This window comes from Sapajus apella, unplaced genomic scaffold (assembly GCF_009761245.1).
Source record: "Sapajus apella isolate SASKATOON/1434 unplaced genomic scaffold, GSC_monkey_1.0 scaffold121, whole genome shotgun sequence".
Taxonomy (NCBI): Eukaryota; Metazoa; Chordata; class Mammalia; order Primates; family Cebidae; genus Sapajus; species Sapajus apella.
Genome location: NW_022437061.1, coordinates 3,823,695 through 3,895,783, shown reverse-complemented (window position 1 = coordinate 3,895,783; position 72,089 = coordinate 3,823,695). Strand labels below are relative to the sequence as shown.

Here is a 72,089-nt window from a genome sequence, read left to right as displayed (position 1 = left end):
AGGAAAGCAGAGAAAGTAGATAATGACCCCTAGGAGGAGACCTGGCCAGCAGGAGAACTGTCCCTGCTGGAGTCCGGGTGCCTCTCCACGATGGGGTATAATAGAAAGAGATTTGCTCTTTGTCCTTTAGTTGCTGGCGCAGAGAACCTAGAACCCTCGGGATCTGTTATTCCTAATGGGCCCCTTTCAATCACATCAAGTTTTCTCTTATGGTATCAATATTTTTGAGGTTTGTCTCATCCCCACTTTAGATCATAAATCCCTTGCTGGTCACAGTTTGGTCATCTTTGTATTCCCTGGAATGTTAAGTCTATCCTCTAATCGGCCTTCTTTTTCTTGTTTTTGTTTATTTAATAACTAAAATATGCTGGCACTTGGCTAAGTGCTTTATAAAGATTATCTCATCCCTAAAAATGGAATGCTTGGAGGGAAGTAATCTGTCCAAGGTCACACAGTTAATGAGTGACCGAGCTGGGATTTGAACCTAGCGTTCTGACCCCCAGGACCCATGCTCTGAAACCCTAGCTACACTGAAGTCTGATGATTCTTAAACTATATTCTAATTTCAAAGCATAGATTTTAGAAGTAAGTGTGCAAATTTGGATATATGACACTAGAGAACCCTTTGGGGAGTGTGTCAATGTTTGTGGTGACTTTCAGACTTTTTCTTGATCTGTAATAACTCTCTGCAAGCCCTCTCTCCATTAAGGGAATGCACTTGTCACCCTCAGCACCTGTCCATTGCTGTCAGACCTCTGGCTCCTGGGGAGCCACAAAACATTAACTACAAGTACAACCTCTCTGCAAAGCAGTCACACTGGAGCTGCCCAGTTTCAGGTTTCACAGAGACATTTTCTAACTGAAACTGTTTGCAAACCTCTGACTCATCTTAGTTCCAGAATAGACTCAAGGCTGACATCGGTTATGCTAAGCCATAAAAGCTTCAGAAAAGGGTGATCTGTGTTACACAACTAGCTCACTAGCTACAGAAAAATAAAGCTGGATTACTGCTTTATACCACATAAATCATGGACTCCAGATGAAATAAGGTTCTAAATGGAAATGGTAAAACTACGAATAGAACAAAATTCAGGAAACTGGCAATGTGACATAGCCAAATATAGGCGACCACAAACAGTTTTCTGACTTCATTAAAATAATGCTACCTGGTTAATGAAGGATGCCGTAAACAGTTACCAGGTAGAGCCATACTGGGGGAAGATATTTGTGTTGTCTAAAACTGACAAGAGATTAATACCTAGCTCCACAATGAACTCTTACAAATTCACAAAATAAAAGATACGAGATCCAATGTAAAAATGGACGAGGGATGCTCTTTCCTCAGCGCCCAGAACAATGACTGGAACATAATAGGCACAGTAATTTTTGGCTGAATAAGATTAGACACAAAAATGTTTAAACTCATTGATAACCAGATAAATGCAAATTAAAACAATGATATTATGCCATTTTACATCCATCAGAGGCAAATATTAGAAAGAAGATGTGTACTGCTGTTGTTGGGAGAGTCAACAGGTACAAACACTCTGGAAGAATGCTGTGGGCCGGGCTCAATGGCTCACACCTGTAATCCCAGCACTTTGGGAGGCCAAGGCAGGCAGATCATGAGGTCAAGAGATAGAGACCATCCTGGCCAACATGGTGAAACCCATCTCTACCAAACATACAAAGATTAGCTGGAGGTGGTGGCACGCGCCTGTAGTCCCAGCAATCGGGAGGCTGAGGCAGGAGAATTGCTTGAACCCAGGAGGCGGAGGTTGCAGTGAGCCGAGATCGCGCCACTGTACTCCACCTTGGTGACAGAGCAAGACTCTGTCTCAAAAAAAAAAGAATGTTGTGAAGCTAAGTATGCATGTACCGGTGGCTGTGCAATCCCGCTCCTCAACATGTAGCCCAGTGAACTTGTTTGATACTTAAAATTAGTCTAGAGGGAGGACAAACTAAAAGAATGCATATTTTTTCTGGGACGGAGTCTTGCTCTATTACCCAGACTGGCGTGCAGTGGCATGATCTTGGCTCACTGCAACCTCTGCCTCCCGGGTTCAAGCGATTCTCCTGCCTCAGCCTCCTGAGCAGCTGGGACTACAGATGCGTGCCACCAGCCCGGCTAATTTTTTGTATTTTTAGTAGAGATGGGGCTTCACTGTGTTAGCCAGGATGGTCTTGAGCTCCTGATCTTGTGATCTGCCTACCCCAGCCTCCCAAAGTGATGGGATCTTAGGCATGAGCCACCATACCCAGCTAAGAATGTATTTTTTATTGATATGTCATATTTGTACATTTTTGTGGGGTACATGTGGTATTTGTTACATGCATAGAATGTGTAACGATCAAGTCAGGATATTTAGAGTATCCATCGTTCTATATATTGGGAACATTTCAAGTCCTCTCTTCTAGGTATTTTGAAATATATAATACTTTGTTACGCTGATATCACACATTATAATTAATTCCTTCTATCTGACTGTATTTCTTAACCAACCAACCTCTCTCTTTATTTCTCCCCCACCCCCTACATACCCTTCCTGCCTCGAATAACTATCATTTTGCTCTCCACCTCCACGAGGTCAACATTTTTAGCTCCCAAATAGGAGTGAGAACATGCAATATTTGTCTCTCTGTGCTTGGCTTATTTCACTTAATAATGTCCTCCAGTTTCATCTATGTTGCTGCAAATGACAGAATTTCATTCTTTTCTATGGCCAACTAAGATTTCATTATGTATTTGCAAACTATTCATCCAACAAAGGACTAATACCCAAAATATACAAGGAACTCAACTCAACAGTAAAAGAACTAATAATCCCATTAAAAAGTGGGTAAATAATGCATTTCTAATGGAAGAATTTCATCCCTGCAAACCTACCTTGGAGGGTAATGGGGAAGGCAGGGCTTCCCAACCTCTTCACACCGGAATGTGTAATACTGCCTGTTCTGCCCACACAGAAAGCAGGTCCTGTGAGCACACCATTGCTCATGCCCCAGGGGAAAATTGGATTAAGTCACAAAGAAATACAATAGACCAAAGTCATTTTTAAATGTTCATTTTTAAAAATGTTCACCAATGATAAAAAGAAATTCAAATATAAAGATATTTGAATAGGGAAAAAAATTCTACCTTTTTGGAGGCAATTTAGCTCTCTATCTCCAAAACCTTAAAGAACAAGACAGAACAAATAAACAACTATGTAAGGGCATGTATGTATGTAGCTGCATGTACATATACCTTTTGACATAACAATTCAACTCCTGGGGATTTTGGGTGAGTAGAGGCCACAGATGATAATAGATGTTCTACAAAGCACAGAACAGCCCCTCAGAACAAAGAATAATAAGAATAATCCTATCCAAAATGTCAATATTGCCTGGGCTGAGAAAATCTGTACCACAGCATGTGATCCCAGGGAAAACAAAGAGGAAACACAATGCCTCTTAGGGTCTAGTTTTGGAATCACACATTGCTACTTCTGCCACATTCTGTTCATTAGAAACAAGCCACTAAGTACAGCCCACACTCAAGAAAAGCAGAATTAAGCTTCACCTTTTGAAGGAAAAGGTATCACAGAATTTGTGAACATATTTTAAGACTCAACCAATCTGTCCTCTAGCCACAAATTATTTACATTCTTTTCATATGCAAAACATACTTACCCCCACAGCCCCACCCTTACAAAATCCTCCTATAATCCCTTTACAGCACCAGCTTGGAATCCACAATGTTAGACTCTAAATCAGACCCATGTACAGATGAGACTGCTTAGATGTACTTCCTAAGTACAATTATTCTAACACATTTCCTTTCAATCTGAAGGCAGAAGGGTATCTTCCCATCCCTCCCCACCCCCCCATAACACTACCCAACATATAATGGTAGAAAACACACAATATAATCACTATGTGCAATCCTGTTCCAAAAATAGGAGAAATAGAGGTATACAGGAGTCACTGCTCCATGGCAATTCTGAAAACCAGCCAAGGAAATTATAGAAGTTCCTCAATTAGAACTTTGTTCAACTGGAAATAATTCTCCATGGCCTTTGTTTCCCCTTTCTTGGTTCTGTCCTCTGAGTCATCTGTTCTATAATGGAAACACATATGTGTAGCTGAGTTCTCTCAGCCTGCTTTCTGCCAGTAGAACTATGGAGATCCAGAGACCTCTTTTCATTTTATACTGTCTTTGTCCTTTTTAATCCAAGCTGCTAGTTTTTATGCCAGTCCAATTCTTTGAAAAACTCTACAGGTTTCCTGTGAATCTTATTGGGTTCACACCATTTTCAAAAGCCAAATCTACAAATCAGTTCAAGATAAGCCCTTCTCTACTATGGGCTTCTGCTGAAGAACAACATCTTCAGCTTCTTAGAAGCTTTATTTGTTTGATCAAGAGAAACTATAACGCACTTAAACAAATTTGAGGGAGACTTTGTCTAGTTGGATAGTATGCTGAGTCACCACCTTTGATCTTTCTGAGGTCTTAACAAAAGATTTAACAATTAAATCCTTACATCTTCAGATTCTTCTTTAGACCATGCTTTCCTGGCAGTGTCCAGGATTTAATCTTTACCTCAAACCATTTCTTAATTTAAACATTATCTGCCATTCGAGAGGCTAGACATTTTCAAAATCAGACAATCCTAGTTTCTCTTTATTAAACTGTCCTTCTTTAGCTTATCTATTTCTTCTTGCTTTTTGCCATAAGCGGCAAATGGAAACCAGGCAGTTATCTTCAATATTCTGTATGAAAATCTCCTTCGTTAGATCATCCAGCTCATCAGATGCCTTTTCTACATTCCATGTGGCTAAGGTTTTTGTTTCTTTTCTCTTTTTTTTCTGAGACGGAGTCTTGCTCTGTCACCAGGCTGAAATGAAGTGGCGTGATCTCGGCTCACTGCAACCTCCGCCTCCCAGGCTCAAGCGATTCTCCTGCCTCAGCCTCCTGAATAGCTGGGACTACAGGTGTGCACCACCACACCCAGCTAATTTTTGTATTTTTAGTAGAGACGGGGTTTCACCATGTTGGCCAGGATGGTGTCAATCTCTTGACCTTGTCATCCGCCCACCTTGGCCACCCAAAGTGCTGGGGTTACAGGTGTGAGCCACTGTGCCCAGCAGTGAGCCTCTTCCTTGCTGTGTGAGCCTCTCCATAGGCAACTTTAGTGTCCTCACAACATGGCAGCTAGACACTCCCAGAGCAGATGATCCAAGTGAGAACAAGGAGGAAGCCACAATATCACCTGATAATATATAATTGAGACTCAGAAGTCATGCATCGTCACCTTTCCCACATTGTCGTTATTAGAAACAAGTCACTAACTACAGCCCACACTCAAGTGGAGGGGAATTAGACACCACATTTTGAAAGAGTATCAAATAATTTGTGGACATATTTTAAAACAAACACAAATCCCCAAATCAGAGGCTCTTTGGAATTTGTTAAAGAAATATCATGTCTTGAAACTGTTGAACTGGGAGAGAGAGAGATAATGTCTGTTTAGTTTGCCAAGGTAAGATGTCATTTGAATTCACAGCTTTGTAGGATACCTTATGTGAAGACAGAACATTGGAAAAAGTGAGTCCCTGAATCCTGAAATGGGAACATATGGGAAGATGTAGTCAGCTCCAAGTACCTTAAACTCTCAACCCTATGAAGATATGCTGCTCAGATCATTTGCTGCAGAGAGCATCACTGGCTAGTGGACCAAACTGCTCCCTCCCTGGATCCTCCACCCTCACACTGAGGCCATCTCATGGGCTACCCCTAGCCAATGACTGAGCATGCCAGAAGCTCCAAGGTAGTCCCATTCTGGCAAGATGTGAGACTCCTCCTCTAGGCAACTTTAACTTCAGGACTTTCCACTGGGCTGGCAAACCTTTATTTGAATTGTGCTGCAGTCCAAGATTATTCTTATATCAATCCTCCTTCCTTCCCTTTTTCCTTCCATGGAGATCATAAAGGCATCATAGCCTAAAGGCTCTCTGTCTTTTCCCATTTCTTCCCTCAGTAAAGCTCATGAACATCTATTCCCATCTTTCCATCTGCTTCTTGGCACACCTGAATTAATGCAGCCTTCCTCATCAGATGGTTACTCTTCTTCATGATGAATCTTTTTCCATCTTTCATGAAGACTCTGTAATGTTATCTTTGTGGGAGTGACTTTACTGGAGGTAGGGAAACCAATTCTCTTCATTCTTTGCCCCTAGAATTCCTCATTGCCTTGAATTCTACAGTCAATAAGATGCTGCAGACAGGTTGTACCAACTCACAAAGATCAACTGACAAATTTTCAAAAATTTGGTGAGCTGATTGCTAAACACAACCATTATTAAAACAAGTTATATATATTTACAGTTAAATAAATGATGTGAAAAGCAAAGATAATTACAAACTCATCACTTCCTAGTTATTTGATAACTTTTCACTATTCTTTATGCTGCTCAGATTATGTATATGTATTATATCTGGGTGTTGGAAATACTCTATAATCCTGTGCTGCTTGCACTTGTCTTTGAATTTTGGAGATCTGATTTAGACATGCTATTTCAGTTCATTTTTTAAAATAATCTGAGAGGTTGCCGATTTTGAGTGCAGCCTGAAGCAAGGGTAGGCTTTCTCGCTGATCCAGGAAGCTCTGTCTTCTGATCCAGCGGATCCAATGTTCTTGAAATGCCTGTGGCGGATAGGGCTGCTGAATGGAGCTTCGGAACATCCAGAAAGAGGAATAAAAGAACAGTTTCTCAGGGTTTTGCAGCCAAGCCATGGATTCTGTGGCATATAACTTTTCTCCTTTTGAGAAACAGGAGAAAAGTTGGCTTATTGCTGGGCACTGGTAAATACAGCAGTGTGATCTCATGGCTAGTGCCCATCATCAGGGGGCTATCTGGTCCACCACGCAGTAAAGGCAGCTAACATTTAGTGTATGTCCACAATGTGCCAAGCTCTGCACTAAGTGCTTTACTTGTAGCATTTCCTTTAATCCTCACCACATTTCTGGGAAATAGTACTATTATTGTAATCATCCCTATTTTAGATGAGAAAATTGAAGCAGAGAGAGGGTAAAAGCAATCTGACCATAGCCATTTGGCTAATAAGTGGCAGGACTTGGTTAGAACCCAGGATCTTTGGCTTCAAAGTACCCGTATTAAGTTACCAAATTGTATTGCTTCTTATAATCAAATGGAAATTTCCTATATAAGAATGGGCTTGAGCAGAAACTGAAGACACAACAAATTGCATGGTGTTCTGACTCCTATGACAATATGACAGCACCAGCCACAAGTGGACGACAGCAACATTATAGCCGAATTTGAAGGTGACCCTGAAGATCAACAAAGGGGAATCTTTCAGAGGCAGAATTTTAAGCATTTCATCCTGCTGACCACTTTGTCTGAAAGGAGAAATGGTATGAGGTGCAGATATCACCAATTAATGCTCAGTAGCTGACGGTTTAGCTCAACAGCCAAGACATGAAAGGATAAAGAATGCAAGTCTGGTGACAAGGATGTTTGGAGGAAGAGGTATCTATGGGATCTCTGAGAATGAATTGAGAGCATGAGGATATTTGGTTCTTTGTGAATGCCACCCAAAGGCCTCCACTGGAGAGGAGGTAGGTGCTCAGTAGTCAAGAGAAGAGGTTGACCCGGCCCCTGCATGCCAACACTCTCCTTTCTGCAGACACTCCACTGTTGCCCAATGAGCAAAGTAGGCCTCGTGGCAGAAACAGAGGCTACATGGGGGTTCAGCAACTTGGATTTCCCTCATCAAACCTGATCTGGCCACCGCTTCTGATGAATACTTATTTGTCCAGGAAATTAAACTAAACTTAAGTCCCTGATGAGAATTAGGTTTGAATGGAACAAAGCCAGAAACAATGTGCCTGGGTAAAGAAATGGCTTTTCTCCAGACCACCACCAATAGCTGTGTTGCTCAGCACCTGAAAGCCAGACTGGCTTGCAGAGGATCAGCTCTCCCCCTGGTGCTCCCTTGGACTTCCAAACATGTGGGCACTTTAATGAGTTGAAACTTAAGGGAGTATGGGAAATGCAGCCATTAATTTTCCAGCCTCTACAGTAGGAAGGCAAGCTAAAGGGAGTCATAATGGTTGTTGAGTGAGTGGGTTCACAGAATGTTCCAGACTTCTTTCACCATATTAAAAGGGGCAGTAATTTATCTTTACAGGAATAGTAACTTATTCTGGATTGGGATTTGCTGACCCTGCCCAGTGAATTTCTGCCCACACCAACATTCATAGACTTACTGAACACTTACCATGGTATTTCACTCAACATTGGTTCTCACTAAGAAACTAATTTTACACCAAAAGAAACAAGGCAATGGGCTGTCATGTTGGGCTCACTGCTCCTGTGGTGTCCGCCATCACCCAAAAGTGTCTGGCCTCATAGACAGTATAGTAAAGACTCATTTACAGCTTCAACCGAGAGACAATACCTTTCAAACTGCAGTATTTATTCTGCACCAGCAACCGCATATGCTGTTTCTCCATGTCCACCATACACGGGTGGAGCATCAGGAGGAGCACTTCCTTCAGAACCACTTGCAAAATTGTTATGTCTTAGCTGGTGATTTAAAAGCTTGAGACAAGGTGTCTATCAGTAGAAAAAAAATAATAGTTTCATTGAATTAGAATCTGAGAGTGCCACCTGGTCATTGTATGGGCTCCTCACAATCCCTGAAGAACAAGAAAAAGAGAGAACTATATGAATCATCAATAACAAGTGAAAATTGATTTACAATAGAGTCATGGAAATCAAAGGATCCCTTGGAGTTCCACCTGGTGTTGTCATGTCTACTAATAAAAATGTCCTGGCTGGTCAGGACCACCAAGGCTCAGGCCCTCTGCAAATAAAGGTTTAGGTCACTCTCTTGAGTCAATAATTCCTAGCAGCTAAGGGACTGGCCAAAGGTGAAAAGAATATGAAATGGGAAGTAGGGAAATTATATATAGCAACTATGGCCTCTTGATCAGTTGTAGAAATGAATGAATACTGTTGCATTTTCTTTCTTGCCATGTCATGTATATGCCATTTTTTTTAAAGTTTCTTCTTCTTCCCTTGTCTCTTTCTCCACTAATGGTGTGTTATCAGTGATCAAATTTAAAATGTAGTCAGTTCAGCATACAGATTACTGAGATGAGATCGTGACAGGCCCGGAGGATGAAAGGCCAGCCCCCAGGGATTTTGCATTTGAAGGCAGATTCAGTAATGGATAAAACTTTGAACTCATCCTTTTTGAGAAGATGATTGTGTTCTCGTCTGTAGGAAGGATGGTTGCACTAATTAGAAGAAAGGGTTTTTTTTGTTTGCTTTTCAATTTTGTCGTTTGAGATGGAGTCTTGCACTGTCGCCCAGGCTGTAGTGTAGTCGCACGATCTCAGCTCGCTGCCATCTCTGCCTCCTGGGTTCAAGCAATTTTCCTGCCTCAGCCTCCCAAGTAGCTGGGACTACAGGTGTGCACCACCACATCCAGCTAATTTTTTTGTATTTTAGTAGAGACGGGGTTTCACCATGTTGGCCAGGATGGTCTCAATCTCCTGACCTTGTGATCCGCCTGCTTTGGCCTCCCAGAGTGCTGGGATTACAGGTGTGAGTCACTGCACCTGGCCAGAAGAAAGGGTTTTTTTGTTCCTTATGCTTTATTCTTTATGATAAAAAGTAGATATTGATATTGGGCATTCAGGAGGCTAGCCATCTGAATTCTGTATTCTAAAAGGCACCTGAACTCCCTGACCTATGGCAGAGTCCCCTCACACTGTTGGAGCTGGAAAGCCAAACACTACTTTTCTCTCCATACCTCACTCATAGGCATGGATCTGACTCCACCATTTAAGTCCTTCAACTGAGACCCTGAGATGAGAGGCAGAACCCACACTGGGCACGGATGCTGCTGCTGGGTAAGGTGCTGACACTAGTGTTGCATCCATTTTCAAAGACAGCAGTGATGGTGGCCCTGGAGGTGATTCCAGCATCTGATGATGGTGACTTCGTGCTGGTTGCCATGTCTATGCCAAGGTCATCAGTAAAGATGTGTTCTCCAGCTCAGTGTTGAAGCGTGAATTCAGGTATTGTTCCTGGGAGGGCAGATTCCAAATCTGAGCCTTTGTCCATAAAGATATTCTGTGGATCAAGATGAAAAGCAGGAGATCTAGCAAGATGGTTGAATAGGAACAGCTCCAGTCTGCAGCTCCTAGCAAGACTAATGCTGAAGGTGAGTGATTTCTGCATTTCCAACTGAGGTACCCTGTTCATCTTATTGGGACTTGTTAGGCAGTGAGTGCGGCCCACAGAGGGTGAGCAGAAGCAGGGTGGGGTGTCACCTCACCTGGGAAGTGCAAGGGGCTGGGAACCTCCCTCCACTACCCAAGGGAAGCTGTGAGGGACTGTGCTATCCGGCCCAGACACTATGCTTCTCCCACGGTTTTGCAATCCTCAGACCAAGAGTCCCTCGTGTGCCTATGCCACTGGGACCCTGGGTTTCAAGCACAAAACTGGGCAGCTGTTCAGGTGTGGAGGGGAAACCCTGCAAGAGCCGAGGCAAGTGTCTGAAGCCTCATCATGTTCTCATATAAACCTAGAATTAGAAAAGAATTAGAGATATAGTTACATAGTCATTCCTATATATATAATCCTAAATAATCACATAGCTATTCATATGTAATCATAAATATATACACATATATAATCATATAATCTTTAATCTTACTAATAAGTCTCAGGTTAAGAAGTATGGGACTGAAGTGGCATTGGAAAAGAGGTGACCCTAAGGCAAGATGCTCTAAGTCCTCTGTCACTGACACCCGCATAAGGCTGCTGGAGGAAGCCTTGGCTGTGCAACAGTGCCAGCGCTGTGAAAATGCCCGCTGTTTAGCCAGCTAGGGAAGGACATGTCCAAGACGGCCGAGACGTCTCCTTCCTCGGGAGTAGGGAGAAAACTCCGCTTTCCCAAGCTCTTGTGGTAAGCCTGACGGCTGTCAGGGACACCCACAGACATCCAGGGGCTTAATTGTCTCTGTGTGGTGCTGTGCTTCAGCGGTCACGCTCCATGTCTACTTTCAAGTTCTGCTTCTGCACCTGGTTCCTCTTTTCCTTAGAAGATAAGAATTAGTAATGGTAAGATAAGTCTTAGTGACCTTGTTATTTCTTGACAAGTATGAAAAAGTGTTGACGCCTTAGGTTTTTCTCCTCGCCTCGGCTTCTTCAAAGTCTTGGGCCCCCTATCTCCAAGACACGTGATTTACCTGACCCTATCACTGACCGCCATTACCTCATCCTACCTGCCCTTCCCCCTGCTTTGTACTTAATAAAAGTCGGGGTGTCCAGAAACTTGGGGCCACTGCTGGTCTCTGTAATTTGGTAGTAGTGGGCCCCTGGGCCCAAACTCTTTTCTCTTTCTCGGGGTCTTGTGTCTTTTATTTCTACAGTTTCTCGTCTCCACACCAGCAAAGAGGGACTCATAGGACCCCGTAGGGCTGGACCCTACATTCAGGCAGACACTGAGCTAGCTGCAGAAGTTTTTTTTTTTTTTCATATCCCAGTGGTGCCTGGAACCCCAGCAAGACAGAACCATTCACTCCCCTGGAAAGGGGGCTGAAACCAGGGAGTCTAGTGGTCTTGATCAGTGGATATCACTCCCATGGAGCCCAGCAAGCTAAATCCACTGGCTGGAAATTCTCACTGCCAGGACAGCAGTCTGAAGTCGATCTGGGACACTCGAGCTTAGTGGGGGAGGGGCATCCACCATTACTGAAGCTGGAGTAGGTGGCTTTCCCCTGACCATGCTAAGGACTGGGCAGAACTAAACACAGTGAGGCAAAGTCACTGTGGCCAGACATCCTCTCTAGATTCCTCTTCACTGGGCAGGGCATCTCTGAAAGAAAGGCAGCAGCCCCAGTCAAGAGCTTATAAATAAAACTCCCATTTCCCTGGGATAGAGCATCTGGGAGAAGGGGCGGCTGTGGGAGTAGCTTCAGTGGACTTAAACATTCCTGCCTGCCTGTTCTGAAGAGAATAGTGGATCCTCACAAGGAGGGTTCTCCCAGCACAGCACTTGAGCTCTGCTAAGGGACAGACTGCCTCCTCAGACTTCAGACTATCGTGCTTGCAGTGAGAATTTCCAGCCATGTCTCCTGACTGGGAAAAACCTCCCAACAAGGGTTGGCAGACACCTCATTCAAGGTAGCTCTGACTGGCATCAGGCCGGTGCCCCTCTGGGATGAAGCTTCCAGAGGAAGGAGCAGGCAGCAATCTTTGCTGTTCTGCACCCTCCACTGGTGATACCCAGGCAAATAGGGTTTGAAGTGGACCTCCAGCACGCTGCAGCAGACCTTCAGAAGAGGAGACTGACTGTTAGAAGATAAACTAACAAACAGAAAGCAATAACATCAACATCAACAAAATGGACCCCCACACATGGAAACCCCATCCAAAGGTCATCAGCCTCAAAGATCAAAGGTAGATAAATCCATGAAGATGAGAAAAAAACAGCACAAAAATGCTGAAAAGTCCAAACACCAGAATACCTCTTCTCCTCCAAATGATTGCAACTCCTCTCCAACAAGGGCACAAAACCAGACGGAGAATGAGCTTGATGAATTGACAGAAGCAGGCTTCAGAAGGTGGATAATAACAAACTCCTCCAAGCTAAAGGAGCATGCGCTAACCCAATGCAAGGAAGCTAAGAACCTTGACAAAAGGTTACAGGAACTGCTAACTAGAATAACCAGTTTAGAGGAGAACATAAATGACCTGATGGAGTTGAAAAACACAGCATAAGAGCTTTGTAAAACATACACAAGTATCAATAGCCAAATTGATCAAGCAGAAGAAAGGATATCACAGATTGAAGATCAACTTAATGAAATAAAGTCTGAAGACAAGATTTGAGGATAAATAATGCAAAGGAATGAACAAAGCCTCCAAGAAACATGGGACTATGTGAAAAGACCAAACCTATGACTGATGGGGTCCCTGAAAGTGACAGGGAGAATGGAACCAAGTTGGAAAACACATTTCAGGATAGTATCCAGGAGAACTTCCCAGCCTAGCAAGACAGGCCAACATTCAATTTCAGGAAATACAGAGAACATGACTAAGATACTCCATGAGAAGAGCAACTCCAAGACACATAATCATCAGGTTCTCCAAGGCTGAAACAAGGGAAAAATGTTAAGGGCAGCCAGAGAGAAAGGTCAGGTTGTCTACAAAGGGAAGCCCATCAGACTAACAGCAGACTCTGCAGAAACCCAACCAAGCAAGAAGAGAGTGGGGCCAATATTTAACATTCTTAGAAAAGAATTTTCAACCTAGAATTTCATATTCAGCCACACTAAGTTTCATAAGTGAAGGAGAAATAAAATCTCTTAAAGACAGACAAACACTGAGGGACTTTGTCACCACCAGGCTTGCTTTATGAGAGCTCCTGAAGGAAGCATGAAACATGGAAAGGAATAACCAGTACCAGCCACTGCATAAACATGCCAAATTGTAAACACCATTGATGATATGAAGAAACTGCATCAACTAATGGGCAAAATAGCCAGTTAGCATCATAATGACCTAATCAAATTCACACATAACAATATTAACCTTAAATGTAAATGGACTAAATACCCCTAATTAGAAGACATAGACTGGCAAGTTGGATGAAGAGTCAAGACTCATCAGGGTGCTGTATTCAGGAGACTCATCTCACACGCAAAGATACACATAGGCTCAAAATAAAGGGATGGGGGAATATTTACCAAGCAAATGGAAAGCAAAAAAAAAAAAAAAAAAAAAAAAAAAAAAGCAGGGGTTGCAATCCTAGTCTCTGATAAAACAGACTTTAAACCAACAAAGGGCATTACACTGGTAAAGGGATCAATGCAACAAGAAGAGCTAATTATTCTAAATATATATGCACCCAATGCAGGAGCACCCAGATTCATAAAATAAGCCTAGAGACCTACAATGAGACTTAGACTCCCACACAATAATAGTGGGAGACTTTAACACACCACTATTATTGTGTGGGGTGTTAAAGTCTAATATTGACTATTATCTGTCAATATTAGATCAACAAGACAGAAAATTAACAAGGATATTCAGGATGTGAACTCAGCTCTGGACCAAACAGACCTAATAACTATCTACAGAACTCCCCACCCCAAATCAACTGAATATACATTCTTCTCAGTACCACATTGCACTGATTCTAAAATTTACCACATAATTGGAAGTAAATCACTCCTCAGCAAATGCAAAAGAACAGAAATCATAACAAACAGCCTCTCAGACCACAGGGCAATCAAATTAGAACTGAGTATTAAGAAACCCACTCAAAATCACACAACTACATGGAAACTGAACAACCTGCTCCTGAATGACTACTGGGTGAATAATAAAATTAAGGCAGAAACAATGAAATTCTTTGAAAACAATGAGAACAAAGATACAACGTACTAGAATCTCTGGGACACATTTACAGCAGTGTTCAGAGGGAAACTTATAGCACTAAATGACCATATCAGAAAATGGAAAAGATCTAAAATTAACACCTTAACATCACAATGAAAAGAACTAGAGAAGCAAGCGAAAACAAATTCAAAAGCTAGTAGAAGACGAGAAATAACTAAGATCAGAGCAGAACTGAAGGAGATAGAGACACGAAAAACCCTTCAAAAAAATCAATGAATCCAGCAGTCAGTTTTTTTAAAAGATTAACAAATAGACCACTAGCCAGACTAGTAAAGAAGAAAAGAGAGAAAAATCAAATAGACACAATAAAAAATGATCAAGGGGATATCACCAGTTATTCCACAGAAATACAACCTACCATCAGAGAATACTACAAACACCTCTACACAAATAAACTAGAAAATCTATAAGAAATGGATAAATTCCCGGACACATACATCCTCCAAAGACTAAACCAGAAAGAAGTCAAATCCCTGAGTAGACCAATAACAAGTTCTAAAATTAAGGCAGTAATTAACAGTCTACCAACCAAGAAAAGCCCAGGATCTGATGGATTCACAGCTGAATTCTACCAAAAACTGGTACCATTCCTTCTGAAACTATTCCAAACAATAGAAAAAGAGGGACTCCTCCCTAACTCATTTTATGGGGCCAGCATCATCCTGATTCCAAAACCTGGCAGAGACACAAGAAAAGAAAATTTCAGGCAAATCTCTTTAATGAACATCAATGCGAAAATCCTCAATAAAATACTGGCAAACCAAATCCAGCAGTACATCAAAAATCGTATCCACCATGATCAAGTCAGCTTCATCCCTGGGATGTAAGGCTGTTTCAACATATGCAAATCAATAAATGTAATCCATCACATAAACAGAACCAATGACAAAAGCCACATGATTATCCCAATAGGTGCAGAAAAAGCCTTTGATAAAATTCAACACTCTTTCATGCTAAAAGCTCTCAACAAACCAGGTACTAATGGAACATATCTCAAAATAATAAGAGCTATTTATGACAAACCCATAGCCAATATCATACTGAATGGGCAAAAGCTGGAAACATTCCCTTTGAAAACCAGCACAAGACAAGGATGCCCTCTCTCACCACTCCTATTCAGCATAGTATTGAAAGTTCTGGCCAGGGCAATCAGGCAAGAGAAAAAAATAAAGGTATTCAAATAGGAAGAAAGGAAGGCAAATTGTCTCTGTTTGCAGATGACATGATTGTGCATTTAGAAAATGCCATCATCTCAGCCCCAAATCTCCTTAAGCTGATAAGCAACTTCGGCAAAGTCTCAGGATACAAAATCAATGTGCAAAATTTACAAGCATTCCTATACACTAATAATAGACAAGCAGAGAGCCAACTCATGAATGAATTCCCATTCACAATTGCTACAAAGAGAATAAATACCTAGGAATCAACTTACAAGGGATGTGAAGGAGAACTTTTCAAGGAGAACTACAAACCACTACTCAAGGAAATAAGAGAGGACACAAACAAATGGCAAAACATTCTATGCTCATGGTTAGGAAGAATCAATATCATGAAAATGGCCACACTGCCCAAAGTAATTCATAGATTCAATGCTATTCCCATCAAGCTACCATTGACTTTCTTCACAGGACTAGAAACATCTCCTTTAAATTTTATATGGAACCAAAAAAGAGCCCACATATCCAAGACAATCCTAAGCAAAAAGAACAAAGCTGGAGGCATCAGACAACCTGACTTCAAACTATACTACAAGGCTACAGTAAGGAAAACAGCATGGTACTGGTGCCAAAACAGATGGAATAGACCAATGGAATAGAACAGAGGCCTCAGAAATAACACCACACATCTAACAACCATCTGATCTACAACAAACCTGACAAAAACAAGCAATGGGGAAGGATTCTCTATTTAATAAACAGTTCTGGGAAAATGGCTAGCCATATGCAGAAAACAGAAACTGGACTTCTTCCTTATACCTTATATAAAAATTAACTCAAGATGGATTAATAAAGGTAAAATCTAAAACCATAAAATCTCTAGAAGAAAATCTAGGCAATACCATTCAGGACATAGGCATGGGCAAAGACCTCATAACTAAAACACCAAAAGCAATGGCAACAGAAGCCAAAATTGTTAAACGGAATCTAATTAAAGAGCTTCTGCTCAGCAAAGGAAACTGTCATCAGAGTGAACAGGCAACCTACAGAATGGGAGAAAATTTTTGCAATCTATCCATTTGACAAAGGGCTAACATCCCGAATCTACAAAGAACTTAAACAAATTTACAAAAACAAATAAGCAAACAAATAACTCCATCAAAAAGTGGACAAAAGAAATAAACAGAGACTTCTCAAAAGAAGACATTTATGCAGCCAACAAACACATGAAAAACAGCTCATCATCACTGGTCACTAGAGAAATGCAAATCAAAGCCACAATGAGATATCATCTCACACCAGTTAGAATGGCGATCATTAAAAAGTCTGGAAACACTGGATCCTGGGGAGGATGCAGAGAAGTAGGAACAATTTTACACTGTTGGTGGGAGTGTAAATTAGTTCAATCATTGTGGAAGACAGTGTGGCAATTCCTTAAGGATCTAGAATCAGAAATATCATTTGACCCAGCAATCCCATTACTGGGCACACCCAAAGGATGATAAATCATTCTACTACAAACACGCATGCACATATATGTTTATTGAAGCACTATGCACAATAGCAAAGACTTGGAACCAACCCAGATGCCCATCAATGATAGACTGGATAAAGAAAATGTGGCACATATACACCATGGAATACTACACAACCATAAAAAGGAATGAGTTCACATCCTTTGCAGGGACATGGATGAAGCTGGAAATCACCATTTTCAGCAAACTAACACAAGAATAGAAAGCCAAACACCACATGTTCTCACTCATAAGTGGGAGTTGAACAATGAGAACACATGGACACAGGGAGGGCAACATCACACACCAGGGCTTTCCAGTGGGGTGGGGGACAAGGGTAGGGAGGGCATTAGGACAAATACCTAATGCATGCAGGGCTTGAAACCTAGATGACAGGTTCATAGGTGCAGCAAGCCACCATGGCATATGAATATCTATGTAATAATCCTGCACATTCTGCACATGTATCCCAGAACTTAAAGTAAAATAATTTTAAAATATTCTGTGAATAGAGTATCTTTTTAATAAATAATTTTCCTTTTAATAAATCATTTTTTGATTAAATTATTCCAAGTGTGTTTCATAGAAAAAAAATCTAGGATACATTCCAATAAGTGAAGAGCAGTTATTACTGACCCTAAAGGAAGAATTAGTGTTTTCTATGTTCTTTTTGCTAGTCTATGTTTTCTGATTTTTCTAATATGAGCATTAACTTTTTTTCAGACACAAGATCTCACTCTGTCACCTAGGCTGAAGGGCAACTGGCTTGATTCTAGCTCACTGCAGCCTTGAACTCCTGGATTCAAGCCATCCTCCTGCCTTGGCCTCCCAAAGCACTGGGATTATAGGAGTGAGTGGTCATACACAGACAGCATTAACATTTTAAAATAAAATATAATTTTAAAAGGTAATTAAAACATATGTCATCTTGAGTTTTCATTAAACTTTCTGACCTATGACCTTATATTATAGATACATAATTATTATCAACGCTAACATGCCTGTCTTAGTCCATTTGTGTCGTCACAGAGGAATACCTGAGGCTGGGTAATTTGTAAAGAAAAGAAATTTATTTGGCTCAGAGCTCTACAGGGTGTACAAGAAGCATGGTGCCAGCATCTGCTCCTGGTGAGGGGTGAGGGCTTCAGGATTCTTCCACTCATGGCAAAAGTCAAAGGGGAGCTAGCATGTGCAGACATCACATGATGAGAGAACAAGCAAGAAAGAGAAGGAGCCAGGCGCTTTACAATAACCCGTTCTCACTGGAACTAGGAGGGAGAACTCACTCGCTCCTGTGAGAATGGCACCAAGGCATTCAGGAGGGATCCACCCCATGACGCAAACACCTCAGACCACTCCCCAACTCCAACACTGGGGATCAAACTGCAACATAAGATTTAGAGGGGCCAAACAAACCATATCCACTCATGGCAATGCCAACAAAAGGAAAAAACATCTCGGTAAGTTTAACTCAAAATGAAAGAAAATCATATTGTAAAGGAAGAGGAAAGGGGGTACTCACTCAATACCAAAGGGAAAGCCTGAGAAAAGGTAATAGAGTAATTCTGTTTTTATTTATGGTTTTATTTATTTTTACAAATAGTTAATATGACTATATAATATTGATAGCGTTACAAAAATATGAGATTACATGTGACTATTGATCTCATGGATGATAAAGTATACAAAGTGTTGATTAACTGAAGCAGAAATCCATTGAGAAACATGTATAAGCATCAGTTATTCCATTAATAGATGTTGCCAAGTCAAAGTTGAACATCCACAGTGGGACACTCATCACAAATTTTGTTTAATCTTTAAAAGGAGACAGAGACATAGCCAAGTATATAGTAATAAAATGTGCTTAATCATTCTCCTATGATTCTTCTATGCTTGAGTTCGTTTTATAGGAGACTTATTACATGCAAGTTTACATTCCTTCCCGATATATATATTCTTAAGGAACTAAAAAAGAAATGAGAGAACCTTCATTAGATTGAGAAACAAAAGTGGTACAGTACAGTCCTCCCCCATAGCCACTACCATACCCAACTCAAAATTTCACACTCTGATATATATCCTTTCACCACACAAAATCACATGTTAATAATCTGACCATGATGGATGTTGGTCTTTGGAAGGTAGTCACACAGTATCAGAAACACTCAGATGGAATACACACTTGTTCTGCGCCCAAGCCTGGCCCAGCCCAGCTCAACATAGCCTTGTGCTGCCCATCCCTGCTGCTAAGGCTTGGGAACCATCTGTGCAGCAGAGGAAATGAGGTTGTGGGTGATGCATCATAGAGATATTCCAGCAGCAGATCCTGGAATGCAGGTAAGTGCATATGTTCACATAATACATGCGAATGTATATATACACAGGAGGTTAAAAAGAGAATGAATGTTCACATATATATTTAAGTAATGACTGCGTATACACACACACAAATATATTTATACACTCTGTGTGTAATGTATATATATCTTATTCCCCGAGATAGAGTCCCTTCTCTCATTCAGTTGAAATCTTATTGATAAAATAAGAAGCAGGATGTAAGAATAAAGGGACAAAATATTGCAGGGTGTTGAGTGACAGGTGTTCTCGGAGGACTCGGTTGTGATCAGAGGCATCGTCTCTCTAGTCATGTGACTGAGAAGAGGGCAGCCAGTGTGTCAGGCATGCTGCCTTTTGCCCAGAACTGAACTAAATGTTCAGCAATAGCATGGATTAAATCAATAGGGGACACATCAAAACGGAAAAAAAAAGTGTGTTTGCCACTAAAAATGTTAAGATACAAAAATGAGTCACAATAATATCAAGAGCAAATAAGGATTCATACATACACACACATATACCACAGAGGTACATCTTCACATATCTAATATGGACATGTAAACACACAACCATGTAATATTAAAGCTATATATGCATATTTTATATTATATATATATAAATATACTTATGTAAACCTTACATACAGATTATGCCATTATTTGTATAAGTATATTAAATATATCTAGCAGGCCTATTATCGATATTCAAAGCTAAAGGAGCTCCTCCAAACCAGTTATATAATGGAGTTTCCTAATCTCAAATCTCCATTTCATGTTCTAGACTTGTCTGATTTTACTCTGAAACCAGCTGATTCTGAACTTGGTCCTACATTTATTTGCCAGCAGTATTAGCTATTGTTAGTTCTATCACTCTTGGAAAAACAGAAATCAAATCTCCCATTTCCAGGAACTTCTGACCATCTCAGTTGTACTGTCCCCTGAAGACCCCAAGGTACGTGCACACAGAGGACAGTGGACAAATGCATGACATTATCAGCTATCACTTCAGCCCCAGATGCCTATTTTGTCTCCTGCTGCAGCGACAGGCTGATCTGGGCACACTGCTCCAGGCAGCAGGCCCTCCTGCTCCATGTTCCCTTCTGCCAACTTCCTACTCCACCCCTGTTACAAGTGACCATCCAAAGGGAGCTGCATCGTGTGTGGAGGTGCTGGGGCCATCTTTACAAGTTAGTGAGGGGAAACCAGGAGGCAGAAAAGAAGAAAGGAAAAAAGACAGAAGACACTGGCTAGGCCTCCCAGGAAGTGAACGTTTGCCTTAGCCTGTTTCCACCTGAAGCACAGCTAATAGTGCAATGATAAAATTGCAAATCCCAACTCTATTTTGTCCTAACCCAAGCCACAGCTCTTTGTCCTTAGATGAGGATGTAAAGGAGACTTGAAACTTCCTAGAGAATTCAGGGTGTTGAGTAACAGTTGGAATTTGCAAGGCCCATGCCCCGTACATAGACCTCCTACTGAGGGCAAACCCAAGAAAAATGAGTCAAAGATCAGCAAGGAAACAGCATCTCTGACAGTAGCGGAAACCAAATAGGCAGAAATAATAAGGAGAAAATGCCATATCCTATCTCTGAGTCCCCATCTGGGGAAAAGCATTCCCTTTCTTTCAGGGGCCTGTCTTGGTATGTGCCTATCAGAGAAGTATTTGGGTTTTGTCAGGGTCATAACCTCGTCCCATCAACAACTGTGAGCCACAGAGCCCCTCAACACGGCCTTCTGAAATGGCCCTTTACTCACACGTGGCCTCTGGTAGCCCCTGCTTAGAATGAAATCCTTAAAGGCAACTGTTCCATGAAGGTCTGCAAGTGACTCCTCCTAAGAGTACCCACATTTAAAGAAAGGTCAGCCATTAGAAGTTGATTTCATATTTGTTCTCATCAAAAGTATGTAGCTCTTTATAAAGTATCTCATTTTAAACCATGTCCTTATTGTTTTTGAATATGTGTGTCATGTTCATGAGTTGATGAATAGGAAGGCTTTTAAAGATGTCCAACTTCTCTCATTTCCCTTCCCTTTTCCTTATCCGTGTATTACGGATGGGCAACACATTTTAGCAATTAGACAATTATTGACCTATGATGTCTGGAATCTAACCTATTTAACATTAACAGTATGTCCACAATTCATAGATCTTAACTCCAAAGGACATGACAATAAAATAGGATTTGATCAGTTGCAACATCTGCAATATTTATGCATATTTTTAGTTTTCCTTTACATTTATTTTAATTAAAAAGTGGATGCATAAGTTTACACAATTGCAATTCAGTACTTTAAGACCATTTTTACCTTCCAAACAAAATCTGTCAAGAACAGTCAAAACTCATGAGTTCCCAGAAAGACAGTCATGTTGTCATAATTACTGTCTCTTACCAGTACCCCAAAGTGCCTGTGTCTTGTAAACTGGGGTGCCACGGCCTAGTGGTACCACCTATAGTAGATAAGGTACACCATTCCTCGGGTATTAAAGAGGTGTAATTTATAAAAATTATTGTAGAAGAATTCCATTGTTATGAATCTTTCCTGTGTCTAAGCTTCCTGATAAACAATTTTTTACTATAAGTTATATCAATTATATTTCCAAAATTTAAATAATGCTAATTTATTAGCTCACTGTAACCATTTTGACAAACATCTTTACTAGCATTTGTCATCAAAATGAAATATGTGTTATAAAACTTTTGAAGTCTTTAAGAATTAGTCATTAAGAATATGGTGTTATGTTTTGTTTTGTTTTGTTTTTTGAGATGGAGTCTTGCTCTGTCACCAATGTAGTGGCATGATCTTGGCTCACTGCAACCTCCGCCTCCCAGGTTCAAGTGATTCTCCTGCCTCAGCCTCCCAAGTAGCTGGAACTACAGGTTCCACGCCACCACGCCTGGCTAATTTTTGTATTTTTAGTAGAGACAGAGTTTCACCGTGTTGGCCAGGATGGTCTTGATCTCCTGACCTCGTGATCCGCCTGCCTCAGCCTCCCAAAGTGATGGATTACACATGTGAACCACCTTGCCTGTCCAAGGATACTTTTTAAAAAGAGAGCTCTAGACACCATTCATAGCTATTTTTCATTTTAAATATTAAATTTGAGAAAATGGTGTTTTTTTAATAATAAAGTGCAACTGGAATAGCTTTATGTTACATATTAGATTCACATAAATTTAGGCTCTCCAAAAACCATACTAAGAAATTTTGGACTTATCTAAACGTGTGGTGCTCATAAATTTGTGTCATACCTCACACCTGAAAATAAGAATTTATATCCAGTACTGGAAAAGATTAAAATGACCATCCTTCCTGTCTTAGCTTTCCAATCTGAAGAAGACAATTGATAAGTGATTACTGATGAATAATAAGTCTAATTCATATTGTATTTGACTTTCTCAAAGTGTTTTCACATGTTATCTGGGAGAAGTTTGGGGTCTGTTGAAAAAGAGGTTCGCAAATATCCTCATTAAAGTACTATGCAAGTGCTGCATCAATATTTCCAAATGTCAGGGCTATAATGAGTATTTTCTTTCCATTAGATAATTTTACACAAGCAATGGGCAGGCACAGAGTTTGTCTGTAGTAAAATTGGAGCACATCCTTGTTGTGAGTGTTTGTTGCTTTGCAATATCAAACAGTGTTGAACCTTTGTCCTTTTCCTCTCAGACAGCTCCTGCAACTTGGACCAATTGCCTAAAAGAAATTTCCTGGTTGAAATTTTGAATTTTTTGACATTCACCCACAGCTGATAGCAAACAAGCTTCACATTTTGTTACCCAAAGAGAACTCATGATATCATATCTATTCTGGGCACTGAGGTGGTCCTACCAAGTCACACCACCCTTTGAACAATTATCCTTGGGATAAATTGTTCCAAGAATGGTGGAATACCATGAGTAGCTGTCCAATCTTTAAAGATGTTGTGTCTACCATGAAGCCAGGAGATTCCAAGTCTTGCTTATTACACATTATGCATGATTTGACTTGGCTTACTTCTTGCTGAATTCAATATGCAAGTTGTAGGGCTTTCAGGAGCCTTTGTATTATGCCACAGAGTCTGGTTCAGTATGAGGGTGGAGGACACACTGTGATCATCTTAAGCTCAGATGATCAAATCTTAGCGTAAATACATACCTGTTCCTGAAGCTCCTTTTTAAAATTCTTCTCTTGAGCTTTATGTGGGACCTCACGGTCAACCAGAGGCTCGTCAGCTCTTTGCTTTTTCCAGAACTTGGGGTTCAAATACCACGCTCTATACTTCATCTTCACCCACTTTGGCTTACAAGGATTCTACGGAGAGTAATATAATTCCCAATGCCATTGATTTTTTGTTTGTTTGTCATTTGAATACATCTAAAGCTTAACTTAGGAAAACAGGATCATTACTTTGAATTTAGGTTGGTTCTTCCCAAAGTATTTTGTGAAGTTTCAGCATGCTTTGATTTTACAAAGTAAACATTAAAGTTCATGATTTAAAAAATAATGCAGTGGTTAACAACATGGCCTTTGCATTTTGACAGACCAGTGTTCACATCCAACTTTCCCCCAATTAGTAGGTGTGAGTCCATGATCAAATTACATAAACTCTTTATCTGTAAAATGTAGATAACAACAGTATATACCCCCACAGGGCTGCTGTGAAGATTAAAGGAGAGAATGTATGTAACACAGCTAGAAATCATGTATAAATCACATACTTCCCTCTAGAGTAAAGACCTTGAACAATACTCAGTCAACCAAAACAATCAGCTGTTAGACTTACCATGAGCCCAGCACAGTGCTCAGCCTTGCACATGCTACATTATTTTTTATCAAACTGCTAACACCAAGCTCTTGGCTTAATTGGAAGAGAGAAAGAGGAAGATGAACCTATCTCATTCCCTTCTTTCCCCACTTACTCAGTAGCACATCAAGGACATCAGGAGAACCTCTTGTTGGTTCATAGACTGATACTGTGAGTGCAATACCCACACTGTCTCATCACAAAAGGGGTTCTAACTGTTGCATGTTAGAAACATGAAACCACAAAGATTCTGTCCCTCTCTCCTCTTATGCACATTTAAACTATATGGTGGAATGCGTGGGGCATTCTAGAGTTGAGCCAGGTATGCCTGTCTAAGATAGAAAGAATGGGACAGGATAGACAGGAGGGAAATCTCTTCTAGAGTTGGATTCAGCACTGTGATCTCTCGGTTCCAAGCATACGTACCACCTTGCTATTTCCAGAGCACCCCGTCATACTTCTGCCTCAATGCCTCTACACACACTGTTCCGTCTGCTGTAGTGGGAACAGTGGCTTGCTCCTTTACCTATTTCATGTCATCTTTTCAGTGGCATCTTCCCTGGCCATCCAATTTAAAAAATGGCAACCCTCTCCCACACTCTTTGCCTTCTTTCTCTTCCTCACTTTTTTTAATGACCTTCATTACCATTTCTATGCTGTATATTTTCTGATCATTTGTCTGTCTCTCTTCTCATCCTCTAAAATATAAGCTTCAGAAATTATTCCCAGCTACATCTCTTTGGCATCTAGAATAATACTTAGGACATAATGAGTGCTTTATAAGTATTAGTGGAATGAAAGGTTTCTTAGCTTTGGCACTAGTGACATTTGGTACTGGGGAACTCTTTGTATGTGAGTGCATGGCTGTCCCATGAATCATAGGATGTTTAGCAGCATTCCTGGATGTGTGTGGCTGTCCCATGTATCGTAGGACATTTAGCAGCATTCCTGGCATCTACCCACTAGATTCCAATAGCATCACCCAAGTGGTGACAACCAAAAGTGTCATTTCTAAATATTGCCAAATACACCTGAAGTGGGGGAAAGAGAGCAAATTGCCCTCTGATGAGAACGACTGAAATGAAATAGGGAAGGAAAGAGATTGGAGAAGAGAGGGGAAAAGGAGAGGAATGGAATCTATACACTGCCACGCTGAAGAACTTGAGTTCTGGAATATGCTATGTTGTTGGGTAACTGGTGGTCTTTCCAGACTCAGCATAAATGTAATTCCTGATGTGACACGTTCGTGAACATGCCCTCACCCTGTGCTTGGTGGAATTGATTACTTCTTCCTATGTCCTGCACACACCATGACATCATTTCACTATAGCTAATCATTCACCTGTTGACCCGACTAGGCTGTAATCTCCGTCAGTGCAGGAAGCAGTCCTCCATTTTTGCTTCATTCATTCCCAGCACTTTTGAACACATAGTGGTAGGTGATCAGAAACCTACTACTGTTTTTGAATAAATGCATACACAAATGGATGAATTAATATGGAGGGCAAAGAGAGATATATAAAATGGAGGCACACAATGCTGTGAGAGATTAGATGTAAGAACAAATTAATGTCAACAAGGGACCTAGAAAAGCTCCATGGATGAAGTATTAAACGGAAAATTCCAGAAATAATTCATAAGGTTTAAACTGTGTGCCATTCTCAGTAGCATGATGAAATCTCAAGCCATCCTTGTTCCATTCCTCCAGAGATATGATCATCTCTTTGTCCAGATCATCCACACTGTACACACCACCCGCCCTTAGTCACTGAATAACTGCCTGTTACCAAATCAGAAAAACAAGCATATTTAGGAGATAGTACTCTCCAAAGTTTCAGCATCCACTGAGGATCTTGGAACGTAACCACTACAGATAACAGGTAACAGGCAACTACTGAATCTTTTTAAATGAGGTAGAACAAGGTTTTGTCAGACACACAAAAGCTGAAAGAATCTATCACCAGCAGATCCACACTGGAAGAAATGTTAAAAGAGGTCTTTCTAGTCAGAAGAAAAAAGACACTATGTGGAAATATATTTTCAACTTTTGTATAGTGACCCTCCATTTCCCAGGCAAAAGCTCAATTTTGGCAATAACTGCCTTGGTTTGTAAAGCAGTGTTTACACAACTATTTCTAAATACTGGGAATTGAGCAATTTGATTCAGCCCAGATTCAGGACAAGCAGTGGTTCAGGCCTCGGGTGTGATGGACATAATTTGCCTGTCTAATATCATTTTGCATTTTACCTTTTAGAAAGATGAAAGGAAAATGGGAAAATAAAAGTGCTGATATTCATGATGAAATGCATAATTTTCATAAATCTTATGCAGTGGAGTCAAGGATAGAAATATCATGCGTGCCAAAATAGGTTGGCAAATGTGTTCAACTGTAAAGGACAACATTATGTCCCAAATATTGGAAGTATATCAAAGATTATGTATAAAAGGCAGAAGATAATTAGAAATAAAATATTGCTTTTCACTTTCAGGGAAGGGCTCTCCCCTCCAATTAGGCACTTAAATCTGTTGTTGACTCACACAATTTGACTTGTGTATGTATGTTTGCAGTGAAACACTGTGTAGAAAAGTAAAAAAAGTACTTTAGGGGCCTGTAGTCCTTCCCTTTGGAACAGGACATGTTATTTTTCCTTTCTATTGCCTTGTTCTTCCATCTTTACAGCAACTTGGTGTTGAGGAAACTTGTTAATCATTAGGCAAGCATGTGGTCAAGAATGATGGCTTGTGGTCAGTAAGACTCCAGCAAAAATTCAAGTATGCTTTAGACACAATATGAACAGCACTCACAATAATTAACTGCAGGATTTTACTCTTGCATTCATGTATATTTCTACTGACCTTTAAAATTTCAACATATAAAACACCTAACAAATTATCTCTGAAAATGACTAGTCAGATATTAAAAATAGTCCCAAATGGCATGCCTTGTTTGTATAACCGACTTTGTTATAGATATTAAACATGCATTTGTTTAACAAACATTAATCATGAAAAAAATCAAGAATTATACTTTACAAAGCCAGTACCCTTGGCATACCAGAATTCAAGAACTTTAAGACTTCAATACAATTTTCTTTGATTTTCAGTCTGATTCCCTTCTGCAATTACCTGTGGTTTCTGGAGTTTCCTCTCGTATCCTGGTTTCTGGAAGAACTCTGGCTCCTGCAGTTTACTGAGCCCCACACTGGAGCTATGCTTTATCTCCAGAGGAACCTGATTTAGCCTCACCGTGTGGAGTGCATCATGGCTTGGTTCGGTCTGATAGTCAACGTCAAACTGTTTCAAGATGAACTCTTCATCAATGGCCGAACTTCCCTGGAAGAGTTTCACACTGCATGAATTGAGGGCCATCGGCAAAATGCTCCTTGCTTTCTTCTTTAATCTAAGGGAGGTAGTTGGCCATTACTGGGGAAAGAGGTAGTTTGAGGAGAGGTGGGAAATGCTTAGTCAGCATTCATTGAAGACAAGAAGTGTTTGGGGTCTGGAGGGCTTTGTCATTAAGAGACAGCTTAGGACTTAGCAGGAGTCCTAAGTGAGGGAAATCATAAGCCTGAGGGAAATTCAGTTTGATCGACAGCAAACTTCTCCAGCACTTTATAGCAGTGGCATCCCTAGAAGGATTTTCCAGACTTGTGTAGATACAGCAGTGTTTTCTCTGCTGATAACTCTGAATAAGGGAAGCTGCCGGGTTCACAGCTCCTACTGAAGGAGTGGTTTTAGTCAGCCGCATTCTGTACACAGAAAAACTTTCACCATTTCCTTCCCTCAGCCACAGCCGATGGGAGTAGAGATGGTCACATTAAGAGCAGCTAATCTATATGCTGAGCATTTACCAATGATATGGCTCAAGGCTGAAAGAGCTTAGACTCAGTAGAATCTCCTACTGGAAAATAGAAACTGGGAAACACAGAGAGGATGAAGTCACCAGCAGCTGGCGTGTTTGGAGTAAAATTTAGAGAGGAGTCATGAAACAGAGACAGAGACATAAAGGGACAAGTACAGTCAAAGCGAGGCTAAAGTAATAATGGAGCAGAAATAAAGCACGCAGAATCAATGAGGTGACAAATAAACAAACGGCATGGAAGGAAAAGCGAAAGCTAGTGCTGTGAAGAAAAGACCACAGAGTGTGGAGGCAGGGACCTAGCTTGTGGAATGACAGCGAAGAGTCAGGGAGCTTTGTCACAGGGTCTAAAACCAAAGGCAGTTACCAGAGAAGCTACACTCTTACTCCAAGGTCCCTTAAGTTTCCTGCCTTGGAAGAGGAATCATCTCCAGCAGGAGGAATGGGAGAAGTGGATGCTGGAAATCAGGCAATCCAATCTGAACAGATGATGGACAAGCAGTGGTTTGGATACCAGGCATAGTGTGCGCCATCTGCCTCATCCAGCATCCCTGCTCCAATCACCCTCTGAGGAGTCTCTTCCTCACTCTCACTCTGCTGCAGTGGGCTGGACACCGCCTCTCTTGGCTTCAGGGTTAGGTGTATGTCCTGGCCTAGCCAATAAGCATATTCCATCATCTTAGTCATAATGGTTAATTCAAGCACAAGCATGTGCCCCAAGTTAGTCCAGTGAGAGTAATCCTTGGATGGAAAAGCATTGCTCTCTTCACACTTACGTTGCTTGCTAGTAGGATATAAGCTTGGAAGTCTGAGTGGCTGCTTTTGCCATTTCTTGGGGAAATACTGATTGAGAATGAAATCCAAGTTGCACAGCCAAGAGATAGGAACACCTAAAAATATTTCAGCACTTGGATCCAGCTGTGCCTGAAGTTCCGACTATATCTGGATGCTTCCCTTTTCTCTTTCAAACCAATCTGAATTATATTTCAGTCACTTGCTAATGAAGTAAGTAGCTTGAAGTTTAAAAGTACTAAAAAATACACTGACTAAAACTAACACTCAAAAGATGGGGTGGGGGCGTGGAATGCAAATCCTAGAGACCTTAAATCCAAGAAAAGCATCAGGTATTTAGACATCCACAGAGACTCAGGAACAGGAATAAGGAACTATATAGGTTCTTGGAAGGAGCACAAGGGAAGACTTTGATATGTGAGTCAAAAGTCTCTTCATGTCAGATTTTTTTTTTTTTTTGAGAGAGGGTCTTGCTTTGTTGCCCATGCTGGAGTGCAGTGGCATGATGACAGCTCATTGCAGCCTCGATTTCCCAGGCTCAAGCAATCGTCCCACCTCAGCCTCCTGTGTGGGAGGGGCATGCCACCACACCTAGCTAATTTTTATGTTTTATACAAAAATACAAGGTTTTGCCATATTGTCCAGGCTGGTCTTGAACTCCTGAACTCAAGCGATCCACCCTTCTCAGCCTCCCAAAGGGCTGGGATTACAGGCGTGAGCCTCCACACCTGGCATGTTAGAACATTTTTGTGTGAAGATTATAGTCAAGGATCCCTGCCCAAGTACTCCTAGACAAATATAACTAGAATAATGAGTTGAAGGAGTAAAAGACAGAGAGAAAAGAAAGTCCTGACATTAAAATGGAAAATGAAAATATGAAACAATTGCAATGATGTGAGATGTAAACATAAATGGTCAAATCAGCCACAAGCTTGCAAACTTTCCAGAAATTTCATCTACCAGGAATATTTCTATTTATAAATGATAGAAGACATTAGTTCCTTTATGACTTTGATGATTCAATTTAGATTTTATCCAATACTGTTTTTTAATAAAAGCAACTTTGAGCTTGTAATTTAAAAGTAGGCTTAAGTATTACGATTAACTTACAAAAGTAGTAACCCAGCTGCAGAAGTCACTAACTGCTTTGCGTACATTTTCATGAAGACGAAGACCATTTTCATGGGACAAATCCATTTTATGTGGATTTTCTTCATAAAGCCATTGGCCTGAATTTGACACAGAAGTCTTCTTGGAACTAAAGATAGTAAGATCATCAAATAGCTACAATATGAGACACAATGAATTCAAATGGATCTCAAAAGGTTTTGGAGGCAAAAGAAGATCATAAAGCAAGTGTTTCTAACAGTCTTTTGTAAGCTCACATACAAATTATATTTTAATTTTTCAAAGATCACATTCTCATTACCAATATCGTAATGACTAGTATATCATGATTAGTTATAATAATTAAAACTTATATAGCATTTTACCATTATACATTGATTTTTAAAATTTTGAGTATCATTTACTACACCATGTACTGGGTAAAAGTCCAAATTACTGTGCTTGAAGTCTACCAAAACCTCAGGCAACCTTGACAAGTAGGAGTCATCCTTGATTTCTCTATCATTCCCAAAATCCAGCCCAGTTACAGTCTGGCAGATTTTTAACTCTGTCTCCTTCTCTGGACTGCTCAAAAACGCTCTTTGCTAGTGTCTCTGCATCATCAACTCCTGTGCCGCCCCCCAACCTCCAACCCCCAATCCATTCCCTATACTGCAGCCCAAGTAGTCATTTCAAAATGCAGCTCTGGACACATCAAATGCATTCACCCTTCTTCGCCATCAATAGCTTCTTTATAAAAATTGAGATATAATTCATCCACCATGAAGTTCATAAAATTTGCCACTTGAAAAGTGTATGAAAGAGTACCCTTTATTTATTCACAAAGTTGTGCAACCATCACCACTATCTTATTCCAGAACATTTTTATTTCCCCGAAAGAAACCCAGTGGCCATTGATAATCACTCACAATTTCCCCACTTCCCTTGCTCCTGGCAACGACTACTTATCTGTCTCTGTAGATTTGTCTATTCTGGGCATTTCACCTGAACGAAATCGTGCAATATGTAGTCTTTTGTGTCTGGCTTTTCTCACTTAGCATAATGTTTTCAAGGCTCATCCATGTTGTAGCATGTATTAGTCATTTATTCCTTTTTATGGCCAATATTCTATTGTCTAGATAGACCATTTTTTATTTATCCATTCTCACAAACATATCCAGTTGATGGACATTTGGGTTGTTGCCACTTCATGCTTGTTAGGGACAATGCTGCTATGGACACAAGCTTTTGTGTTCAACAGGCTCCTGCTCATTCTCCAATAAAGACTTAAACCTTGACACAACCTCCAAGTCTCTTCATGGCCTGGCTCTCCAGGTTCTTTGGGACTTACCACTCTTTCTCACTCTCTGAGCTCCAGCCAATGTGGTCGTCTCTCCGTTCTGTGAATTCATGCTACTCCCAGCCACTGGGCCTTTGCTTGAGCTGTTCCACCTGACTGCAATGCTGTCACCATTTCCTCATCCCCTTCATGTCTCAACATACATGTGTCTTCCTCAGTGAGGCATCCCCACTGGCTGTCCCCTGGACCTACTTTTTATTCATAGCCCTTGCACCTTTTATTCATAGCACTCATATATTAACTTATCCATCCATTCATTCAACAAATATTCAGTAAGCACTGACTATGTGCCAGTCATTAGAATTGAACTGTAAATAAAGTTAAGCCCCTATCCTCATAGAGTATACAATTGAATAGGGGAGACAGTTAGCAAACAAACATATTCCAGGTGATTATAAGTGATATAGAGAAAATAAAATAGGACAGGAGGGGTGGAAAGTGATTGCAGGGAGAATTTTATTTGTACAGATAAGGTGTCTCTAGTAAAGTAATATTTGATCAAAGACCTAAAAGAAGAAAGGAATCAAACCAGGCACATTTCAAGTCATGCAGACAACAGACAGAAAAGAATGGCACGTGCAAAGACCCTGAGCTGGGAGTGTGCTGAGCATGTTCAAAGAACAAGAGAGTCCCACGGAGAGGAGTAACTAAAGAGTAGAAAAGCAGAGGCTGAGGCTTGAGCGGTGACAGGGACCTAATCATACAATACTTTAAAGGCAGTTGTAAGGACTTTGGATTTTACTATTTTACTCAGAAAAAATAAGGAACTGGAGAATCTCAAGCACAGGAATGACATTATACTTAAGTTTTTTAAAGGATCACATCAGCTACTGTGTGACAAGTAGACTTGAGAGAGAGGGTCTCGGGTGGAGGCCATGAGACCAGTTAGTAACCTATTGCAATAATCCAGGCAAGAGGAATGGAATCTTGGAAAAGACTGGTGTGGAAAAGGTGAGATTCTGGATACATTTCGAAAGTAAAGCCACTACCATTTGCTGGCAGATTGCAACTATTGTTCCAGAAAAAACTGGAAAGATGGGGTTGCTATTTACTGAACTGGGGAAGACAGAAGGAGGAATAAGTTTGGGGGAGAAACCAACAGTTCAGTTTTGGGTTTGTTCAGTTTTGGCCTGAGATGCCAGTTAAACATCCAAGGACAAATATTGAATTATCCATATACAGATGAACCAGAGGAGGTCACTTGCTTGTGGGTAAATGTGCTGAAAAGACGTCCAAGACCAAAGTATTTCAACACTGAAAGGTAAAGAAGGACCAGTAAAAGACGACTACGGAGAGGTCTGTCAAAGAGGATGTTCCAGAAGCCAAGTAAAGAAAGTGTTATGAGAAAGAGGATGTGATCAATTACATCAATTGCTACTATGTATACATCAAGTATGGTGATCCCTGAGAGCTGATTTAGTAACATAGAAGTCAACGGTGACTTTGACTAAGGTCAGGTTCAGTGGAGTGCTGGAGATAAGAGCCCTGATTGCTGTTTAGAGAGAAAAAGAAGACTGAACATGAGTGCCTCTTTCAAAAAACTTTGCTCTAAAGGAAAGGAGAGATTATATGGTGAGGGGGAGTTGGTGTCGCTTGCATCTTGCCAGCACGTGGATGTGATCATCAACCTGGAGGTTCATCAGATTATCTGCTCAAGAATTTTTAATCTCCAGCCATGCCTCCCGCCGTCCCCTCTGAGCAGTCACTGAGTGGGACTGAGCATTCTATCCCTCTAATCACTTGGTCTTTCTGGTAACCAATCACATTCTAAGACAATCTGAGGGCCCCAACCTGAGCACCTCATTAGCATAAATTCTGCAGTGACTAAAGGGGGCTCGTTATGAATAACAAAAAGTATCCCTGTCACTCAGGAAATCCCAAGGTTTTTAGGAGCCCCGTGTCAGCAGCAGGGGACAAAGACCAAATATATTTACTACATCACAGATTCCTACAAATAACACTCCTCTCACTCCCCAACCCAAGTTCTAAGCAACTTGAAAAATAATACAGAGAGAAAAGACAAAAGCCAAAATATCCCCTTCTCTGCTAACAGCAGCCCTGATAGACGACACGGCTTAGGTCCAAGAGGACCCAGAAATTGGCAGACCCTTCCACCCAGTCCCCTGCAGGGCTAGACCAGGGCAGTCCTCTCCTCTAGAAGGTGGAAGCAAGAAGCAATTGTGCTTCCCATGGGCCGGCTTGCTCCTCATTAAAGAAAGGCAGAACCGAGACAAGCATGCCCAGTTATCCTTCCTACATTTACCAGGAGATGGACTGAAATATCATAAGAGTAGAGTTCCTCTCACCTTGTGTGTTACCCTAACAAACATGCGTAATGTAATGCAGTGGATTCTCTCTAAATCCACCTCCATGTAGGTAATGTGTGTGAACAATCAAGCTCTACATGGCCCCCACCAAACACACTGACCATAGTCCACACCCCTCGAAGTGTCTGGGTGCTGTGGACAGGCTACTCTCTAGTTCACCACACTCTTCAGCACCCATCAGTGAGGTCTTTAATTTCAAAAGTCAAATGTAGGCCGGGCACAGTGGCTCATGCCTATAATCTCCACACTTCGGGAGGCAGAGGTAGACAGATCACTTGAGGCCAGGAATTCAAGACTAGCCTGGCCAACATGGCAAAACTCCATCTCTACCAAAAATACAAAGATTAGCCAGGCGTGGTGGTGGGTGCCCATAGTCCCAGTTACTTGGGAGGCTGAGGCACGAGAATCGCTGGAACCCAGAAGGCAGAGGTTGCAGAAGTTGCAGTGAGCCAAGGTTGCGCCACTGCTCTTCCAGCCTGGGTAACAGAGAGAGACTGTCTCAAAAACAAACAAGAAAACATATGTATCCCAAATCTATTTGTGTCCAGAATACTTATCACTGCATTTATGTTATTTAATTAAATATTATATTGACGAGGGAATCAGAAAAGTGTTCTAAAAGGGAGATGCTTTCATTAAATGCAATGCTTTGAAAAGGGTCAACGAAGGTAGTATCACAAGTATGAGTTATGCAAGAAAGATGGGTGGAAACTCCAAGCAGTGGACCTATACTCAGAAAAAAGGCATAGGTCAGGCATGGTGGTGCATACCTGAGGTCCCAGCTCCTCAGGAGGCTGAGGCAGAAGGATCATTTGAGTCCAGGAACTCAAGGCTGCAGTGAGTTGTAATCTCTTCACTGCCCTCCAGCCTTAACATTTCTTGGGGCACAAAGGATGATACCCCAAAAAGTATGGTGCTTTGGCATGTGGAGCACTTTTGAATTAAAGGAAATTGGAAAGCCTTAGAAGCTGCCTCAAAACCAAGAATTTTCTAACCTTCACTGTTAGAAAATCATAACATAGGGAGCATAGGGAGGGACTCTCCCTCTGGAATTTCCTTATAGACACCTGTGTCTGCATCGTTGCTGGATAAATCACATCTATTGAAGAAATAAGCACTATTCAGAGCAGTATCTAGGACTCCTTTTCCTCTTCCTTGGGAACTTAGTTACATTTGCTTCCTTAGAATTATTCTAAAGATGAGAAGCTTTAAGAAGATAATTCCTAGAATGTTTCATCGGGTGACAGCAATGATCGAGGGCTTAAGAACAATACTCACGGTCCCAGGTAGACTTGGGTAGAACATTGTTTTAAAAGCTTTGTGGGTTCCTTCATTCCCTTCCTTGCATCCTGACAATAAGCCCATGTGTCCTCCAGCTTCTGGTCAGGATCGAGCACTTCCAGCACCCTTAATAAGAGCTGCAAACAGAAAATAGTCTAAGAGGAAAAGAAAAACACGCTGAAGAAGAGAGTCCTCATTCTACAACAAAACAGACCAACTTGCCCTTCATTTTCCTTTTCAGTCCATCAGTGCTGTTCACCAACTTCTGTGCCAAGCACCATGCTGAGTGCTATGGATAGATTTGGACCATAGTCCCAAAAGACACAATCCCAAATGTTAAAATCCTGAAAGATCATAATCCCTAAAGTCTAACATCCTCAAAATCACAATCCCAAAGATTAAAATCCAAAAACTATAAATCTGGAAAAAAATATTACAAAAAATTATTTTAAAGGCACTTAAATTTTTAAATGGAGATTTATTTGAGAAACACAAAAATGAGAGAACACTTCATAGGCCACTATACACAATGAATTAGGCAACAATAATATACATATTTTTATAAGCATAAACACTCAGGTCTACTAGCAAAAGTCACATGGGTATAATATGAGCAGGCAAACCATATTCATAAAGAAATAGCTCAAAAAGTGAAATGTATAAACGCATATCACTATGGTTGGCAATTGTGTGCACTCTGCTTCATAATTTTAGTCATCTGAAATACAGTGATGGACAACCTAAGCTTTTTGACAAAATCAATCAAAAAGCATTATGGGGCCGGGAGCAGTGGCTAAGGCATGTAATCTCAGTGGTTTGGGAAGCTGACGCAGGAAGATGGCATGAGGCCAGGAGTTTGAGACCAGCCTGGGCAACATAACAAGACTCCTATCTCTATAAAAAAATAAATTTAAAAAAAAGCCAGGCATAGTGGTGCACTCCCGTAGTTCTAGATGACTTAAGAGGCTGAAGAGAGGATCCCTTGAGCCCAGGAGTTTGAGGTAACAGTGAACTATAATTGCACCACTGCACTCCAGCTTGGGTGACAGAATGAAAGATAGATTATGGAAAATTACACAGAGGTAGTCCATAAGATCTGGCAGGCATTCACAATCCCTAACTATATTTTGAAGTCTTGCATCACAATAAAGAGTTGTTTGTTTTTTTTTTCTTTTAGGGCTCTCCTTGGAGAATACGTTCATATTCATTTTCTACATGGCACTGCTCTTTTTAAAATTCTTCCGTGATTCAATATACACTCACATGTACTCATACAAACCCCAAAGCTGGCAGAAACAATACTGGTGATCCAACAGCAACACCATCTTCTTATCTTACTTAGCCTATAGTTATTTTTTAACCAATTAGTAACATCACTGATCTCTTCAGGCAAATACAGCTTTAATTTATTAACACCTCCTGGAATTTCAGCAGCTGTAAGGAATGCCAATGCAAACAAATGACACTTTTTTTCATGTTTATTTTCTTCCTTCAAAAAAACTTTTTATCTTTAAAATTTTTATTATAGATTTGGGGATACATGTATAGGTATATTACATAGGTATGTTGTGTAATACTGGGATTTGGATTTCTAGTGAATCCAGCACCCAAATAGTGAACATAGTACCCCATAGGTAGTTTTCAATCCTCAACACCCTCCCAGCGCCCCCTTTTGGAAGCCCCAGTGTCTATTATCTCCATCTTTATGACCATGTATACCCATTGTTAAGCTCCCACTTATAAGTGAGAACACATGGTATTTGATTTTCTGATTCTGAGTTATTTCACTTAGGATAATGGCCATCCATCCATCTTGCTACAATAGATATGATTTCATTCTTTTTATGGCTGCATAGTATTTTGTGGTATATACATACCAAATTTTCTGTATCCATTCCATCATTGATGGACACTTAGGTTGATTTCATGACTTTGCTATTGTGATAGTGTTGTGATAAACATGAGTGAAGGTGTCTTTTTGATAAAACAATTTATTTTCCTTTGGGTAGATGTAGAACTGCTAGGTTGAATGGTAGTTCTGGTTTTAGTTCTTTGAGAAATCTCCATCTTGTTTTCCATAGAGTTTGAGCTAACCTACATTCCCAACAACAGTGTATAAGCATGCTCTTTTCTCTGCATCCTTGTCAATATCTGTGATTTTTTTTATTTCAGTCATAGCCATTCTGACTGATACAAGATGATATCTCATTGTGGTTTTAATCTGCTTTTCTCTGATGATTAGTGATGTTGAGCATTTTTTCATATGTTTGTTGGCTGCTTGTGTGTCTTCTTTGGCGAAGTGGCTGTTCATGTACTTTGTACACGCTTTATATTTTTCTTTTTCTTTCTTTTTTTTTTTTTTTTTTTGAGACAAGGTTTCACATTCTGTCACCCAGGCTGAAGAGCTGTGGTGTAATCATGGCTCACTGAGGCCTCAACCTCCCAGGGAGACCTCCTGGCTTTGCCTACTTTTTAATGGAGTTTTTTTTTTCTTTTTTCTTGTTAAATTGTTTAAGTTCCTTACAGATTCTAGACAGTCCTTTGTCACATGTATAGTTTGCAAATATTTTCTCCCATTCTGTAGGGTGCCTGTTTACTCTGTTGATAGTTTCTTTTGCAGTGTAGAGTTCTTTATCTTAATTTTCATTTGTCTGTTTTTGTTTTTGTTGCATTTGCTTTTGAGGTTGTAGTCATAAATTATTTGCCTCAGCAAATGTCCGGAAGAGTTTTTTGTAGGTTTTCTTCTAGAATTTGTATAGTTTCAGATCTTACATTTAAGTCTTTAGTCTATCTTGAGTTAATTTTTCTATATGGTGAAAGGTTGGGACATAGTTTCACTCTTCTGCATATGGCTAGCCAGTTTTCCCAGAACCATTTATTGAATAGGGTGTCCTTTTTCCATTGTTTATTTTTGTCAATTTTGTCAAAGATCAGGTGGCTATAGGTGTGTAGCTTTATTTTTGGGTTCTCTATTCTGCTCCATTAATCTATGGGCATATTTTTGTACCTATACCATGCTGTTTTGGTTACTGTAGTCTTGCAGTATAGTTTGAAGTTGGATAACATAATGACCCCCAACTTTGTTTTTTTGCTTAGGATTACTTGGGCTAATTAGGTGCTTTTTTGATTCTGTATAAATTTTAGAATTGTTTTTTCTAATTATTTGAAAAATGATGTTGGTAATTTGATAGGAATAGCACTGAATCTGTAGATTGCTTTGGATAGTATGGTCATTTTGACAATATCGATTCTTCCTGTACGTGAACATGGAATATTTTTCTATTTGTTAGCATCATTTATGATTTCTTTCATCAGTGTTTTGTAGTTCCCCTTGTGGAGGTCTTTCTCTTCCTTCGTTAAATGTATTCCTAGGATTTTAGTTTTTTGTGGCAATTGTAAACACTATTGAGTTCTTGATTTGGTTATCAGCTTCAGCATTGATAATGTATAGAGACACAACTGATTTTTGAACACGAATTTTGTATCCTGAATCTTCACTGAAGTCATCTAGGAGTCTTTTGGGTGAATCTTTAGTTTTCTGGGTGTAGGATCATGAAATGATTCATTTTTAAACTGAAGTTTCTGTCATTGCCATGTCACATAGCCAATCCATTCATCTGAATTTCTGCCTATGTGTTGGACTACATGAAAAAAAAAACCTTATTGGTAACTCAAGTTCACTTTTAGAAGCTTTAATGACACTTAATTCGAAACCTGTCATTTTGGCTTCAGGATTCAAAGAAATCCATTTTCTGCTGCACAGTCTGCCAAATCCTCAAACAAGTGATTATAAAGTACTTCACTTGTTTCTAGTCATTAATATATAAAGAAGCAGATCAGGTTTAGAATTTCCAGATCCAGCAGGGACATGCATTGTATATCAATGATTTTAAGAAGTGGGGACAGTCTTGAAAGTGCCATCCAATAGCCAAAGTGAAACATGCACGAGTTTTTCTATGTTAGATAGCGGTAAATATAAGAAGTCTGTCTTTCTTAACAGTCAAATCTTTAAACAAGAATAGTTCACCATTTTATGTGGTTATAACACTGGAGGAATCTCAATATCAGCAAATGACAAGGTCGCTCAGCTTGCCAAATTCTTGTAATTCTCTCACGAAAGGTGTCACATGCTTGAAGGCAAGCATTGTGTTATATGTGAAGGGGCAGAAATTGTACACAATTGAATAATTTGGCAGAGGAGATTTCGTAGTTTTCATCTGCATTTTCAGTTATTCTATGATCTTTGAAGTACTGAAACACTGACATCAGATCTTCCTGACCTGCTTCACTCAGACTCACACACTAATCTCCTCTGGAGACCTCCTCACAGACACATCCAAAATAACGCTTTATCACATTTCTAGGAATTCTTTAATGCAGTCAAACTGACACCTAAAATCAAGACCACAAGTCCACCCCTTGTCAGGTTGGCGCTCATACTCATCTCCTTAAACCGTATTTAATTTCCAAATAAAGACGATAGCAAAGTAATAGATCCAACCACCATGATGCAACTATCCTGCATATAACCAAAACCACACTAATCCCTTCCCCAGAATTTGGCTTTCAGGATTTCAATATTCAGGAGTTTAATCTTTCAAGATTGTGATTTGTGGGATTTTAGACTTTGGAGATCTCAACATTCACGATTATGGTGTTTGGGACTATGTCTTTTGGGATTATAATCAGCACCACTTGGATAAACCTCCCATCACCTGGACACTGGCTACACTGCCTTTTACTAAAATTCTACTTCCTCTAGAATGGAATATGTCCATTCTAGAGGGGCCCTAGTCCTCAAACGCCCACTGAGTGAAGTGCTTCTAAAGGATTTCTGTGGTTTTTGACTGCCCACTATCTACTTTTCCTCTCATTACTATCTGGATTTTTCCTTGGAGAATCACCTTTCTCTCCACTCTCAACATGCATGGTCTAAATTAGCCTGACCCCATCCTCACGCCTCAGGCAGACCAGATAATCAAAACCACAGTGACTGACTTTGGAATAGGTACATGATCAAAGTTGGACCCATGAAAATTAGGCTATGGAATTTTTCTGGGATCACGCAAAAAAATGTGTTCTCTTTCTGCTGGGGTTGCTAAGTGGGTAGAGCTTAAACCTGGATCTTCTGATGGCCACCTCAGCACCATAACAGAACCTGCCTCAGCAGGAAGCCAACACACCTATTTGGGGAGGTCACACATAAAAATAAGCGCCACAATCCCAAGCCATGCCCATGTGCCATCTGAGGTGTGTGAAAACAATCTCTCTGTCGTGGACTCAGAAGCTCTGGCCTGCAGGAGGCAGTGAAGGAAAGACCCAGAGAGTAATTAACTGACAGCGATTCTAGCTGTCCTTTCTGTAGACTTCTCTGCCACTGATCATTTATTTATTCTTTCATTTAAAATTATTTATTTTGTGTCCGCCATAGGACAGGGATTGGTGGTACACAGTGAAAAACACAAAGTCCCTGCTCTTGTAAGCTTTTACTGTAGGAAGAGCACAGTGGTGGTAAGTGCTACAGTGCAAAATAGGGCACAGTAAGGAGCAGCGTGTGAGGGCGGAAGGGAAGTGCTATTATATACAGGCCGCTCCAATCAGAAGACATTTGGGCATTGATCTGAAGGAAGTGAAGGAGTCAGCCAAGCAGCCATCTGGAGCAAGTGTTCCAGGCACCAGAACAGAGAACTGAATTGGACATGCTGATAATGTCCATGCAGCAGCCAGGAGGCCAGAGTGGTTGGAGTGGCAGGAGTGAGCACAGAAGAGCAGGAGTGCAGTTGGAGACGGAGCAGAACAGGGGTACTGTGGAGAGCAGAGCGCCAGGGCCATTCAGACCCCGGCAACAACTCTAGCTTTCTCCGAGTGAGAAGGGGCACTGGAGGGCTCTGAGTAGAGATTCGCCTTTCTGAATCAGTCTTTCTCTCTGTGTAAATACAGGCTGCAGGGATGGGGATGGGGTTGCAGTCACTGCTAGCTCCCTGCCCAAAATCCACTCTGCCTTTCTTCCTTAAACCTGATAGAACCTGGGTTTTGCTCAGGTTCAATGCCCAACTCTGAAACTCAATTTGCTAGATTCCCTAACAACTAGGAATAGTCAGGTGAAAGAGATGTTTACTGGGAAAGTATAGGGAGCCAGAGTAGCCCACCCCCTCTGGGGGGATCAGCAGCAAGGCTGCTGTGATCTTTGGTCGAACTTCAGGGAAGTGAAACTACAGTAGGAGAATGTGTATGCCTCAGAGAAGAACAAATGGGCTTAGAGAGAGATAACCAGCTTTCTCTGACCTTGCTGTAAGATAGTTTCTAGCTGAAGTATGTTAACTGAAGTACGAGAATAATATTCACAGGCTGTTCTAAGTAACTGTACACTTCCTCTGCTATGTGCTTTGTAAACATATAAAATAAAGTACACTGAGGCAGGTCGGGGCTGAAGAGACTGACATCCTCACCTCTCGGACCACCTGGCCCAGCTTTCTCTCTGTCTGTGTCTGTGTCTTTCCTTATCCCTCACCATTCCCTCTTAGGTCTTTGAATCCTTGTGCAGCTCAGGACGCAGCACACGCCAGAGGAAAGCTATTGTTTGCCTAATTAAAAGAGAGTCAGCTGGCCTGCACCTTTTAGCCTTTGTCCCTTCCCTCTTCTTGTCTGAAATACAGACTCAATGCCTGGAAGCATGGAAGCTACTTTGAGAAACAAGGATAAGAGATGCATACTAAGGATATGGAGCTAAAAGTCGGGAGAGGCCTGGGACATTGGTGACATCACAGAGCTGCTGCTGTCCAGCCCTGGCCTGGACCATTAGGTGGATTTTCCCCACGTCCTTTCTGGTCTCATTCTTTCCACCTGTTAATAAGCATTTAAGGGCACCTCCTAATACCAGGCTGAAGAGACAAAAATAAGACTAGACAATTCCCTTTCATTGTTTCCTCCCTCCAAAAAGTCACAACACAAAGTACAGTAGACGGGTAGAAATTATGGGGAACAGAAGTCATATGTTTCTGGTTTGTGGCACCTTTGTAAGTTGAAGGGCTCCACAGGAAGCAAAGAGAGCAGTGTGCATGTTGCTGCTGGTTATGCTTTCTGGGAGCAGAGGACAGAAGGCTGCTCTGAGGCCCACAAGAACTCACACTCTGGGGGACTTTCATTGCTCCTCTTATAAATATGTCACCCTCTCATAGTGACTCCTTAGACATTTAGATAGAATTATTTGCAAGGCCCCAGTGAAGCCCCTCCCACAAACCCTAGGACAGATCACCTCTACGGGCATAGCTTCTTCCAGATTTGGGTGGAACGCCAAGGGATGTGGGGTCAGGCGGGCCTCCACATCCTCCAGGAATGCCTTCCGAGCCTGCTGGGCTGGCGAGAGCTTGGAAAGCAGGTCTGCTTCCTTGGGCAGCTTGATCTGCCTCTTCTTTGGGTCCAGCTGGGGAGCTCTGTGATAAAGCCGGGGCAGAAAGCCCTCCTCAGGGACCTGAGTGGCCAGACCGGTGCAAGGGGGGCAGCCCTTCTTGAAGTCATCCAGCGCCTTTCTTAGAAATACCCACTGCCGGCTGTTCAGGAACGTGGGGAACTTCAGCCCATTCTTATGCTTTGTGAAACTCCTGCAAGGTAGATAGATTCTCTTTGTACCTAGAAGACAGCATGCATGCTCATAGTGACCACAGGACTTGGGTGGGAGAAGGAGGTTGTACAGAGGCTGGTCTCCAGCTTTTGGGGTAAGGGATAGGGGAAGAAGGAGTTAATCATATTCCTAGTTCATAGCACAGTATTGCTGCTCTGTACAAGGCCCCTCTCCTGCTTTCTTGTCTATTTTATCCCTGCATCCCACTCTCACTGGTCTTCCTTGCAAAAGCAAAACTGCTCTAGTGGATTTGGAATATACCCTTTGTTTGTACACATCTTTGAAATTCCGAAGTGTCCTTTTGGGTGCATGCACTCTTAATTTACATAAATGGCGATATTCTGTTTCTTGTTTATCTAGCACTATATTTTAAAGACCCTTCCATGTCACTCTATATAAATCTAATTCATTATTTCAATTGCTGCCACCACATTTCATCTCTCCAATCGCTTTGTGAGGGACACTCAGGTTGTTGCCTTTCCCAAGGACCCTTTCTCTTCACTAAAAGGGACAGAGTGCAGTGGGGTGGGAAGAGCCTGGATCCCAGTGACAACTCAGTCTCCAACTAGCTGAATGGCCTTGGCTCTTCATATAACCTCTGTGGGTTCCCCCTAAACTCAGGGGATCAAAGCTTGCAAAATGGCTGTCCATGGGCTACATCAGGCCAACAAACCTGTCATTTGGTCCTCCTGTGTTTTAATAAGAATCGTATTGGCTAACATAAATCAAGAATTTTCAATATAACAGGCACTGTTCTAAGTGCTTTACACATATCAGCATATTTAAATCTCATAACAACCCTATGAATTAGGCATGAGTATTATTCCCATTTACAGTTAAGAAAATTGAGCACAAAGAAGTTAAAAACACTTGCCGCAGGTCACATGGCTAATAAGTGGTAGAGCTGGGAGTTTAACCTAGGTAATGTAGCTCCAGGAAAAGGTGCTTAATCACTCTACTAGAGTTTCTGATCAATAAAAATGTTCACATAAATAATCAGGAAAAACATCTCCTCTTGGAAAAACAGATTTTTCAAGACCTGTGAACAGTGGGTCCACCTTTCCAAGGAGCCACAATTGGTATAACATGTGTGCTATATACAAACACACCTGAGCGCAAGTAAGAGCTGATAAAATCCAAGTAAGGTCTATAGTTCAATTAGCATATTTTGCCAATGACAGGTATAATGGTTGCCCACTTGAGACAAACCATGTGCTCTCTCATTCACAAACTCCACCTCTCCCTACTGCCGTATGTACAGCTGCTTCACTCAGCCTTCTTATCCACCAGCCCCCTGTTGGTGCTGAGTAGTTAGGGCATAGAGACGAGACAGAAGAGACAGATGGGCAAACAGGAAGGAAGCAGAACCAGCTCCTGAATAACCTAACACAACTAGCCAACACCAAAGCCAGGACTTTGAATCTGAGCATCTCATTATTCTCACATACTGCAATGTCTTAGATGCTTCTGGAGTCTTTGTGTCCTTCCCTGGAGCCTCTTCCACCTTCAAGCCCCTTTTATCCATAATGTCTTTTTACACCAAATGTAATCATTGTTACAAAGTATTTTTAAGAGATTCGCCAGTTCTTTTCTAGTGAGTCCTAGAAGCTTCTTACTTGTTGTATAGATGTGTACCTGTGGTTTAAGAGCTTAACCCAACTCTACTGTGAAAATCTAGATGAAAGGACACAAAAAGATGAATTTACAAAAAGTTACTCTCTGCATTTAATAAATCATTCTTAAATAGCTAAATGGCAGAAAGATGTTGAAATTACATCTAATCATAAGATTGATGACTCATTCAGCATGACCTATTAGTAACTTTCCATATTATTAAATAGTTTCACAAAGTTTATTTTATGCACATTACAACTAATTCAAGCATCCAAGCACTTCGTGAAATCAAATCTGAAAACAAATATTTTTGTTTAAGCACAGCATACAACTCAAAATGGGGAATGTATGTGGCAGTGAGCCGAAGCTTCATAGAATGTTAGAACCAGCAGAGATCCTGAAAGAAATCCAGTCCATTTTTTTCACTTTTCTTTTTCATTCTGGTTTGTTTGTTCGTTTGTGTCAGGACAGGGTCTCGCTCTGTGGCCCAGGCTAGCGTGCAATGGCAATTATAGTTCAATAGCTCACCGAAGGCTTGAATTCCTAGGCTCAAGGAAACCTACAACCTCAGTCTCCCAAGTAGTTGGGACTACAAGTGTGCACCACCATGCCTAGTTAATTTTTTTAATTGTTTTTGTAGAGACAGGATCTTGCTATGTTGCCCAGGCTGGTCTCAAACTTCTGCTAAACTGATCCTCTGCCTCAGCTTCCCAAAGTGTTAGGCGTGAGCGATTTTACTCTTTTCTTTCCTCTTTCTTTCTTTCCCTTTCTTTCTTCCCTTGCTTTCTTTTTTTTTTTTTTTTTTTTTTTTTTTTTTCTCACAGGGTCTTGCTCTGTTTCCCAGGCTAGAGTGCAATGGCATGATCTTGGCTCACTGCAACCTCTGCCTCTCAGACTCAAGTGATCCTCCCCCCTCAGCCTCTTGAGTAGCTGGGACTACAGGTATGTGCAACCGTGCCTAGCTACCACTTCCCTCTTTTCAACAAGGAAACTAAGTTCCAAGAGGTGAGTGAGGCAACCAGTCTAGAGGGAGGGCTCTCCTCTACCCCACATGGCCTCTCATAGCTAATAAGCTTACCACTCTGCATTATGTTAGGTTCAGGAAAAATCTTGCTTGGCCCATAAAATAAAACTGAAAACAAATTTTTCTAAATATTTACTGTTTTCCCAGACACTAGTACATGGTATGTGGATATTTCCCTCTTTAAGATTTGCAAAAGAATATTGGACATGTATCCTAAAGAAATGAAAAAATATGTTCTTATAAAGTTCTGTACATAAATGTTGATAACAGCTTTCTACATAATAGTCCAAAAACTGGAATGTCCAAAACAACATGAATGTCCTTCAACAACAAACAAACTGTGGTACATCCACAGCAAGGAACACTACTCAGCAACGAAAATGAGCTATTGATACAGACAACTTGGATGGATCTCAGGGGTTTTATGATGAGTGAAAAAGAGCTAGTCTCAAACAGTTATAAACTGCGTTATTCTATTTATCTAACAATCTCAAAAGAACAAACTTAGAGAAATGGAGAGCAGCTTAGTGGTTGCCAAGGGCTGTGGTGGGAAAGAAGTGACAGTAAAGGAGTAGCACTAAGTGGTACCTTTGTGGGTATGAAACAGTTTTGTGTCTTGATGGGTACATATGATCAAATGTTACAGAACTATGTACAGACACAACAGAGTGCAAGAAGAGCTGATAAAATCCAAGTAAGGTCTATAGTTCAACTAGCATATTCTGCCAATGACGTTTCCTGGTTTGGCAACGTACCATCGTTATGTAAAATGGTACCACTCTAAGCAGCTAGGGGAACGGTACATGGGACCTCTGTACTATTTCTGCAACTTCTTGTGAGTCTACAGTTATTTCAAAACAAAGTACTTTTTTTTTTTTGCGTGTTTTTTTTAGACAGAGTCTCGCTTCAACACTAAGCCGGAGTGCAGTGGTGCCATCTCCGCTCACTGCAACCTGCGCCTCCTGGGTTCAGGCAATTCTGCCTCACCCTCCCGAGTAGCTGGGACTACTGGCAGGCGCCGCATGCCACCACGCCAGACTAATTCTTTGTATTTTTAGTAGAGATGGGGTTTCATCGTGTTAGCCAGGATGGTCTCTATCTCCTGACCTGGTGATCCACCCGCCTCGGCCTCCCAAAGTGCTGGGATTACAGCCCCGGCCAAAACAAAGTTTTTAAATGGGGAGAGAGGAGCCCCAAAGAAGTTCTTATGAATAACTGCTAGAAACAACTATGAATAATTGCTAACATGTACACAATACATTCTACGTGCCAGGGACAAGTTTACATGTGTTACCTTCATTAATCCTCACAACAATTTTAGCTGATTCCTAAGTTATTGTCCCCATTTTATAGTTAGGAAAGTGAGCCCAGAAGGAGCAACCAACTTGCCTAAAGTCACCAGGCAAACACGAGGAGAATCAAGCCTTTCTAATTCTAGACTTTGGAATCTTCACCACCACATCGTGCTGTCTCCAAGATAAACGAATTCCATTCTCAAAGGATGCTCAACGAGTCGGCAAAGGCAAAAACCTTGTTCCTGCTCTGAGGTTACGACAACCGTACAAAATGTCAGCAGACCTCCTTGGTACCCCAGGCGCTCCCAGCCCTGGGCTCCACTTGGCCACTGCCCTCATCTGGATGCCAAAGGCTCCATGGGCAGCTGATGGCTAACATCGGATACAGGGTTTCGGGCGCCCCGGGGCATTGGAGAACAGTTGGTTGGCTAGGCCGGAAAAGGGTGGGTGGCTAGCAGGAGGGCTTAGAGTCCTGGGCTAAACCAGCGTCCGCAGACGACCTGCGACCATCACTTTCCCATCAGAAATGGGTATATTAGTCTACCTCCCTGGGGGCGTGGGATGCGGGGGTCATCAGGAGGACAGAAGGAAAAGTCCTTTGCGAAGAGCAGAGCCGAGCGTTGGTTATCTTATAGTGTTACGGTGTACGCACGCGGGCATTGAGGAGGGAAGACAGGCAGGACCTCCCCGAGACCTTCTGCGTCTGTGGGCCCATTCCCCGCCCCCGCCCCCGCCCCAGCAAGCACGGGTTCCAGGCGCCCCCGCGCGGCCCACGTGGGATACGCCCTCGGCCCGTGGGCCGCGCGCTTACCCGGACCTGCAGTTCACGCCCTCAGGCACCCGGGCCAACGTCCCCGGCCCGAGCCGCCGCCTGCTGTCCGCCATGCTGGCCCTAGCTCCGCGGCCACCGCCCGGGGCGGTGTGTGTGCCCTGCCGCCGCCCTGTCGCTAGGAGACCGCGTAGCCACTGGCTGCCCGCATTTAACTGGGGCTCTCGGCAACTTCAGAGGCCCCGCTGCGCGGCCCAACCCCTTCTCCGACGTCTGGGGACGTGGACCTGGCCGGGGAAAGGGTGACGGAACCGGTCCTTGGGGTAATCACGCTTTATTCTGCTGGGAAGGCGTGTTCACCTTCCCACAGAAACGCGCCGTAGACTGGATCAGGTCTTTTTTGCGCATTATCGTTTCAAAACACGTTTACTGAAGGAAAGAAAGGAAGAAGACAAGAGGAGCGATAAAGAGATAGCAAAAAAAAAAAAAAAAAAAAAAAAAAGTAGAAAGGAGGGAAAAGGCAGAGGTTTTTTTTTTGGAATAGATTTCTAAACGTTGGGAAAGGCTTAGCAGGGAGATGTTTTCCTGGAGGTCTTGGAACTCTCTTGGTTTCACAGCCTCTTGTTTCTAGTCCCCAGCTGATTTCCAGAGGCCCTTCCAGCTCCTGTGTTGATTCTTCTGCCTTGACTCACTTCTGGCAGACAAGTACCATCCAGTCGGCTTGGTAGGCATGTGACCGCATGATATGGATTGCATGAGGGTGCGTTTCGGTTTTACTAAAGTCATTTGCTACTTCTGAGTGTTTCTGATTTAAATATAAGCATTGGTTCTGCTACTTAATAATTATGCACTCCTGGGGGCAGAGTACTTACATTTTTAAGCTTCATTAATTAATTACCTAGCCTGAAAATGGGGAAAATAATAGTATCTACCTATAGGGTTGTTGGGGGCATTCGATGAATATAAAGAAATTAACACAGTGCCAGCATTTAAGAATCCTTCAAGAATTATTATTATGCAGCGTAGTAGTATTCCAGCTGTGAACTGGGGATAGTAATATTTGTCCTGCCTACTTCACAGAGCTGTTGTAAAAGTTAGTTAATAGAGAAAGCTGTGTAGGTAATCATTATAAGTAGCCCAATTAGCTATTTTTATTATCTTTGATATTTGCCTGATTGCTAATGCAAACTTACTGCTTTGAGGCAGTAGGATTTCTGGAGAACTTCTGTGAGAGCTGGGTCAAAGGTGTGGTTGTCTAGGCTGAATGGAGTCCTGCAGGAATGATTTGTAACAATTTGTCCAGATGCTTGATTAAACTAAAAAGCTTCTGCACAGCAAAAGAAATAATCAGCAGAGTAAACAGACAACCACAGAGTGGGAGAAAATCTTCACAATCTATATATCCAACAAAGGACTAATATCCAGAATCTTCAAGGAACTCAAACACGCCAGCAAGAAAAGAACAAGCAATCCCATTAACAAGTGGACTAAGGACATGAACAGAAAATTCTGAAAAGAAGATATGAAAATGGCCAACAAACATATGAAAAAAGGCTAGACATCACTAATTATAAGGGAAATGCAAATCAAAGCCACAGTGTAATACCATCTTACTTCAACAAAAATGGCCATATTCAAAAAATCAAAAAATAATAGATGTCAGTGTGGATGTGGTGAAAAGAGAACAGTTTTACACTGTTGATGGGAATGTAACTAGTGCAACCGCTATGGAAAACAGTGTGGAGATTCCTTAAAGAACTAAAGGTAGATCTACCCTTTGATCTAGCAATTCCACTACTGGGTATCTACCCAGAGGAAGAGAAGTCATTATGTAAAAAAGATACTTACACACACGTTTGTAGCAGCGCAATTTGCAATTGCAAAAATGTGGAACCAGCCCAAATGCCCATCAATCAATGAGTGGATAAAGAATTTTGGTATATACAGGATGGAATACCACTCAGCCATAAAAAGGAATGAAATAATGGCATTGGTAGCAACCTAGATGGAACTGGAGACCATTCTAATTGACGTAGCTAAGGAATGGAAAACCAAACATTGTACATTCTCACTCTCAAGTAGAAGCTAAGCTATGAGGATGCGAACGCATAAGAATGATACTTTGGGAACTTGAGGGGAAGGATGGGAGGGGATGAGAGATAAAAGACTACACATGGGGTACGGTGTACACTGGTCTGGTGATGGCTTTACCAAAATTCAGAAATTGCCACTGAGGAACTTATTCATGTAACCAAAAAAATAAACAAATAAAGGATGCCCAGAAACCTTCTGAAGGAAGCATTTTACCTGACTCTCCAAAGGCTGTGACAGAAAGAAGAAAAAGCTGGCTACAATTTGTATATCAGCAAGCAAGAAATAGAGTTTCCTAAGGTGGCTTTCTATATATTTTCTACAGTTTCAATAATTTCTTTTAAAAATATTTAGCAAAATAATATGTTGGTAAGCTATCACTCTTAAATAAATAAACAATTCTTCCAGATGCCTAGTGTTTCTACCAATTCAGGACTGCTTTCTAATTTCTCAGCTTAAAGTTGTATTGGTTTTTTGTTTTGTTTTGTTTTTTGAGACGGAGTCTCTGTCGCCCAGGCTGTGTGCAGTGGTGCAATTTCAGCTCACTGCAGCCTCCTGGATTCAAGCAATCCTGTGTCAGCCTCCTGAGTTGCTAGGATTACAGGCATGCACCACCACGCCCAGCTAATTTTTGCATTTTTAATAGAGACACGGTTTCGCCATGTTGGCTAAATTCTATTGTTTTTGTTATTCAAATGCTTGTTTTTCTGGAGAGCACCGTGAACTAAGTATTGCTGACCATATAGTAAAATGCTACAGAGAGAATAATTAGTCCTTGAGTGGGAAAGATATAGTAATAGTGTTTGAAAACCATATGCGTGTGTGTATACATATATATATATATATATATATATATGAGTAATCCTTTTGGAAATGAAATGGCCACCTTACCTGGCAAAAAGTCTAGAAATAAACACCTGGAACATCACCAACTTCATTCTTAAATAACATATACTCACTTGATACTCACTTGATACATTTCACCTTTGAGTTGAGAAAGAGAGAGAGAGAAAGAGAGACTGGGAGATTCTCTAATGACTACAATTATGATATGGAATGTATGGACACAAAATTACCATATGAAGCAATTATCAACTTTTGATGATGCAGATGTCATGAAAATAGGTGGTTTCTTATTTATTTATTCAGCAAACACTAGAAACGAAGTACAAAGGTAATGAGGATCAAGTCTGTTTTATTCTCCATTGGATCTCCAGTGCCTAGCATGCCATATAACAAATCAATAGCTATTGAAGGAGTACGTAATGTGTGCCAGACACAGTACTAGGAACAAGATGGATAAGATCCCTACCCTTAGTCTTGGAGAAATCCTACCTACATGCAAAGTAATGAAATTGGGCCTTTACTTTATACTATATACAAAAATCAACTGAAAACAGATTACAGATGTAAATTTAAGAGCTAAAACTACAAAATTCTTAGAAGAAAACATAGGGGCAAATATGTACAATTTTGAATTTGGCAATGGTTTCTCAAAATGATACCAAAAGCTGAAGCAACAACAACTAAAATAGATAAATTGGACTTCATTAGAATAAAAACCTTCCGTATATTGAAGAACACAATCAAAAGCGTGCAAAGATTACCCACAGAAGGAGAGAAAATGTTTGCACATTATATACCTGATAAGAGTTTAATATTCATAATATATTTAAAATCTCCCACCACTCAACGACAAAAAAAAAGTTAAAAAATAGACAAAATATTTAAAGAAGATATACAAATGGCCAAAAAGCACATTAAAAGATGTTCAACATCATTAGTCATTAAGGAAATACAAATCGAAACCACAATGAGATATTACTTCACACCAATTAGGATGGTTATAATAATAAGAAACAACAAACAAATAGAAAATAACAAGTGTTGGTGAGGATGTGGAGAAATTAGAACCCTCACGCATTGCTGGTGGGAATATGAAATGGTACAATCACTGTGGAAAACAGTTTGGCAGTCTTCAAAAAGCTACGCATAGGTTTACCATGTGATCCGTCAACTCCGCTCTTAGGTATATACCTAAAAGCCTCAACAACAGGAACTCAGACACTTGTACATCAATGTTTATGACAGCATTATTCACAGTAACAAAAAAGTGAAAAGAACCTAAGTTTCCATCAACAGATGAATGAATAAACAAAATGTGATATATATATATATATACATGGAAAATTATTCATAAAATGAATGAAATTTTGATACATTTTAACATGGATGAACCCTGAAAACATGCTCAGTGAAAGAAGTCAAATGCAAAAGGACAAATACTGTATAACTCCATTATATGAAATATCTGGAATAGGCAAACTCATTGAAATAGAAAGTAAATTAGAGATTATTAGGGACTGGGAGAAGGAAGAAATGAGGAGTTCATGCCTAATGGATACAGAGGTTTTTGGGGGGATGATGAAAAAATTTTGAAATAGTAATAATGATTGCATAATATTGTAAATATAATTAATGCCACCAAATTATAAACTTTAAAAAATGGTTAAAGTTACAAATTTCATGTTGCATATATTTTGACACAATTTTTTAAGTTGTAAAAAATACCCAAAAAAAGAAGGAAGTTTGAAAATTAATGAGCTAAGAATCTAACTTAACAAATTGGAAAACTAGTCAAATAAATTCCAAAAGAGGTATGTTTTTAATGTTGAGCAAAAGAAGCCAGACGTCAAGAGTATACACTGTGCTCCTACTAATATGAAGTTTTAAAACAGGCAAAATTAATTTATAGTGATAAATGTCAGAATTATGGTTACTTGGTGGGTAACTGACAAAGAGAAGGCATGAGGGAGTCTGCTAGGAAGATGGAAATGCTCTATATCTTGATCTGGTTACTGGGTATGTAAGTACATATGTAAAATTTTAATAAGCTGTACACATCAGATCTGTGCATTTTGCTATATAAGTTATTCATTAAGAGAAAAGCAAAAAAAAAAAAAAAAGGAGTATTTTCCATTAGGAGAATTATCTTCCCCATTATTACATAAAGAAACAAGCATCCTGGGAGCCCTAGGGCACCCTAAAGTCTGCAACTTTCCCCTAACAGTTCTTATTTTGTGATACTCAAACAGGGAAAGGATATTTAAAATATTTAACGACCAGTAAAGCATATACAGTAACTAATCAGGAAGATGGCCAGCCAGATTGCAACAGCAGAGTCCTAGAGCCCCCTAATCATAATGGCAATACCTTCCTTTAGTTGTTCATCTTGGAGAGAGTGGCTGGAACAGTCAAAGCATAGCAGTCACTCAGAATTGCTCAGAGCAGTGGTTGTTTACCAACCAACACAGTGTTTTGACAACCATTACGATCTTAAACCTTGCTTACCAGCTTACTATCAATCTTCTCTCTCACCACAGAATCCCCCTAGACATTTTCCTCCACAACGCTGTAAGTGGCTTCTTGAAAACTGCCCTCAATGTAACTACACCTGTGAACCAAATAACAATGAGGGCAAAGGGATGACACCAGTAGTCAACAAGAGCATTTCTCACTTGGTCAGTTGCATTGAGCATGATGCCAGATAGGGGATTCCCAATAAAATTGACAAGATTCCTGCCCTCAGGAGGTTATGTTTCAGTGGTTGGATGGATCCCTTAGTTCAGTCAGGCTGCAATAGGCTAGACATATTCAAATGAAAATAGTGGAGATTTATACCTCCACTCTTTGTTGAACAGCAAACCATGAAGAGTGGATGGGATGTAGGGATACATTGCCAGTGGGAGTGTAGCTAGGACAGTTATTAGGAGAGCAATCCGGCAGGACTTATTCAAACCAAGCATATGGTATTTGCCGGCTGATTTGTTCTTCACCACCTCTGCTCCGCCCTGGCATCAGCAAGCTGCATCGGGGGCTGGGTTTGGCTACTGAAAGCACTAATAGGAGATTGGGGATGGAGGAAGGGAACAGTCAGGCTATTTTTCTCTCTCCATCTCTCTCCTGTTTATAGAAGCATCTATATTTCTTCCTTCTCTTTTAGCTTCCACCAGGTGCTATCATTCCAGCTTTTGTCAGATGACCCAAACTCTTGGTTCCAAGCAATTCCTGCAGTTTAGGTGTGTTAGGGGCTTCCTATTATTGTCAATCTATAGGTTACTTATGTTCCCTGTTTGGCTCTCAGCTCTTTCATCACCTCTGTAACTATTCCCTGCATTAAAATCTTAGTTTTACACACTTAGAATGACTTCTGTTTTCCTGGTTGTACTCTTAACCAATGCATATGTTACTTATGACTCAGTATTTCCACTGCTAGATATAGGAATCCAGAGGAATTCTCACACACAAGGTAAGATATATGAGGATGTTGCCATAGCATCGGTATTAGTGTTGGTGAGTTGGGGGCAATGCGCATGTCCATTTCTGTGAAATGAGTGGATAAAATGGATGGATAATTAGGCATCATTAGAAGCAATAGTCTAGACAGATACTCAGCAACATGGTTAGACTTTTTAAAATATATTACTGAATGAAGAAAAACAGGATGAAATTTTTACTACAACATGGTTTATATTAAAATGTATGTATAAAAAACAAAAATATACCTCTTAGAAGAACTCATACAGAGAGAAGACATATGTCAACACTTAAGAATGACTGCCTATGGAGAGGGCAGGGGACCAGAAATGGAGAATAGGGATGAAAATGAATGAATGAATGAATAAGAGAGGGTCTTGGATGCAATTGATAGTGGAGTGCCATAAATTTAAGATTAACCAATGTCTGTACCTGAAGTAGAAAAAAAAAGTTGCCAGAAAAATTGTTAACTTGGTGGCATTGAGCTACAATTCCAAGAATGCTTTGTAGGTTATGAAATACTAAAATAATACCTGCCCCAAATCCAAGTTAGTTGGCAGTCATAGGAACAAAATCATGGGACATGGTGAAACAAGAAGCCAGGGCTAGTATCAGATACTAGATAAAGCAGGAGGTGTTGTCAAAATTCCATGGCAATTTTATGTGAACTTTGCTGATTTACTTGCTAGCTTCATCAACATGAGCAGAGATTAGGATTTGGAGTCTTGTGGCTTAATATGTGTTTTAGTCAGTCCAGGCCACTATAACAAAATACCATAGACTGGGTAACGTATAAGCAACAGAAACAGCTCTGAAGGCTGGAAGTCTGAGACCAGGATGCCAGCATGGTCAGGTTCTGGTGACGAACTTCTTACCAGAGGCAGATTGACTATTCGCTGTGTTCTTACATGGCAGAAAATAGGGGAAGAGAGCCTTCTGGGGTATATTAATAATGCTGGGCAAGTCTCTCACGGTCTACACCTCAGCTGTTTCTCCTTCAGTAAAATAGACCTAATAATGGTCTACGTTATAAGATCGTTATGGGATACAATAAAGGAATAATGTAAAGCTACACTCTCCAATAGAAGTATAATGCAATTCACAAGTGTGAGCCATGAAGTACACATTTTCTAGTAGTCATTTTTAAAAGTAAAGAGAAACAGATAAAATTAATTATAATAATATATCTTATTAAAATATATATATATATATATCTTATTTAGCCCCACATAACAAAAATATGATTTTTAACATGTAATCAACATAAATATTACATATTTTACATTCTTTTCCATACCAAATCTTTCGAGTTTGGTGTGCACTGTACTTTCAGTACATCTTAATTTTGACAAGCTACACCTCAAGTATTCATTTGCCACATGTGGCTGGTAGCAACCATATTAGACAATAGAAATAATAAATATTTAGCCAAGGGTCTAGCACAAAGAGGCACTCAATGAATATTGGCTCAAACACATTCCTTGGGTGTGTTAGGCTGTTTTTACATTGCCCTAAAGAAATACTGAGCCTGGGTAATTTATAAAGCAGTTTGTTTAGCTCACAGGTCTGCAGACCATGGAAGCAGCATGGTGCTGGCAACTGCTTCTGGTAAGAGCCTCAGGAAGCTTACAGGCATGGCAGAAGATAAAAGGGGCACATGGTGAGAGTGGGAGCAAAAGACAGAGGGAGGAGGTGCCACACATTTTCAAACAACCAGAACTTGTGAGAACTCACTCACTATTGCAAGGACTGCACCAAGCTATTTATGAGATATCCATCCCCATGACAAAATACCTCCCACAAAGCCCCACCTCCAACACTGAGGATTACATTTTAACAAGATTTGGAAGGGACAAATATCCAAACTGTATCACTAAATTTATCCATAAGTTTCCTGTATTTCTTACTCTATTATAAGCATAGAAGAGATTTGTTAGCAACACAAGCTTGAAACCACATATAGGTCACATACTTCCTCCATTTAAGCTATTCTTGTCCTGTTTTCTCCAGGAAATAAGATATTCCCTGTTTTTCCTTCTGATATGAGAAGAGAGTTGTTAGCCCTCAAGCTGCTCAGATGAGGGACTTTTGCTGAGAACCAAGATGAAAAGTGTAGCTTCTATAAAAGATTTCACTGGATTTTTGTACTAATGAACAAATGTTTTTTGGACAAGTAGATATTTAATGTGCTCTTATTACCACTAGAGTTAAACATATATTATAAATTCTCATGTCTTTAAAACTAGAGAGAGGATTCTGGGAAGATGGCAGAATAGAAACCACCAGGAATCTGACTTCCCACATAAATAATTGTTCTAGCAGAATCTGTCTGACATAACCGTTTTAAAACTTTGGGGTCTGTTGAAAGCTTGCAAATTCTAGGGGAAAAGTTGGACAACAAGCTGCAGTTAATTTCAGTGAATTTCAGCACAGTAATAGCCAATAGTAGCCAAACCCTATTTGTTAGCCTTGTGTCAGGCAGCTGTGTATGTGTTCCTGGAACAGTTTGCACACAACTTGCTGGAGCCAAGGTGGGAAAAAAAATCTGTCCTCCAAATATTAGGGCTCTGATTGCTGATTGTTGCTTCTGATTACAAAGGTGCAGAAGAAGAAATGACGGCCATTGTTGTTGCACCTTCCCCCATTGTGGCAAGCCCCACCTCCTCTGGCTGAAGCAACTTCCAGGGGAGCTAAATAATTAGAGTCTTTCTCTGCTTTTCATTTTTTCCTTTTTCTCCATTTTTGGAAGCCAGATAATGACATTCAAAAACAACTGTAAATACAGAAGATATTAGAAAGTCATTGTGCATGCCCAGGTACCGGCTTAGAAAAGACCCAAGGAGGCTGTAAGCTTATACTTCAGGCTAATCCTCACCACTGAGACAGCCAATAACAACAACAACAACAACAAAAATTTAAAAGTAAATAAATAAATAAAAAGTCGGTAAACCTGGGGAAGGAAAAATATGATTTTCAGGATTACCAGATTATTAGATTCAAATGTCTAGTTTTCAACAACAAAAAAACCATAAGAGATACAAAGAAACAGGCAAATGTGGCCCATTCAAAGGAAAAAATAAACCAACAGAAACTATCCCTGAGAAAGATCTGATGGAAAATCTATCAAAGACTTTAAAACAGCTGTCTTAAAGTTACCCAAAGAACTAAAGGAAGATGTGGGAAATGTCAAGAAAATTATGTATGAACAAAATGGGCATATCAATAAACAGACAGAAAACCTAAAAGGAAACCAAAAAGAATTTGGCTTCCAGAAAATTTCTGGAACTGAAAAGTACAATAGCTAAATTTTTTTTTAAAACCTGGTAGAGAGATTCAATGGCAGATTTGAGCAAGCAGGAGAATCAACAAACTTGAAGAAAGAGCAAGGAAAATTATTGAGTCTGAGGAAGATAAAAAAAAAAACTGGAAGAAAACAGAGCCTAAAAGACCTGTAGGAAATCATCAAATAACCCCACACGTGCTTTGTGGGGATTCCTTGAGGAGAAGTAAAAGAGAGAAAGGGTCAAAGAGATTTATCAAATAAATTATGACCAAAAACTTCCCAAATTTAATGAAAGGCATGAATATAAATATCCAAGAGACTCAGTGAACTCCAAGTAGAATAAATTCAAAGACACACCAAAAGTATTCCCATAAAACTGTTAAAACCCAAAGAGAAAATGTTGAAAGCCAGAGAGAGATGTGATAATCACATATAAGGAATCCTCAGTAAGATTATCTGCAGATTTCTCATTAGAAACTTTGGAGGCCAGAAGGCAGTGGGCTAACTAAGAATCTGATATCCAGCAAATCTGCACTTCAAAAGTGGGAAAGAGATTAACACATTCCTAGATACACAAAATCTGAGAAACTTTATTACCACTAGAACAGCTGCCCTGAAAGAAATGCTAAAAGAGGTCCTGCAGGTTGAAATGAAAGGATACTAGGCAGCAAGTGGAAGCTATATAAAGAAACAAAGACCACAGTAAAAGTAAATATATAAGTAATTATATAAGCTAGTATTATTATAAAAATGATATATTACTCACTTTTATTATCGAATTATTTAAGAAACTAATACTTTTTTTAAATTCCTAGTCTAAAAGCTAGTATTATAACTTTGGTTTATAGTTCCACATTTTGTTTTCTGCATAACTTAAGAGAAAAGTATATTTAAAAATCATCATTTTTTGGACACACAGTGTATGAAGGCAGAATTTTGTGGCATCAGCAACTGAAAAGGATGGAAATGAAGCTGTTAAAGGAGCAGAGTTTTCATATGTTATCAAAGTCAAGCTGGTATAAATTCAAATTAGAATGTTATAACTTTAGAATGTTAAATGTAATCTCCATAGTAACCACAAAGATTATAGGTAAAGAATAAACTATTTCCAGGAAATGAAAAAGGAACTTAAATGTTTCACCACAAAAAAATCAAGTAAGCACAAAAGAAGACAGTGATGCAGAAAACTAAGGACAAAAAGTTACAAGGCTTATAGAAAACAAGTTGGATGGGTATGGTGATTCACATTTGTAATCCCAGCACTTTCAGAGACTGAGGCAGGTGGATTGCTTGAGTCCAGGAGTTTGAGATCAGCCTGGCCAACCTAGGGAGACTTCATCTCTACCAAAAATAAAACATTAGTCAGGTGTTGTGGCAAGCACATATAGTCCCAGCTACGTAGGAGGCTGAGGTGTGGGGATAGTTTGAGCCTGGGAGGTTGATGCTGCAGTAAGCTGTGATTGCACCACTGCACTCCACCCTGGGCAATAGAGTGAGATCTTTTCTCCAAAAAACAGAAAGCAAGCAAGAAAGAAAACAAATAGCAAAATGACAGAAGTAACTTTCTCTTTATCGGTAATTACTTTAAATATAAAAGGATTAAGCTTTTCAATCAAAAGACAGAGATTGACTGGGTGTGGTGGCTCACGCCTGTAATCCCAGCACTTTGGGAGGATTGAGGTGGGTGGATCACAAGGTCAGGAGTTCAAGACCAGCCTGGCCAACATGGTGAAATCCCATCTTTACTAAAATAAAAATAAATAAAGTTAGCCAGGTGTGTGGTGCACACTGTAGTCCCAGCTACTCAGGAGGCTGAAGGAGGGGAATCTCTTGAACCCGAGAGGCAGAGATCACACCACTGTACTCCAGGCTGGCAATAGAGTGAGACTCCATCTCAAAAGAAAAAAGAAAACAGAAATTGGAAGAATGAATAAAAAAGCAAATCCAACTACATGGTGTCTACCAGACACTCACTTTAGATTCAATTTATTAGAAAATAAATTGAAAATGAAAGGATGGAAAAAGAATATTCCATGCAAATCATAACAAAGGCAGAGCAAGGGTGGAAATGCTAATATCAGATGAAATAGACTTCAAGTCAGAAAAGTTTAGCAGAGATAATGGATATTATATATTTATAAAAAGTCCAATACAGCAAGAAGATATAATAATTGTGCACCTAATAACAGATCATCAAAATATACGAAGCAAAAATTGACAGAATTAAAAGTAGAAAAAGACAGTTTGACAATAATAGCTAGAGACTTCAATAACCCTCCTCAATAATGTAAAGAACAACCAGTCAGAAAATACATTAAAAATAGAAAACTTGAACAAAACAATAAACCAACTATATCTAACAAACATATAAAGAAGATTCTACTCAACAACAATAGAAAACACATTCTTCTCAAGTGTATGTAGAAACTTTTCCAGGAGAGACCATATGTTAGGCCACATAATTTGTCTTAATATATTTAAAAATACACAATATCTTCTCTGACCACACAGAATCAAGTTAAAAATAAATAATGGAAATAAAACTGAAAAAAATACAAATTTGTAGAAATTAAACAACACACTCTTAAACAACCAGTGAATCAAGGAAGAAGTAACAATGAAAAATTAGATAATACTTAGAAATGAATGAGAACAAAAACAACATACAAACACTTGGGGACACAGTGAAAGTAATATGAAATGGAAAATGCAGGCCGGGTGCGATGGCTCACACCTGCAATCCCAGCACTTTGGGAGGCCAAGGTGGGAGGATCACAAGGTCAGGAGTTTGAGACCAGCCTGGCCAATATGGTAAAACCCTGTCTCTACTAAAAATACAAAAAAATTAGCCAGGCATGGTGGCATGTGCCTGTAATCCAGCTTCTCGGGAGGGTGAGGCAAGAGAATTGCTTGAACCTGGGAGGTGGAGGTTGCAGTGAGCTCAGATCATGCCACTGCACTCCAGCCTGGATGAAAGAGTGAGACTTTGTTTCAGGAAAAAAAAAAAAAAAGAAGAAGAAGAAAGAAATGGAAAATGTGTAGCTATAAATATTTACATTTAAAAACAAGAAAGATCTCAAATCAATGCCAAATCCCACAATTTAAGTAATTAAAAAAAAAAGAAGTCCAAACTAAACCCAAAGCTAACAGAAGGAAAGAAATAATAAAGATTAAAGCAGAGATAAATGACATAGAGAATATAAAAATACTAGAGAACATAAATTAAATCAAATGTTCGTTCTTTGAAAAGATTAACAAAATTGACAAACTTGTAGCTGGATAGACTACAAAAAGGAAAGAAGACTCAACTTACTAAAATCAGATATTAAAGTGGAGACGTGAATACCAATTCTACAGAAACAAAAAGGTTTATAAGAAAGAACTGTGAACAATTACATGCCAATAATTTGGATAATCTAAATAAAATGGTCAAATTTCTAGAAATTCAAAACCTTCCAAGACTAAACCAGGAAGAGACAGCAAATCTAAACAGACTTATAATTCATAAGGAAATTAGAGATCTGACAAAGAAAATCTCTGAACCTGATAGCTTTTTTGGTGAATTCTACTAAATATTCTAGAACTAATAGCAATTCTTCTTAAACTTTTCCAAAAAATTGAAGAGGAAGGAATACTTCCTAACCTATTCTATTAGGCCATTACCCTGATACCAAAGCCAGAAATAGACACTACAAGACAAGAAAACTACAGAACAATATTCCTTATGATATTGATGGAAAAATCCTCAACAAAATACTAGCAAACCATATTCAGTAGCACGTTAATAGCATAATACACCAGGACCAGCATCTGTGGTATTTTATATATATATATATATACATATATATATATATATATATAAAATACACACACACACACACACACGTGTGTGTGTGTGTGAGTGTGTAGTTTTGTTTTGTTTCACTTTTGAGACAAGGTCTCGCTCTGTTGTCCAGGCTGGAGTGCAGTGGCACAGCAGTCTCAGCTCACTGCAACCTTTGCCTCCCAGGCTCAAGTGATTCTTTCACCCCAGTCTCCCAAGTAGCTAGGACAACAGACATATGCCAACATGCCTAGCTAATTTCTGTGTTTTTTGTAGAGATAGGCCTTAACCATGTTGCCCAGGCTGACCTTGAACTTCTGGACTCAAGGAACTCACCCAACTCAGCCTCCCAAAGTGCTAGGATTACAGGTATGAGTCACCACACCTGGACTCATATAGTGTTTTTGTTCACTATATAAGATATGAGTGTCGGACTCATAACCTCCATATTCCTTATTACAGTCTTTTGTTGTGATTTTGGATGTGTTAGGCTTCAGGGGCAGGCCTTGGGAAAAGGAATCTCTCTGACCTTTTCCTGCCTTCCTTTTGCCAGCCCCAAGGTAGGGTTCTAAGCTTGTTCCACCTTTCTTGTGGGTCTTAACACCCTTCCCAGAGAAGGTCCTGCCCCATACCCTAGAGGAAGAAATGCCAACATCATAAAGCTTCTGTAAAAACCCAGGAGGACTGCAAATGGGGAGCTTCCCGATAGCTGAAGTGTGGAGGTTCCTAAAGGGTGTCATACCCAGGGAGGCCATGGTAGCTCTGTTCCCCTTTCCATACCTTTCCCTATGCATTTCCAACTGTATCCTCTATAATAAACTGGTAAATGTAAATAAGTGTTTCCTTGTGTTCTGTGAGCCACTCCAGCAAATTAATCAAACCCAAAGAAGGAGTCATGGGAACCCCAACTTACAGCTGGTTGGTCACAAGTTCTGGAGGCTTAGATCTGTGACCAGTGTCTGAAAGGGCAGGGCAGGGCATTCTTGGAGACTGAACCTCCACCATGTGGAACCTGATGGTATCTCCAGGCAGATAGTATCAGAACTGAATTGAAGAACACCCATCTGGTGTGTGCTGCTTGGTGTATTGGAGAAAATCCCACCTCTTTGGTCACAGAAGTCTTGTTTTATGTTGATGACTGTTGTGGTAGTGTGAGAGCAGAGGAAAAACATGGCTTGAGGGTTTTTCCAAAGCAACATCAATGAAGCAGAAAAAAACCCACATAATTATTTCAATTGACAAAGAAAAATAATTTGATAAAATTCAACATTTCATAATAAAAATACTCTACAAACTAGGAATAGAATATACCTACCTCAACAAAATAAATATGATATTTGAAAAAACCCTAGATAACATTATACGCAATGGTGAAACATCGAAAGCTTTTCCTTTAAGATTAGGAACAAAGCAAGGATGCTCATTTTTGTTGTTCTAGTCAACATAGTACTGGAAGTCCTAGCCAGATAAATTAGGCAAGAAAATGAAATAAAAGTTATGCAAATTAGAAAGGAAGACGTAAAATTATCTCTGATTGCAGTAACATAATCTTATATGCATAAACTCCCATGGATTACACACATCCACATGCATAAAAACTATTACAAACTAACAAATGAATTAATTCAGTAAAATTATAGGATATAAAATTGACATTTAGGCTGGGTGCAGTGGCTCATGCTTGTAATCCCAGCACTTTAGGAGGCCACAGCACACATATTGCTTGCGCTCAGGAGTTTGAGACCAGCCTGGGCAACATGGTGAAATCCTGTCTCTTTGAAAGATACAAAAATCAGCCAGGTGTGGTGGCACATGCCTGTTGTCCCAGCTACTCAGGAGGCTGAAGTAGAAGGATCACTTGAGCCCAAGAGGTCGAAGCTGCAGTGAGCCATGATTATGCCACTCCACTTTAGCTTGGGTGGCAGAGTGAGACACTGTCTCAAAAAAAAAAGAAAAGAAAATTAACATTTTAAAATCAGTGTGTTTCTATATTCTAGCAATGAACAATCTGAAAAGGAGATTGAGAAACAATTCCCTTTATGATAGCATTAAAAAGAATAAAATACTTAGGAATTAACCAAGGAGATAAAAGGCATAGAAAATGAAAACTTAAAAAACATTGCTGAAAGAAATGAAAGAAGAGATCAATAAAAGATATTCTATATTCATCAGTTGGAAGATTTAATATTGTTATAATGTCAATACCATCCAAAATCATATCCAAATTTAATGCAATATGTATTAAAGCTCCAATGACATTTTTTTGCAGAAATATTTTTAAAAATCCTAAAATTCATATGCAATCTTAAGGAATCCTGATAGCCACAACAATCCTTAAAATAAAGGAAAAAGTTAAAGGATTCACACTTCTTTGTTTCAAAACTTAACACAAAGTTACAATAATCAAAACAGTGTGGTACTGGCACAAAGACAGAGATACAGACCAAGGATTAGAACAGTCAGTCTAGAAATAAATCCTTATATTATCTTTAACAAGGGTGCTAAGATTATCCAGTGGGGAAAAGATGATCTTTTTGACAAATGGTGCTAGGAAAATTGAATATCCACATACAAAAGAATAAAATTGGACCCTTACCTAATATCATTTACAAAAATTAATGCAGAATAGATCCATAACCTAAATGTAAGAACTAAAACTATAAAAATCATAGAAGAAAGCATAGGGCAAACCTTCACAACATTAGAATGGTCAATGATTTCTTGTATATTACACCACAAGCACAGGCAACAACAAAAAACACAAATTGGATTGTATTAGAATTTAAAAATTTTGTGCACCCAAAGATAGTATTAACAGAGTAAAAAAGACAACCCACAGAATGGGAGAAAATATTTGAAAATCATATATCTAAAAAGAGATTCTTTATATCCAAAATATAGAGAAAAACTCCTGAAACTCAATAACAACAAAAAACAACATGATTCAAAAATGGGCAAAGGACTTGAATAGACATTTGTATATTCCAAGATATACAAATTGCCAGTAAGCACATGACATGTTGCTCAACATAATGAATAATTAGGGAAATATAGATCAAAACAACAATGAGATACCAGCCCACCCTTATTAGGATGGCTACCATTTTTAAAAACAAAGAAACAAAATAATAACTGTTGGCAAGGATGTGGAGAAATTTGAACTCTTTTGCACTGTTCGTGGGCATGTAAAAGCGCACCACCAGTGTAAAATGGTAGTTCCTTAAAAATTAAAAGTAGAATTACCATATGACCCAGCATTTTCATTTCTGAATATATATCCAAAAGAAGAGATAACAGTATCAAAGAGATGTCTGTATACCTGTGTTTATAGCAGCATTATTCACAGTAGTTAAAATGTGGAAGCACCCCAAATGACTATTGGTGGATGACTGAATAAGCAAAATGTGGTATACACATACAATGGCATATTATTCAGCCTTAAATAGGAAGGAAATTCTCATGTATGGTATAGCATAGATGAACCTTGAGGATATTATGTTAAGTGAAATTAAGCCAGTCACAAAAAGACAAATAATGTATTATTCCACTATATGAGGTACTTAGAGTAATCAAATGGTGGTTTCCAAGGGCTGGGCAGAGGAGAGAATGGGAGTTATTGTTCAATGAATATAGTTTTGCAAGATGGAAAGACTTCTGGAGATGGATAGTGGTGATGGTAGCACAACAATATGAATGTACTTTATGCCACTGAACTGTACACTTAAAAATTATTAAGATAGTAAATTTTGTTATGTATGTTTTATCACAATTGAAAATTGGAAAAAAAAAAATAAAGTTTTTAAGAAATATTGTCTCTCTACCTAACATGATTAAATGTTGTAACCAATCGAGTGTGAAATCACCACTGAGACAAAGACTAGGCCAAATTACAGGGTCTTTATTGCCAGCGGAAATGGAGGACTTGCGTCTCTCTAACCCATGGCCCTGAAAGGAGGGTATTAAGACTTTTTATGCCCATAAACCACCTCCTGCGTGGGGGTGCAGATGAGGGGCTTTGGACACTCCGAGGGCCAGGGGACTTTGGACATTCTAATTGTTACTTAAGTGGTTTACAGAAGTCAAGATAAGCATTAGTTTACACATTATCTGGGTAGGTTGGAAATTACAGACCTTAGTTATTTATAACACATCGCAGGGGCCAAGACGGCGTGGGTTTGGACTGCTTACCTGTCACATTAGGGTTACAGACAGCAGTTTCAATGGAAAGCTGAGATATGGTCGAGGTATGCAGTTTCTGGGACAATTACCATGTTACATAAGCACCCTCCTTATCTCTTTCCCATCTCTCCTAGATTATCTTGGGCATCTGAACCTAAGCAGGTGCAATAGATTCATTTGATTATCCCCTTTAAATCCACTCCTTCTTGGCCTCATAGTTGACTTTAGCTGCCTACTTCTTGGTGATCACTGGGCTGAGCTGGGAATTCTGACTACTGCTACTGGCTGGGCTAAAGATAAATGTACGATGAGGAAACCACCTCCCCAGTGCCCTGGCAGGATCCCTCAGCCAGCCCACAGAGCAGTTGTTGTCCATTCATCTTGGAAACTACACACTCTTATTTTTAGAAAGGGACAAACAGGTTTTTGAGCAAGATGAAAATTCAACAGGGAAGTGGAGGTAGAGAAAAGCCTGTTCTTAGTTCCTGAAGACTGAACCAGACTTGGAAACACCAGCCTAACCCAAGATAACCTGGGAACATTCTGCCTAACCTGGGTCAACCCTGTTACAGAGGAATATTTAGAGTCTTGACAGGAAGAGACCTAATAATTCCATAGCCTTCCTTATGGATCTGGCTCCCCATTAGATACAGAATAAATTCAGACTCCTCAAGCAGACTATTCAAAGCCTCCCAGGTTTGGTCTGCTCACCTATCTTCCCTTATTTTCCAATCCTTCTTCTCTCTAATTATATTATTATACTTTCTATTCTTCCCTTCCATATACTTTCCATCTTCATTTTGTTCGTGTTGCCTAAAAATTATTTAGTAGCAGGTCTTGACTACTATCTTTGCAGTTCCAATTCTAATCTCACATCTTCCCAGAGGTATTAGTTGCTAACTCCTAATTCGAAGAATATTTTCCTCCCTGCTTTTACCTACAATAGAGCTCTCTTCATAGGCAGCTTTCAATTAAATATCAAGCATTCAGCATTTTTAGTGAACAGTATAGATGCTTCTTCAGTAAATATTCAACCTTTTGCCCTTTGTGCAGTAGTCGTTGATTTTAGCAGAATGACTGCACATAGCTCTGATTGACTTTGATTAGTAGAAACCAATCACTTTAATTACATTCCACCAAGAACTGGTTAGGATATGGACAGTAACACAGTTCAAGTCAATCAGTGCATAGCATTTCCTAGGTATCTGGTTCAGATTGATCCAGTGTTCAGTGCAAGCACAATGATTTAGGGTAAAGTGCAAATTCAGTGGTTGGGGAAAGAGGAAACCTTTTTCATGTTTTCAATGCTATTTACCATTACAATTTATCATTAATCTTTTTAATCACTAAAAACATTTGAGGTGATTGACTCTACCACTGAACTTGAGCTATTAGAAGGCAAGAAATTATTTACTATTTTTCCTAGCTTCTATCAGGGTGGCTTAGTTTATTTGGGTAGCTACAATAAAATATCATGAATCGGGTGTCTTATAAATAACAGAAGCTTCTCACTATTCTGGAGGCTGAAAGGCCCAAGATCAAGGTATATTGGTGTCCGGTGAAGGCCCAGTTTTCGGCTCATCAGGTGTGCCTTCTTGCTGTGTCCTCACATGATAGAAAGGGAAGCCGTTACTCTCATCCCCTTTTATAAGGGTGCTAATCTCATTCATGAGGGCTCCACCTCCAGGATCTAATCACCTCAAAGCCACCACCTCCTAATACTGTCCTTACATGGTAGAAAGGGAAGGAGTTACTCTCAGCCCCTTTTATAAGGGTGCTAATCTCATTCATGAGGGCTCCACCTCCATGATCTAATCGCCTCAAAGCCACCACCTCCTAATACTGTGAAAATACTGTGAATTCAGAAAATCTAAGACAAGTCTGAGTTAATTTAGAAAGTTTATTTTACCAAGGTTGAGGATGTGCCCATGACACAGCCTCAAGAAGCCCTGATAATGTGTGCCCAAGGTGGTTGGGCACAGGTTGGTTTTATGCATTAAGGGAGACATGAGACATCAATCAATATATGTAAGAGGTACATCAGTTCCATCCAGAAAGGACGGGACAACTCAAAACAAGGACCCACCGCCCCTAAGGGGTTTCCAGGCAATACCTAGATGAGAGACAAAGGGCTGCATTCTTTTGAGTTTCTAATTAGTCTGTTCAAATGAGGCAGCCAGAATATGCATCTATCTTTGTGAGGCAGAGGAATGATCTTGAATAGAGTGAGAGGCAGATTTGACCTGAGCAGTTCCCAGCTTGAAGGGGCCCAAGATATTTTTCTTTCACAATACCATCATCTTGGGGGTTAGGATCTCAACCTAAGAATTTGAGGAGGGGGGTACACATTCAGACCTTAACACATAGTAACTTGTAAGGAGCTAAACAAATGTTCATTGAATATACGTTCAGTTTCTGTGGGGTTTGAAGTCTACATTCCAATGATGAGTCTGACATAGTTTCGTGTTATATGTGAATTTTTGGTGCCACAAAAGAAGTAGCACTCAAATATAAATTCAATTTTCTCAACAAGGCAACTTTACTTTCTGCAGAAAGGGTGCTCCCGTTAGCCATCTTGCCACAAGAGGACCCTGAACAAAGGAGGCAGGGCCATTTATATCTAACGAATCCACCCTACTGCTGTGTCCTGATTCCATTGGCTGGAACTGGACTTCACAGTCTAGGCTGCAACTGGTTGGCTAACAACTTAAAACTTTCCTAAAGATGTAAAGGCAGAGGAGAACAAAGAAAAAGAAGAAGTAACTTGAGAATGCTAAAAGAAGCAATAACATTTCCAAATAAGGAAGGGGAATAAGCTATGATCTAAGACTTGCCTGAGCTTGTCTAGGCATGTCAGGGCAAATATCTAGGCTAAAGTGATGAACTAAGAACACTGGGTGCACTTATTTCTTCATTATGACTAACGGCTACTTTAAGAATATTAGCAAAAGCTTTAAAATAAATTAACCTTTGAAGAAACTATTATTTATTCATAATGAACTAAGAGGAAAGCTTTGAAGAGGAACCTTTTATTTATTCTTATTTCCTACATTTGAATAAATGTGCCCACCCAAATCTCATGTTGAATTGTAATCCCCAATGTTGGAGGTTGGGCCTGATGGGAGGTGATTGGATCGTGGGGTTGGGTTTCTCAGGAATGGTTTAGCACTAGCCCCTTGGTGCTGTTCTTGTGATAGTGAGTGAGTTCTCAAGAGATCTGGTTGTTTAAAAGTGTGTAGCACCTCTTTCCTTCCCCTCTCTCACTCCTGCTCTGGCCATGTGATGTGCCTGCTCCCCTTTCAACTTCTGTCATGATTATGAGTTTCCTGAGGCCCCCCAAGAAGCCAAGTAGATGCCTCCTGTGCAGCCTGTGGAACCATGAGCCATGAAACCTCTTTTCTCTTCTCTCTCTTTTTTTTTTTTTTTTGAGATGGAGTCTTGCTCTGTGACCAGGCTAAAGTGCAGTGGCACGATCTCAGCTCACTGCAACCTCCACCTCCTGGTTTTGAGCGATTCTCCTGCCTCAGCCTCCTGAGTAGCTAGGACTACAGGCGCGTGCCACCACACCCAGCTAATTTTTGTATTTTTGGTAGAGATGGAGTTTCACCATGTTGGCCAGGATTGTCTCCATCTCTTGACTTCATGATCCACCCACCTCAGCCTCCCAAAGTGCTGGGATCACAGGCATGAGCCACTGTGCCTAGCTAAACCTCTTTTCTTTAGAAATGACCCAGTCTCAGGTATTTCTTTATAGCAATGTGAGAATGGACTACCACAGAGAATGTCCAAACTTCTGGGTTTGTCCTCAGAATAACTGTACTTTACTCTCTATTATAATAACCATACATGGAGCATGACTGGGACAGACAGTCATCAAAAGGACTAAAATTAACCCTGAGTCATATATTTACCTTCACTGTTTTTCATACTATCTCAAGCCAATGTTTACCTTGTCAACAAAAAACCTTAGAGCTTTGCCTTGTAAAACTCTAACCCCCCTCCCCCCAACTATCTGAATGGACTTTCTCAGCCAGGGCACTTTTAAAATTAAACGTGAGAGACTGGTTCAGGCCATGATGGGAAGTGGGGCTGGACATACCTCATTATACCTTTCCAGCATTAACATCAACACAGACTTTCAATCTGATAAGAAACATTTTACAACCTAGTCTCTCTGAAGCCTATTACCTGAAGGCTTCTTCTGCAAAAAGATCTTTAGTCTCCACAATACTTGTCTTAATCCAGACATTTCCTTTCTACTAATCCCAGGTCTTTAGATAAACTCAACCAATTGTCAACCAGAAATTGTTTAAACCCATCTATACCCTAGAAGCCCCTGACCCCACCCCACACCTCTGCCCCCTACCCCACCACTGTCAGTGTCTCACCTTTCTGGAGCAAACCAATGTATTTCTTAAATGTTTGATTGAAGTCTCATGACGCTCTAAAATGTAAATGTCTCCCTAAAATGTTCTAAGCTGCACCCCAACCACTTCAGTGAGGGCTGGGTTATAGACCACGGTCACTCATATTTGCCTGAGAATAAATCTCTTTAAATATTTTACAAAGTTTGACTCTTTTCATCAATAATCTAGATGTGGGTTCTACCAGACTGCTGCCGTTTCTATCCTGTGCTTTTCACAGATCACCTTTGATTATCTCATTATATGAAATAAATATAATATGAAAAAGTTTCAGACTTGGTCAAAGACCAAAGACATTTTGATTGCTACAAAAGCAAAGGAACTTAGATGATTCAGCTTATACTGGAGTGAATCATTTAACATCTGTTTGTTTTCATTATTTTCCTTTAACATTCTTGTGAGAACTATAAAGTGACTTAACCTGAATGACTAGCTTGACAGGTTTCTGTTGGGTGGGGACTACTAAAAAAAAAAAAATGTTCTTTAATCACGCCAAGTCACTTATGACATGTAAAAAATCCAAACCAATTGTTTCACTTTTGGTTTGAATATTTTACACGTCATAAAAAATTGCTCTGGTGCCAGAGGTTAGAAATGACAGCTAAGAGCATAACATTGGCACCAGTCTGCAAGAAATGAGTCTTAGTTCTACTGTTTACTGGCTGTGCAACCTTGGGAAAGTTATCTAACTTCTCTGTGCCTTAGTGTCCTCGTCTGCTAAAATGAGGATAATAACAGCACTTACCTCATCAGATTGTGTGAGGATTAAGTTGATTATCACATATAAAGTGCCTAGCATGTAGTTAAGCTCCCAGTAAATACTAGTGTTATAATGCAGAGGATTTCTGAAACGGGAACTTGATCTAGAACTAGCCAATGAATTTCAGTTATTTGTAGGTCTGCTTTGTGAAACACCAGCAAATGGTCTTAACGTAGTCATATGAAAATGAAAATCACTTTCTTTTCTCTTAATGGGTTGATCTTTCTTGAGGCCCTAACTGGGTATCCCTGTCTGTGCTTAATTCCTAGCTTCATGATCTTGGGCAAGTTAATTCATTTCTTTGAAACTTTTCCAGTTTTTTTTCAAATGTAAAATGGGGATAATAATTCCTACCTCCCACAGTTCTAAAAGAGGTAAAATATGAGTGTGCCTACTGCTATCCCTGCCATAAGAGGCTTCTCCTCCTAACTCCTTCTAATTCTCACCTTAATTTTAGCGAGGACAGATAGCTTAGAATTATATTTTTGGATTTATTTCCCTAAATGAAATTTATCTTAATTTATTTTTATTTTTCAGTAGGGAGGATGGCTGCTGGTCCCCACCCTGCCCCTCCTATCTTAATTTAATTTTACTATTTAAATCAGGTAAATAACTTTTTTTTTTTTTTTTAAGAGACAGGGTCTTGCTCGATTGCCCAGGCTGGAATGCAGTGGCACAATCCTAGCTCACTGCAGCTTCAAACTCCTGGGCTCAATTTATCTTCCCACCTCAGTGTCTCAAGTAGTTAGAACTATAGGCACATACATCATGCCCAACGTTATATGTAAATTTTTGGTGCCGCAAAAGAAGTATCACTTGAATATAAATTTTCTCTCAGCAAGGCAACTTTACTTTCTGCAGAAAGGGTACACTCGCCAGCAGTTTGCCATGAGAGTACAAAGAACAAGGGAAAGGCAGACATACTTATCCCTTACGGACTGGCCCCTACTGCTGTGCCCTGTCTCCATTGGCTGGAGCAGGGACTCACAATCTAAACTATACCAACTGGCTAAAAAGTCGAAACTTTTCCTGAAAGGGTAAAGGCAAGAGAGAACAAAGGAAAAGATGAAGCCATTTACAAAAGACTTAAAGAAGCAATAACATCTCCAAATAAGGAAGGGGAATTAACTATGGGCTGAGGCCTGCCCAGGCTTGTCCAGACATGTCAGGGCAAATATCTGGGCTACAGTATAAAAAAGAAATAAATCTATTTCTTTATTATAACTAACAGCTACTTAGGATTATTAACAAAAGACTTTAGAGTAAATCAACCTTTGAAGAAGCCATTATTCATCCTTAATAAGCTAAGAAGATAGCTTTAAAGAGGAACTTCTATTTGCTTTGATTTTCTATAACTGGCTAACATCTTTTTTCCTTCTGTGGAGATAAAGCTGTTACTATGTTGCCCAGTGAGGTCTCGAACTCCTGGTTTGAAGTGATCCTCTCACCTTGGCCTCCCAAAGCGCTGGTGAGACAGCCACGTGGGAGGGGCGACCCTGGAAAAACACCAACTAACCTGCGCACTGGGGTGGAGCCTCGGGAAGTTCACGCGGCAGGGAGGAGTCTGGCCCCTCTCTTCCGGTGTGGAACCTGGGATTCTAATGGCCAGGCGGGAAGCATTCTAACAGGGACCCTGGCCTAGCAAGAGTACCTGTTTCCTCCTTTTCTTCCTTTTCACCTAGTAAAACTCCATCTTACTTGCCGTTCAAATGATGTGTGAGACTGAATTTTTGTGGCGGTGGGAAAAAGAACGCCATCTTTAGCTTAACTAAGGAAACATCCTGCAACATTTTTGGCTTCCAACATGGGGCGTGAGAAGCAGTGGGTGAAATGGGGACTCAAAACCTCTCATTAAGGCTCCTAAGCCTTTCATCCTCAGACT

At 40.2% G+C, this 72,089-nt stretch overlaps 1 protein-coding gene across 1 annotated transcript; it reads right to left on the bottom strand.

Moving 5' to 3' along the window:
• Window positions 1-18,703: 18,703 nt before the first annotated feature.
• FAM47E (family with sequence similarity 47 member E) lies at window positions 18,704-47,807 on the bottom strand. Its single transcript, XM_032261096.1, has 8 exons — window positions 47,373-47,807; window positions 42,263-42,608; window positions 35,005-35,144; window positions 30,043-30,190; window positions 27,408-27,614; window positions 23,632-23,787; window positions 21,250-21,327; window positions 18,704-19,123 (listed from the first exon to the last, which is right to left on the bottom strand). The coding sequence occupies exons 1-8, from the start codon at window positions 47,444-47,446 to the stop codon at window positions 19,046-19,048; spliced, it is 1,227 nt and encodes a 408-aa protein (XP_032116987.1). The 5' UTR covers window positions 47,447-47,807; the 3' UTR covers window positions 18,704-19,045.
• Window positions 47,808-72,089: the final 24,282 nt, after the last annotated feature.

Bases quoted from the DNA above. Each gene is read 5' to 3' on its own strand.
- FAM47E (XM_032261096.1), bottom strand. From the start codon at position 47,446: ATGGCGGACAGCAGGCGGCGGCTCGGGCCGGGGACGTTGGCCCGGGTG. The intron at 27,615-30,042 runs GTAAGTTAATCG...AAACTCTTCCAG, and splicing joins GCAGCTGGGTTACTACTTTT to GGAAGTTCGGCCATTGATGA. The intron at 21,328-23,631 runs GTATGTATTTAC...GGGTACTCTTAG, and splicing joins AAAAGGAGCTTCAGGAACAG to GAGGAGTCACTTGCAGACCT.